Below are 71,723 nucleotides of genomic sequence, written 5' to 3' on the forward strand. Positions count from 1 at the left end.
CTGCCCATTCCTCTGGCAGAACTGCCCGGAAACTAGTTCTTTGGACCAGTAGGGAGTGAGAAGGAAAGAACTGAAGCAGGCAGGGTGCACACATTTTGCACTACGCAACCCAGTCTAAACACTCGGCAAAAGGAGAGGCCACAGAGACCACCACCACCCCATTTAGACTACAGGCAGGAAATCACGTTTGAAATCTCTCCCATGTAACACTTCCCTGCTCTGCTGGTTTTCTGCTAAAAGGGAGGAAGCTGTTTCCCTTTAAATCCAAAATTCAAAAAAAACCCATGATCTCCCCCCTCCTGCAGTCTGCAATGGGATGGTTACTTCTCTCTCCTAATTCTGCTGCTTGTGCCAATCCAACCCTAGAGAGGGTTTTGGGGAGGGGAAGGTAAGGTGTTTGGAAGCCCGGAAGCCCCCAACTCCTCTGCTACAATCTGCCACCATTACAGTAACACAACCAGTAACAAACAATCCCATTTCACTCTTTGCAGAAGAAGCTCTTGCGTTTCCTAATCTAGAGAGAGAGTTAAGCATCTGAGCACAGCTACCCAAGTCCACCATTTTAAAAACCAAGTTCCAGAAGAGTCCAAAGATTAAAAATGGGCCACGTTACAGACGATTTAGAAATGTACACAGGACCACCTTCAAGGGGCAGGGGCAGTGTCCTTGTGCGCAGGAAAATTATAGCAGCTTCCTCTTGGATTTAGGGTGGCCTGGAGAGTTTGCTTTTGCTGGGGAGGTTCTTGGGGAAAATATTTCAATTGTTCAGAGACAGAAGGGCTACATTGTGATGGTTATGAAAGACTCACAGGCTCCTAAGAAGTCACAAACTACCAACAGATCCTGACATTTAACACTTTTTCACTAGGGCAGGGGGTGTGACACAGGGTGGGACTCAGTGAAGACTTATGCAAAAGGAAAGGGAAAAAAATACCCCCCCCCCCGATTTGGGAGCGGAGGAAAGGCCCAGTTCTTTATCCTTCCGAACAGTTTTTGTGCCTTGGAGTAGCTTCATTCAGCTGCCTTCTACCAACAGCTATTCCTTTACGGACAAAAGCACCAAGCGTCTGACCGGAGACTACCCCACCCTCTCTGTCCCCTCCCCTGCTGCGAGGTCCCCGTTCTTCAGAGAAAAAGGAAAGACTGAGGGGCAGCCATGAGAGAGGAACGGAACCCCCCTCTTGCTTCGAAGCAAACGGCGACGGGGTTTGCAGCAGAGCCATCCACGCCCAGTCAAGACACCCACAAACCCCGTGCAAAAGTTCCCCAGGCCTCTCCGCCTTAGCCGAGACCCGAGCTTTCACAAAAACTCTCAGGGAGTTCCCAAAGCTGGCCATGTTTTCAGAGATCTCTACGCGCTCCAGTTACCAAGTCTTCCCACTCTGGGGGGAAACTTTTTTCTTTTCCCCATCGAAGAGACACAAAAAATGAGGTCAGCTCAGTACCAGCTTATCGAGCAAATAAGAGATTAGGAGAGTGTTTTTTTTGGGGGGGGGGAGGGAGAATAGTGTTTCAGTGAGACCACAAATCCAACCCGGGGCCTCCGCACGAGAAGTTCCAGTTTCTCAAAGGAGTGACTTCAGAAGCCTTTGTTCGTTACATAGAAATGTTTAAGGACAGCATAGACAGATGACCGGGGGGGGGGGGAGGAGAGAGAGAGAATGTGGCATTAAATGCTGATGAGCACTCTTTACAACATTTCATCGCCAGAGCAGAGTCCAGCCACTTGGGGGAGGGGGAAGTGTCATATGAAGCTTGTTAACATTAGGATTTCCTCCTTTCTAGGAGGAAATTAAGCCCTGGCCGCCAGTAAGGGGAAGCGCTTTCACCTGCTCTGCACAGGGCTGGATCGGTGCCTCGCTCCTCACATTAAGCGCCCAACTGCGTTTCTCAGCCTTGCTTTCAACACACGTTCCCTGGATGGGGCCAGTTTAAAGGAAAAAAAGGGGGGGGAGAGACAGGGACAATGACTCAGAAATTCCTGTCAATGTTAATACGTTCTGAGGGAGGACTAGCAAGTGTACATGGGGGGCGGGGGTGAAGGGGAGGGGGGCGAGACTAAGCTTAGACACTTCCAGACCTGAAATCCAGTTCACATTCATTCAGCCAAGTCCACGAACACAGGTCCAGTTTCTGCGGCACGAGCCAGCGGCTCCCAGCCAACGAGATATGAAAGCTTTTCGTTAAAAAGGGGCGTCCGCACCCCCCACTCCATGCCAAGACTGTGAAAAGTAACACTGATTTTGGACTCTCCTTCCCTGCTTAGCTGTGGCCATGATGGGATTCGTTGTAGTCCATTATATGAAGCTGTCCAACACTGCTTTCCGGGCTCGGGGGGGACGGGGCGGGTTCCTCCGGGCTGGGAGGAGCCCTGGCCTCCATGCTGGGGTCTCTGCACAGCTCGGTCTTTAAAGTGTCACAGAGGCTGTTGAGGGTGGCCCCCTCCTCGTCGCACTGGCTCTCGCTCTTGTGGCGGAAGAGCTCACGCACCTTCATGCCCAGGAAGCTCTCGGAACTCGGGAGGGAGCCCACAGTCAGGGGGCCGCCCCCGGGGGAGGAGTCCAGCAGCACCGAGGTCTCCCAGCGGCTCAGCTGCCCGGCTCTCTGGTTAGGGGGCTTTTCGGGGGTGGAGACCTCGCTACTGCCCTTGCTGCTGCCGCTGCTGCTCCCTCGGGTGCTGGGAGGTTTGGTCTCGCCGTTCCTCTTGAGCGATTCTTGGCCATGTCCTGCGATGGAGCCTGCACTGCTTTCGGGGAGCCTGCGGCGAGACGGGAAAGAGATGAGGCGGGTCAGCGGAAGGGACCGAAGAGAGCCAGGCGCAGGCCGGAGGACGAGTCAAGACGGTCGGTCACTAAGGGGCACCTCTTAAGCTTTAGAATGGCCTTTGATGCTTGGCTATGCATGACCCACAAGGCAACCCACACCCAAGCAATAATGGGGAGCGATACAAAGGCAATACGCCATAATTGGGGGGATGAAACGAAGAGCCTTGGGTACTTACCGTGAAGGCTTCTTCTGCTCAGAGGGACAAAGGGCATCTTGATGATGGGTGCTTCCGTTTCCTCTTAACTCGGGAGGCAGGAATCAATATTTAAATTTTCTAGCCTCCTGGGGTAAACGCCCCCTATAGCCATTCGAAAACTTTCCAAGCCTTATATCGTTAATGAGAACATTGAAAGAAACAAGGTATGTACAACTCTAGAGGAATTCACTCCCTGGAAGGATGCTAAGACAGAGAGAATAGACTAACTTTTGAAGAAACCTGCAACTGTAACTCAACAACTATCCATATTAGACGTCAGGGCGGGCAAGATGCTCTTTGTCCCTCTGAGAAGAAGCCTTCACGGTAAGTACCCAATGCTCTTCGTAAATCTAAGGTGTGTCAAGCCTTTTCTTTGCGAGTTTTGGGATTGGGACAGAAGGACGGCAAAACAATGTCCTGATCTCTGTGGAACTTTGAATTGCATTTTGGAATAAAGGCTCGATCGTGTCGGAGGACTACTTTGTCTTTGTGGAATGTAATGAGCCCAGGTCTGATTGAGAGTGCTCCTACTTCTGAGACTCTGCGAGCAGATGTGACCGCCGTTAGGAATAAGGTTTTCATTCTCAACCATTTGAGACCTACTTGTGTGAGTGGCTCAAACAGAGGTTTGGTGAGGGCAGTTAACACAGTGTGAAGGCTCCAGGTGGGGAACCTGTGTCTGACCGGAGCAGAAATTAGGTTCAGACCCCTAAGGAAGGATTTTATGTGAGGGTGTTTTGTTAATCTATAACCTGCTACCCTAGGAACTAAGGTAGCTATGGGGGCCAGCTGTCTGCAAAGAGTGGAAGTGGACAGGCCCATCTTATGTCCCTCTTGCAAGAAGGATAGGATACCTGCGGTTCTAGGTTTGAGAGGATTGATCGCCTTGCGTCTACACCATCTGGTAAAAGCCTTCCAAGAGGCATTGTAAATTCTTTGGGTAAAAGGCCTGTGTGCTGCCTGAATGATGTAGATGATGTCTGCATTATAACCTAAGTTTGATAGTCTTTGTTTTTCAATTCCCAGACGGTCATTTTGTACCATTCTGGATTGGGATGACATACTGGGCCTTGAATCAGTAAGTCCTGCCTCTCTGGTAGTCTGCAATAATGGTTGTTCGACATCTGCACTAGGGATGAGAACCATGATCGTCTGGGCCAAAATGGGGCTATGAACAATACATGTGCTTTTAGGAGACGTACCCTTCTCAGGACTCTTGGTATGAGGGAGGGGAGGGAACGCATATAGCAGTTCGTTGGGCCACGGGGCTATCAGTGCATCTGTCTGCTCTGCTCCCTGTTGCTTGTACATGGTGAAGAACCTGTTCAATTGGTTGTTGTTGTTTGTGGCAAACAGGTCCACCTGTGGTGTTCCGAATTTCTGAGTGATGATGTGAAAAACTCCCGGATGAAGGGACAACTCTGCCTCGCAGAGCGTCTCCCTGCTGAGCCAATCAGCTTGGATGTTGACAGAGCCCTGTATGTGTTCGGCTGAGAGGGAGGCCAGGTTGCTCTTGGCCCATGTCAGTATGTTCAGTGCTTCTCTGTGTAGGGCTGAGGACCTCGATCCCCCCTGCTTGTTTAAGTGTGCCTTTGCGGCTACATTGTCCGTCCTGATTAAAACGTCCTTTCCCTGGATTTGAGAATGGAAGGCCTGAAGAGCTCTGAAGATTGCCCTGATTTCGAGAATGTTTATGTGCAGTTTTTGCTCCTGGTGATTCCAAGTGCCCTGTGCTGGGAGAACCTGTAGTGTTGCACCCCAACCTGTAGGGCAAGCGTCTGTATCTGTATTGGGATGGGGCGGATGAACAGAAGTCCCTTGGATAGGTTTCTTGGAACAGACCACCATTGTAAACTCTTTTTTGCTTCCTTGGAAAGTAGGACATTTTTGTCTCTTTTCTGCTGGATGTCTCCCTGGTAAGGTCTGAGAAGCCATTGTAGAGGCCTTGCATGCAAACGCGCCCATTGAATGGTCGGGATACATGCTACCATGTGCCCCTGCAGCTTTGCTAGGGACATTAGCTTGGAGGATCGGGAAGTGTATGCTTTTTTGGCCAGGGAAGTGATTAGATGTACCTTTTCTTGTGTGAGGTAGAGTTTGCTGTGTTTTGTGTCTATGTCTACTCCAAGGTGTCTCAGTCTTTGGGCAGGAGATAATTGGCTCTTTTTGTAGTTGATGATGAAACCGTGACTTGTCAACAATTCTATAACCCTCTGCGTGTGTTCTAGACTTTGCTGTTTTGAGTCTGTGCATACTAGTACGTCGTCGAGATAAGGGTATATTCTGATCCCCTCTCTGCGTAGAACTGCTATAAGCGTCACTAACACTTTGGTGAATACCCTCGGAGTGGAAGTTAATCCGAATGGGAGGGCCCTGAATTGGAAATGCATTCCCTGATACAGGAATCTGAGGAAGTGGCGGTGTGTGGGGTAAATGAGAATATGTAGATAAGCTTCGGTGAGATCTATGGACGTTAGAAAGTCCAATGGTTGAAGAGCCTCTGTGACTGACCTCAGTGTTTCCATCCGGAAACGTTTTAAGGGAATGAACTTGTTCAAAAAATTGAGATCTAGAATGGGTCTCCATCCCGCGTCCCTTTTGGGAACAGTAAAGAAAACAGAATAAATTCCTGATGAGCGCTCCATTGGAGGGACTATCTCTATGGCTTTTATGCTTAATAGGTGCTGTATGGCTTCTGAGGTCCTTTGTAGCTTGAGTTTGTTCTTTGAGGTTGGGGATACAACTACTCTGTTGGGTGGTATGCGTGAAAATTGTATTTTGCAGCCGTGAGTGATGATGCTCTCTACCCACTGGTCTGGATGGGAGGAAGACCATTGAGGAAGAAACAGGCTGAGCCTTCCTCCCACCGGAGGAGATATGGCGTCATTGCTTGTTTTGGCGGCTGGGTTTATCCCCTTTGCTGCCTTGGAAAAGGGAGAACTTTGTTGTCCTATTGAACCTCCCTCCTCTACGAAAGGAGCTGCGGTTTTGGTTCCATTGAAACCAGAGCTGATCAGGTCTGTATTTCTGAAGAGTGTGGTAAGTTCTAAAGGAAGTGGATTGGGAGAAGCCCCTGGATTCTTTTGGAAGGCTCTTAGGTAAGGCTTTCTTTTTATCCTTGGTCTCAATGAGAATGGGGTCCAACTTATCCCCAAAGAGCCTCTTCCCTTGATAAGGGAAGCCCATTAGGACAGATTTTGAACGATGTTCGATCTGCCAAGGGTGTAACCACAGTGCTCGTCTGGCTGATGATGAGGTGGCTAAGGCTTTAGCAGCAAAAGACATAGGTCTAGTATAGAATCAGCTAGAAAGGAGACTGCTCTCAGAAGTCTAGATACCCCTTCACAGGCCTGCTTCTCCTCCTGAGGAATGAGCTGGGCCAGTTTTCTTGCCCAAATAATAGCTGCCCTAGAAACTAGTGCAGAGGTAATGGAAGAGCTGATAGCTAGAGCAGAAGCCTCATGAGCTTTTTTACATGCTAGCTCTGCTTTCCTATCTGCAGGATTCCTGATCATAGCTTGGCCTTCTTCAGTTACCAGATCAGATGTGTGTAATGCAGTAACTGGTGCTTCCACAAGGGGTACTTTCAGTAACTCTGAGGTGTTATGGTCAATGTTATAAAACTTTTTTGATGTGAGTGGGAATTGCTTGGAAGCCATTAGCTTCTCTCACTCTGATTTCATAAGGGTTAAGAAGTAGTCTGGTACTGGGACTACCCTGTCTGGGGTGTCATGCATATGGAAGAACTCCTTGGTTCCCTTTTTTCTCTTTGGGTGAGAAGCTTCAGAGTCCTCTGCCAAGTCTAGGGCTGCTAAGGTTTTGGAGAGTAAAAGAGGAAATTCCTCTGCATTAAAAATTCTGGATTGTTTGGGTTGCTCAATAATGTCCTCTCCGTCAGAACTGAACTCTCCCTCCTCTTTATCAGAATTCTCATCGCCAGACAAGGGTGAGGAGTTGCCACCTTGCATCTGGTAAGACTGAGACACATAAGTGTCTTTTAAAGCCGCCTTTGTGGGCCATCTACTATCCCCAGAAGTATCTGCCCTGCTTGCAGTATCAGCAGAAGTTTCTATAGCCCTTGCCCCCCGGAAGGAGCTTCCCTGAGAAGAAGGGGAAGGAGGAGGAGGTTGAGCCATCCTTAAGCCTTCTGCGAAGGCGTCTCTGATTAAAGTGGAGAGCTCTGCTTTTAGAAAGGCCAAACCGCTCTCTTGGATCAGGGGAGGAATTGTCCTACCAGAAGTTGCAGTCTCCGCTGACGCATCCCGTCCCTGATTTTGAGGCGAGCCGCCTGTGGACGGGGTTTCCAAAGGCAAGGGCGAGCCACCAGCCTCAGTAACTTCTCCCCTTTGGGGGTAAGGGAGTAGCGGACTCGGCCGCTGTAGTATCCCTGCTGTGAAACGCCGCAGAATTCTCTCCGCTTTTGGGCAGCACAGCTTTTGCAGAGCGGGCGGTGGCGGGGAATCGTTTAGCGCGTTTGTTGGTAGCCGAGCCAGCTCTCTTGCGCTTGTTGCGCCGCTCGCGCCTGATTTTACTTTCGATTTCCCCTTAGAATCGGCTGCATAGCTGCAAGAAGGCTGGTTGGAGCCCGGAGGGGAACTCCGTGGAGCCGCCGACAGAAGGCTAGGATCTAAATCTGCCTGCGTAATATAGGAATCCTCTTGCCCGGCGGCCATTTTGTTGCACAGTAAAAAGACTACCCTCTTTTCCCTTTTCTATTTTCCTAAACTATTAGGAAAGGAAGAAAGAGAGAGAGTTAAGAATTTAAGAGTTAAGAAGTAAAGAATTTAGCAGGAGGATAGACTATAAGAAGAGATAGAAAGAATAAGGCTATCTAATCCCTTTTTAAGCTGAGAGCTGCAAAAAAGGCTGCTCTCCCGATAAAGGCAGGTAGAATGGCAATAGGGGGTGTTTACCCCAGGAGGCTAGAAAATTTAAATATTGATTCCTGCCTCCCGAATTAAAAGGAAACGGAAGCACCCATCATGAAGATGCCCTTTTGACCCTCTGAGAGAGAAGCACCCCTCTTTAAAATGCTTGCCAGATCCAATTTAACAGCATGCCTTAAACCAGGGGTGTCGAACTCATTTGTCATGAGGGCCAAATATATAATGTCACTTGGCCAGGTGGGGCCATGCTTCGCCAGCCCAGATCAAGAGTGAGGGTGGTGGTGGCTGCCTTGCGGACCAGGTAAGATCTCTCAAGGGGCCGGATCCGGCCCGCGGGCCTTATGTTTAACACCCCTGCCTTAAACTGTCTTATACATTGTGAGTGTTTTTATAAACAGGGAAAGGGGGGCTCTTCCCCACCAAATCTTTGCAGCCAACATACTAAAAACGGCTAACAATGATAAATGGGAAAGTAACCCGGTGCTTGCACCGTGGGGGGGGGGGCAGATTTGCCAAGTAAAAACAAAAGGTAGCTGTGAAATGGCCCTGCTGGGAACACAACAGTGGAAGAAGGAACCCATGGCAAGGGTCTCCCAGGAGGGAGGTGTCTAGGGATCTCTGGCACTCCCTGCCAGGAACTATTCTCACTCCACAAAGGTGAGAAGGCCCAGGCTCTGGTTTTGACAGGTAGGCTACCTCAAGTGGGGGAACAGCCAGTAGAAGACAGCCTGAGAAACACACTTGAAGCACAGGGACATCTGGGAAGAGCCGGTCCTTGTGATGCACGGGTCCTAGACCACGCCCAGCGTCTCTTAATTTTATTTTCAGGATGCACAACCCCTAGTCCCCTAAAAACACTTCTCAAAACTATGACAATCCCCCAGATTGCGTCTCCCTTCTTTTTGGAATCCGGACTGGGAACTCTGCCTGAGCTGGGGCTCAGTTTGCTCCTGCCCCCTTTACCTTTCGTCTGCTATTTCGGCAGGTCCTGTTTTGACATCTGCTAGATTTTTCTGCAACTTGTCATTCTCCAGGCGGCCATACAGATCTAAGATTTCCAGCTCAAACGCTTGCGTAATCCTTTTCTGCACTTTGTACCGACTCTCCACTGCTTGGAGTTGGCCTCTGAAATGGACAAGGGGCAGCCTCTGTTGATTTTATTCATCACATTCCCCTCAGCCAGTATAAGAACCTCCCCTTCTGGAATAAAAATCCCCTCTGAATGTGTCTCTTTTACAGCACATAAAATTTCAGGCACCGGCTAAGCAGCTAAGAGCTAAGCAGACACTCTCCCACACCCAGATGAGCAGTAAGGCAGGCATGAGCATAAGCACAAGAGAAGGAAGAGGAGAAAAATTGGTTTTTATACGCCAACTTTCTCTACCACTTAAGGAAGAATCAAACCAGCTTCCAATCACCTTCCCTTCCCCACAACAGACACCCTGTGAGGTAGGTGGGGCTGAGAGAGCTCTAAGAGAGCTGCGACTAGCCCAAGGTCACCCAGCTGGCTTCATGTGGAGGAGTGGGAAATCAAACCCGGTTCTCCAGATCAGAGTCCACCGCTCCAAACCACCACTGTTAACCACACCACGCAGGGTGGCAAGAAGTGCTCAGATGGGAGAGTTGCCTTTATGGAGCCAGGATACAGGCTTTTGCCGTAGGACAGCTCCTGACTGGCAGACTGTGAATTTCCCTCTAAGAGGTCCCCCCACCGGCCTCTGAGCACCGACCTCACCACTCTGTAACTTGCCACTCCCCTTCCACCTGACACCGTTGCAACTCCCCCTCCCTGAAGGTCTGCAGCTCATCAACGTGAACAAAGCTGACAACCACGGGCTTAAATCTTGCCAAACACTAACGCCGCCATTCTACCTGGCTTGAACTTTCACATCCTCCAAGTATTTCTTCTGCTCAAGCAAGAGATGGTCTCTCTTGGTGAGCTGAGATTCCAGTTCTGCTATCCGCTTCTGACAAGCCTCCAGTTGTTGGTTCTGCTGCTGAACATAACACTTCGCCTTCTCAAGATCTTTACGAAAGGCCGCCTGCATGATTTCTACTTCCTGAAACAAGAGGGGAACACACAGCATTTGGTACTTACTGCGCAGCACCTTCTCGCCAGTGGAGGGAGTTATTTCTCCCACTCACTCTGCAGGTGGGGCCATGGATTAGGCCTGCCAGTTGCAGGCCTTTGTGGGGCCGTAGCAGCAGCAAAGCCCGCAGAAAAAAGGTTTGTTGTAATATGGAGAAAAACCGGAACACTGTAAACACCTGTTAAAGTACCATTAAGAGTTGGAAACACAGCGGCCTGAAATAGAAAATGTTATGATAAAAGTAAACACATGAACACATCAAGCTGCTTCATTCTGAATCAGACCCTTGATCCACCCACATAAGTCACCCTTGGAAGAAAGTCAGATTTTTTTTGTTATTGATATTGGAGCAGTTTTAGGTGGCACAGATTGCCACAGGGCAGCTACATAGCAATATAATCACCCGCAAGAACAAAGCTTATGGCTTCTTGAAGACCAACATAGAGATTGCGGGATAAGGTTTTTGCAGATTAGTTTGCGATTTACATGCATAACGTGGACAAGCACACCAAAAACTCTGGACTTTTTCTGGGGAATTAAAAGAGTGAGTGAGCATGTATCGATACCACACACACACGTCCCCAGATAAGGCGAGGGTTAGCACAAAAAATTCATCAGATGCTTCGGTTTCAAGGAGATGGCCTTAAAGGTATATTACGCAGGCACTTTGGTAAAGCTAAATTGGTCTGAATCTGGTAACTTGCCAGCCAAGAGAGCCCCCAGGAAGTGTTCTGGAACCAAGGTGGGAGGGTCGATGTCGCAAATCTAAGCCACAATTTAAAGCCTGAAGGAAGTGAGTGCAACACCAAACAATGAGCTCAGGCCTGCTATGCACTCATCCCCTGCAAAGCACCCTTTTTTGCTTGAGGGCTGTGATCACAGAATCACAGAGTTGGAAGGGGCCATACAGGCCATCTAGTCCAACCCCCTGCTCAATGATCAGCCTAGAGCATCCCTGACAAGTGATTGTCCAGTCTCTGCTTAAAGGGTGCCAGTGAGGGGGAGCTCACCATCTCCCTATGTAGCTAATTCCACTGTCAAACAACTCTTACTGTAAAAAACTTTCTCCTAATATCTAGCCAGTACCTCTCCGCCTGCAATTTAAACCCATTATTGTGAGTCCTATCCTCTGCTGCCAACAGGAACAGCTCCCTGCCCTCCTCTAAGGGACAGCCCTTCAAATACTTAAAGAGAGCTAGCATGTCTCATCTAAACCTCCTCCAGACGGAACATTCCTAACTTCCTCAGCCTTTCCTCATAGTGCTTGGTCTCCAGGCCCCTGATCATCCTCATCGCTCCCCTCTGCACCTGCTCCATTCTGTTCACATCCTTTTTGAAGTGAGACCTCCAGAACTGCACACAATACTCTAGGTGGAGCCTGACCAATGCAGTGTACAGCGGATCTATGACATCTTGCGATTTGGATGTTATGCCTCTGTTAATGCACCCTAAGATCGCATTAACTTTTTCTGTCACTGCATCACACTGGCTGCTCATATTTAACTGAAGGGTTCAAACCAGGCAGCTGGAGTGGTATTGGCCAACCAACGGGACGCATGTTCATCAGGCTTCCACTGTAACCAAGGTCTCCGCCAACTGGTTCCTCCAACATACATCCATGCATTCTCACAGGCAGAGGCGGTCCCCTGGAAGCGACAGAGGGGGACCGTCGCCAGGTGAAAGCCACCTGTCTGTAGCAGAGGTACACACCTTGGGCGTGTCGGCATGCTTGTGCTGTAGCTGTTCCAAGTACAACTCGTTGACCTCCCCAAGGACCAGAAGTTGCCTGTTCAAGAACTCCATCTGCTGCTGGACTGACTCGCTGTTAGAAAGCTTTAAAAAAAGGAAAAGAACACAAAGTGAGATGACACACCTCAACACAAAAACTCATACAGTGTTTACTCAAATGCAAGACTAGTTCCCCCCCTCAGGTATTACACCCCCCCACATAAGAGGGAATCTTATATTTGTGTACAAGTTACAGTTATGTCCAGTAACATTTTGTGTGTGTGTGTGTGTGTGTGTGTGTGTGTGTACAGGTAGAGTAATCCTTATCTGGACATCCCATACCCGGGCTGATCCGAAAACCGGACCCTTCGAGCCGGCATGCAGGCAGATCCGTGCTGCCTGCTTGCAATGTTTCCTCCCACCTAAAAAATAAAATACAGTGTACGCTGCATTGTAAGTGGAGACTGAAAGCCTGCCATTGTTAGTTTGTTTGTTGTTAGTTGTTGCTCTTGTTTAACAGCTGATACAGGTATTCTGGTGAGATAGTTACACCTTTGCTTTCTGATGGTTCAAGCGTACACAAAATTATTTAAAATATTGTTTAAAATTACATTCAGGCTATGTGTATTAAGTGTATATAAAACATAAATAAGATATCTCATTATGTATATGCAAAAATTCCAAAATATTCCAATATACGGAAAGATCTGAAATACGGACCACTTCTGGTCGCAAGGAGTCTGGATAAGGGATACTCAACCTGTCTAACGTTTTTTAGGGAGGTTGTCTTCCTTTCGAGTAAATATGGTATATAGAGTTTTCTTTTGCCGTGGACAGATCAGGTCCTGTATTCTGTGTTTTAAGAAGGTACTTTGCAAATGCAGGCTCAGCTTGGATTTACAGAATTTCAGGTTAACAAAAGGGGGCAGAAGTGCATGAAGAGGAAGATGGCAGCCATGCCAGGGCCAGCAACTCTGTCCCTTCCACACTGCTATACTGTGGGCCAAAGATTTTTGCAAACCGTTTGTGCATCTCCTAACCAAACAGGGAAGACAGCAACCACCAAAGTGTTCAAAAACAAAAATGCAAAAGAAAAGAAGAGATATAAGACGTTTCATCAGTGGACAGCAGGGCAACTGCAGCATGCTCACACAATCACCAGCACAGCCACAAAACCCTAAGAACTTGCGATATTTTTCCATGCCAAAAGTAAGTTAGGAATCCAGGACTCTACAAAATGTGTATTTATTGACTTTATTTATACCCCGCCTTTCTCAAGGAGACTCAAGGCAGACTGAGGCACATAAGAGGAACAGACCTACTCAATTATTATTTGAGCAATTACTATTTGAGCAAAACCAAGTATAAGTGAGAAACATAACATGACGCTGCTACTCTTGGCTAACAGATATGTGAGCCAATACTATTGTACCAAGGATGCACCCTGAAGCATATTTATTTGCAGGCGAGCAGCACTGAAACCAAAGGTGTCTACTTCCAAACACTGTTTCCAAGAACTTCTCTTACAATGGGATTTCAAAAGGCAATTAGAAAGAGAGACTGCTGAATTACAACTAATAATGAAGCTCAAGACAATGCACTTTCCTGGACTGAATAAAGACCTAGGATTCCTGTCTCATCACCAATGCTGATTTCTCCACGCCTACCACCACTCTGCATATCACACCTGATCCAATCATGCCTGCTATTGTCATTTACCTAGTATTGACATTTACATGCTATTGCCATTGAGTGTGTGAATTCACACTTCTCTACTTAAGGATAAATAGACTCACATTCTAGCTGTATCTGAAGAAGTGAGCTGTGACTCATGAAAGCTCATACCAGAAATTTTGTTAGTCTTTATGGTGCTACTGGACTCTTGCTCTTTTCTGCTGCTACAGAAAGACTAACTCGGCTGTCCTTTGGGATGGACTTCCAAACAAACAGGAGTCTTTGAATGGGGGTCAGCAATAAGTGTAGATGAATGAGGAAGGCAATGGCAAACCACCCCATAAACACAGTCTGCCTAGTAAACGTTGGGATGTGTCATCAACCCATGGATCAGTAATGACCCGGAGCTTGCACCTTACCTTTAAGCAACAAGTACACCCCAACTGCCTTGGTTTGCTTGTACTTTACTGTAGCTTTCACACACACTGAATAATGCCTTTTCAATCCGTGTTCACAACTGATTGTTAGTGGGTTTTCCGGTTTCACACCAAAATCCAGTTGGAAAGTACATTGAAAGTGGATTGAAAGTGCATTATTCAGCATGCGTGAAAGCATCCTTATCTCAGACAAAAAGATCTGGGGGAAAATGCAGCCTCTCCCTTATACAAGCCACCTTTCTTCGGTCTTCCCTAGGTTCAACATCTCTTTGTATGACAAGGATAGTGGGCAAGTCACAGCAGGCACCCTCCCCAACCGCTAACTGCCAGCCAGCTGCAGTCACAGTTGCTCTATTTAGTTTAGTTCCGCTGCTGTCAGGATTTTGCACATTTGCTCTTGATGTACACCGGCTGTCGTCAGTGCAAGCAAACAGCAGCCACAGGTTTGAGTGGATGACGGCAGTCTCCTTACCCCTGCTTCTAAGAGCACAAAAACAGCCATGCTGGATCAGACCAAAGGCCCATCAAGTCCAGCAGCCTGCTCACACAGTGACCAACCAGGTGCCTATAGGAAACCCACAAACAGCAAGACAGCGACAGCATCATCCTGCCTGTCCGGCAACGGATTCAAAGAGGCATAGTACCCCTGGTACTGGAGGGAGGAGATAGCTATCATGATTAGTAGCCACTGATAGCCCAGTCCTTCATGAATTTGTCCACTCCCCTTTTAAAGCCTTCCAAGTTGGTGGCCATGACCACATCCTGTGGCAACGAGTTCCACACATTAACCATAAGTTGTGTGAAGAAATACTTCATTTTGTTTGTCCTGAATCTCCCACCTTTCAGCTTTAGTGGATGACCCCAGGTTGTGGAACTTCCTGCCCCAAGATGTGGCGATGGCTGTCAACTTTGAAGACTTTAAGAGGGGGGTGGACATGTTCATGGAGGAGAAGGCTATTCATGGCTATTAGTGAAAATGGATGCTAGTCATGATGCAGACCTATTCTCTCCAGGATCACCTATTATATTAGGTGCTTTGGAACACAGGCAGGATGGTGCTGCTGCAGTTGTCTTGTTTGTGGGCTTCCTAGAGGCACCTGGTTGACCACTGTGTGATCAGACTGCTGGACTTGATGGACCTTGGTTTGATCCAGCATGGCCTTTCTTATGTAGTATTACGGGAGAGGGAGAATGCAAATGTGTTTGGAAAGAGCTCAGAATGGCTCACACACAGATGGCTCTCCCAGTAGTTCCCTCCTCCAAGCAGCTGTCAGTGTCAAACTAGCGAAGCTCCAGCAGAATAGCAGTACCACACACAGACCACCTGGGAGGCAGGGGCTCTTTCACTATTGAAGTGGTACATATGTGCTTGCCCATCCACCCACAGTAACAGAATAAAGCAAAAACTTCAAAATGTACAAAACGTGAAACACATGCAAAAACTGCACTGGCTCCAGCTGGAGTATCGGATCAGGTTCCAGGTGCTAGTTTTGACCTTTAAAGCCTTACACAGCCTAGGAACATCCTACCTATGTCACTGCCTCTCCTGGTATGCCCCCCCTCAAAAAAAGCTCTTTGCTTTACTAACAATAATGTACTGGTGATTCCCAGCCCAAAGCATGTGCGGCTGTCCTCAACGAGGGCAATGGTCTCCCCAGTAACATCAGGGCCCTGGGGGACCTGAAAGAGTTCAGCAGGACCTGCAAAACGGAGATATTCCACCAGGCCTACAAGGGCAGCCGCTAGCTACTCTTAAGTTATCCATCGTACTGGTCTCCCCATCCCTTTTCCCTGCACTTATCATCTGTGGGGGAGATTCTGCTGTCCGGTCCACGACAGTTACTACTATTTTAATGCCATCTTGTTTTAAATTGCTATGCTTGCTGTGTTTTAATTATTGATTTTAATGTTTTATGGTTTTTGTTGTTTCCCAGTCAGACTGGGAACGGGGACGGCTATGAAGGCGAATATAAATAAAATACTACATTCCAGCTTTAGGCCCTTCCACTTCTCTGCGAGGAGAGTGTGCACGAGCGACCTGGGATTTTGGCTCTCCTACCTTTTGAGAAACCTGGCTCAACAGCAGCTCTGTGTGGCACACCTTGTTGTTGGCCTTCTTCAGCTCCAGCCGCAGATCAGCAATCACGGTGCAGCAGTCCTCCAGCTTGGTCTACAGCAAAGGCCACAGGAGGTTAAGGCTTCAGACTCACTCAAAGGAGGGGCTGGAAACCCGACACTGTCCGGGTCCACACTCCCGCTAAGCCTCTTTTTAAAAAATCCAGATCAGGCAGCCTCCCCTTTTCACCAGAAGTCACAGCTGTAACTGCAACTCGTCTGCTTTATCCCCTCCAATGTCCGGGAGACTCGAGAAACAATCCTGCTCATATTCCAGTCCTTCTGCACTAGCCTACACAAAAGCCCTCCCCCTCTCCTTTTGCGTTCAAGGAGCAAGACGAGGAGGAAGAGGAAGAGGAGGAAGAGTTGGTTTTTATATGCTGACTTTCTCTACCACTTAAGGAAAAATCAAATCGGCTTACAATCACCTTCCCTTCCCCTCCCCACAACAGACACCCTGTGAAGTAGGTGGGGCTGAGAGTGTGACTGGCCCAAGGTCACCCAGCTGGCTTCATGTGGAGGAGTGGGGAAACCAACCCGGTTCACCAGATTAGAGTCCACCACTCCAAACCACAGCTCTTAACCACACCACCAAGAAGGAAAGCCCTGAAAATAAGAGCTGCAGACCTGCAATTCCTGGCTCTGGTTGTAAAATTCCTCCCGGTCGTGCTGCAGCTGGCGGATCTGGCTGTGGAGCCGAGCCACGACGCTGTCGTGTTCTTCTTGGAACTGGCGGTATCTGCCCTGTTCCTTCTGCAGGCTGATCTTCAAGGACTGGATGTCCTTCTCCTGGAGCCTCAGTTGGTCTTTCTGTCCGGAACCATAGATCGCAAGTCAGAGACGTCATTTGAGCGGGCCGGTTCTTTCATAGCCACAAAAGCTTCTCTCAAACCAGAACATGGAAGAGCAGGTTGGCCCAAGTTATTCTGCAGCCCCAAGCAGCTGCCTGGCACGGCCTAAAATGGTCAACCCAGGACTGTTTGCGGCAGCAGAAGATGCCGGGGGATGGCTCCAAGATCACGAGAAGTGCTCCGGTGCCACCCAAGGGGCCATCTGGGCAACATCACTTCCTGCTCCCAACGTTTCCCGATTACAGTCAGGAATTGTGTTTGGGAGGCAGAAGGGGCAGGGAGGCAGGCAGGCCCAGTCTTCCACCCATAGAAAGTCACGGCTCTTCCAGCTTTTAGGGGCAGATGCCTCACAGCCCAGCTGGGGCCAGCTTCCTCTCCCTCACTGCTCCGTTAAAAGTAAGGTGCAGAGGCAAATTGCTTTAATTTTCTTCAGTTGGGCATTATTACCATTTTCACTAAATTGGGAGTATAGCCCTGACATTTATTAAAATGGAAGTTTTCCCCCAAACATGTTTTTCTGGAACAATAATATTCCCATTGGGTGGGCCCCGATGAGAAGAGCCAAACAATTAAGCATGTCCCATTGGATGCTTTACATTTTGTAACCCAAATTTCTCTGTTCTGTTTCCATACTCTGAGTTGGTGCTGTCATCATTTTGCAGTATTTACACTGGTAACAAATGTGTGTGTGTGGGGGGGGGGGACGACTGTGCTTTACATCTGCACCTTATGTAAAATGATGAAAGAAGAAGAGTTTGTTTGTATACACCAACTTTCTCTACCACTTAAGGAAGAATCAAACCTTACAATCACCTTCCCTTCCCCTACCCACAACAGACACCTTGTTGAGGTAGACGGGGCTGAGAGAGTTTGGAAAGAACTGTGACTGGCCCAAGGTCACCCAACTGGCTTCGTGTGTAGGAGTGGGGAAACAAATCCAGTTCACCAGATTAGCGTCTGCCACTCATGTGGAGGAATGGGGAATCAAACCCGGTTCTTCAGATCAGAGTCTACCGCTCCAAACCACTGTTCTTAACCACTACACCACACTGGCTCCCAGCACAGCCATTCTGCCAAAGAAATGCTCAGGACCAGAAAAACACGCAGGTGGGCCTGCTTCTCATGGCTGTCTCACCCCCAGCATCGCAATGCCTGCTTTTGAGCATGTGAAGATTATGCAAAGGCGCTGCTTCCCACACTATGTGGCAAGAAGCACAGCGATGTGAGGATGGGGAAAGCCTGAACTCCATGAAGTGAATCAGGCCTACAGTCTCCCTGCAACCCCGAGGACTAGCTTTTTTCTTTCTTTTTAAAATTCAAGCAAGAAATGTTTCATAATGCCAATTTGTGCTTGAGGGCTACACTTGCACACCTGGGCAGAAATAATCCACCGAAGCGGAGTATTCAGAACTTCCACATGCAAAATATCCAGGAAGGGTTTCTGAAGCCTGGTCCCTGAGCTACAGGAAGTCAGTTATTTATTGTTACAGTCAAAGACCAGAATACATACAAATTGCAGTCAGTAGTTATAAAAAGAGGGGGGAAACTATATAAAACCAGAAACTAAAAACGCTGATTGAATATATAAGCTAAGGGTAGCTATATGGCTATCATAAGTAAATTCTGTGAACCTCAGCTACAATGTAAGTTAGTACTGTGTATCTAAGGCCATTAATCCACCTCCTTACTATTAATAGTAAAAAGCAGATTTTTGCCATTGCATGGGATACGTCAGCCTCCTTATCCTCAAGCAATAGTTTGACCAGGGCTAACTCTGTACACCCTCCCCCGCAAAAAAACGACTGATGCTTAAAACATAGCAAAGGGGAAATGGTATTTGTTGTGATTTCATCCTAGAATTCACAGCACAGCACTTTATGTAATTGATTCAACTGCATAGTCTGAACAGGGGTAACAGCGGTGCTCCATAGGCAGATATCAAAACCTTCCATCCCTAAGCTACAGGAATTGTTTGCAGGAATATAGATGATAGAAGTCATAAAAGGGATAGATAGGTTATAGTGGTAAAGTAAAAACAAGTACAAATATTATGATGTGATTGATAGATTGGGGCAACTGTTAATAACTTTACACATAGAAACATATATTTTCTTAATTATTCTATTAGTGAGGTATAAGGATGTGTCACTGGCAACCAAGATTAAGTAAATTCATGCCATCGTATTCCCTATTATGTATGGAAGCTGTGAAAGCTGGACAATGAAGAAAGCTGATAGGAAGAAAGTAGATTCCTTTGAAATGTGGTGTTGGAAAAGAGTGTTACAGATGCCGTGGACTGCCAAAAAACAAACAAAAACAAATCAGTGGGTTATAGATCAAATCAAGCCTGAACTGACCCTAGAAGCTAAAATGACTAAACTGAGGCTATCATATTTTGGTCACATGAGAAGTCAAGAGTCTGGAAAAGACAATGATGGTAGGAAAAGTTGAACACAGCAGAAAAGGAGGAAGACCCAGCGTGAGATGGATTGACTCTATAAAGGAAGCCATAGCCCTCAGTTTGCAAGACCCGAGCAAGGCTGTTAGAGATAGGATGTTTTGGAGGACATCGATTCATAGGGTCGCCATGAGTTGGAAGCGACTTGATGGCACTGAACACACACACACACACACACTAGATTTTGGCATGCCATGATGTTAGAATTGTGTTGGTGTTATGTTTGTGTGTTATTTGTTTGTTTTGGTGGTTGTTTGTTAAATTTGTAAAACAGCAACAAAGTAATGTGTATTATTTTGTAATGTCTGTTTTTGTATTATATGGAACTGAAAATAAAAAAAAATAAAACAAAGGAATGGTCTGCAGAAGGTTTACAGGAGACCTGGCAAGAAGGCAATGCGTGGGAATTCACGGCAAAGGGCTGCTGGAGGGCCCCTGGCTTACCATCGCTGCGTTGTGCTCTTCCAGGGCCGCCGCTCTGATCACCTTCCGCAGGAGCCGCCGGTTGCGGAGCGCGTGCTGCTGCCTTTTAAAGCGCTCATACAGCAGCTGGTTGTGCAGCAGCAGCAGCTGGTTCCGCAGAGTGTGGATCTCATCTGAAGGGGGAGAGCCTGCAAGGGCGGCAGAAGAGGGGACGAGGGGCAAGGCTAGTGGGAAAAACCACGGGAGTCCCCCCGGGCCATCCAAGGGGAGGAGAGCGGGCGCGCCAACCAGAAGAGCTGGAGCACTTTGAAGCTGGGACTCGCACTCAAAAATTGACACATGCAATTTTATGCATCGTTCAAGAGCTTCAGACTTGTTGGCACGAGTCTAAATTTTCCTTATTTCGGAAGGGATAAAATACAAAGCCTCATTTGCCAGCCAGATGCTAAATACCAATGCAGAGGCAGAGGAGCAATAAAGTAGCCCTTTCAGGATCTAAAGTAGCTTAGAGACAGCCAGGCAAAGTGTATTCAGACAAGGATTAACACATAGCCCTGAAAAGCCTGTTTACCTCCAAAGTGAGTCCAGTCAGCTGATTTGCTTGGCAAGGGTAATCTGGAAAGAAGTACAAAATGCTGCTTTATTCTGGGTTGCAGTGAATTTGCTAAGCTTTATATAAACATAGTGAAAGGTTTAGAATCATTTGGATAAAGAGGTGGCCGCCGAGGAGAACAGTTGCAGAGACGTTTTCCCAAGGGCCTCTGCGACCATCAGGGCTAGAAACTTGGATTTGTTTTAATAGGCATATTGCTAGAGATTACAAACTATGTGCCACAACTATTCTAACCTCTGCCACAAGCTCAAATGAGCCGTGCATCAACAGCTCCAATCAGACAGTAGAATGAACAGAGAAACACAACCACATGCTAGACTGAACAGCTTCAGAAGCCAGGTGAGGGGGGAAGAATGGCTGCTGTTGGAACACCTGTGAAGGACTCCCCTGCACGTTCAGATGATGCATTTCAGGGAGAAGACTAGACTAAACTACAGCACTCCTCCGACTTCCAAATTTTGTATGATCAGAGCATTTTTATGCACAGGAGCCTTCCCACATCCCAACCCCTACAGGCTGAAGCAGAACAATTGTGTGTGTTTCAAGCACACTGCCTGAGGCATGTACATGTCTACATGAAGAGCTGGACACTGCCCTGGCCCGAGTTCCCACTCAAAACACTAATCCAGCATTAGGGAGGGGCTGTGGTTCAGTGGCAGAGCATTGCTTGGCTTGCAGAGTCCCCAGTTCAATTCCTGGTGTTTCCAGCCAAAAAATGATCAGGTGGTAGATGGCCTCTGCCTGAGACCCAGGAGAGCTGCTGCCAGTCTGAGCAGACAATACTGGCCTCAATAGATCAACAGCCTGATTCAGGCCTTTTATGCATGGCTGTTTCCCTTGCCGCCACCCCTCTGACGACTTCGGGTCTTTGTTTTGATTATGCATGCTGTTTCCAACCGTCAGAGGTCACATCGCTCTTCCTTGTCCGTGTTTTCAGAGACCTGCTTTATATCGAATTTGAAAATGCGGGCAAAACGCAAGGGGAGAGCGAGGCAACCTCTGATGGTAGGACACGGCCTGCATAATCAACACAAAGCCGGCAGAGGGGTGACGGTCAGGGAAACAGCCATGCACAAAAGGCCTCAGTATAAGGCAGTTTCATGTGTTCACTGACTGCCTCCCCACCCTGTCCTGCCCAAGCCCCAAACCCAACCAATAATGCAAATCAAGCATCGGGCTTACGCCAGGCCTTCCTTAGCTATGCCATACAGAATGCTGGCGGGGAACTTGACACAACAGGCCATCTCAGATAGCAACCCAGTCCCTGCCTTAGGGAGCCATGCGAAAAGACCAACAAAGACCCGGCTGTCCATCTTCCATGCAAGCAGAGTCGCCACTCACTTTTTTTTTCATTTCTCAAAGTCTTTTATATTTAAAATTTAAATAAACTGTGCACATTCACTATATTTTATTTCTCTATGACATCAGAAGCTCAGAAAATTGAAAAGGGTAGAGAAAACACTAACATTAAATGCAAAATAAAGTATTACAATAATTAATTTCTCATATGCCCAGAAACAAGGAAAATGATAGCACACTCAGAGTTTCCCAACAATGATTCAATAATAACAGCATGTTTGAGTAAAACCTACCAATAATGCTTTAGGGGAGAACATTTGCCAATGCAAGGTGCTTTCGTGACCTTTAAATCATTTAACAGTCCAATCCTAAAAATAGTTACAAATCTAAATCCAATGACTTACAGTGCAATCCTAAACAGAGTTATACACTTCTAATCTTAATGGATCACCTTTTCCCATATGGTTCTATCCAATAGTTAACATCTTTCTGATAAGCCACCACTCACTTGTTAAGCTCTTTGCTGTGGGCATCTGCTCCGTGTTGTATGAGCCGGTCCAGCACTTCCATTGGGGAGGCGGAAGAAGCTCCATCTTCATCTTGGCCTCCTTTGGCTTTCTTCAGCAGCTCTTCTGTCTTTCTGATGACAAAGAGGCAGGCCGTCTTTGGCAAGGCCACCTCAAAGAGGTGCTCGTAATGGGGAGGCTGCTCGTTCTCCAGCCCTACTCTCCTGCAGGCCGGGATCTTGTAAGGGCTGGGGGTGAAAATACTCGGATCTGCAGAGGCCTGGCTTTCCCTGTTACCAGCAGGATTATCATCAGAGTCTCGGCAGGGCCGGTCTATAGGCGTGAAGGCTTGCCTAGGAGTTTCCCTCGCATTCTCGATCCCAGATTGGTCCAGGCAAGGTGTTACGGGATCAGAGTTCGGGATCTGCCCCTGCGAGTTCGAGGCCGCAGACTGGGATTTTTTCTGGGAGCTGGAAAGACTCTCGTTGAAATGGTAAAAAGGAGAGTCGAACCCTCCCCGAGGCACCACGGGCTCGGTGTCGGCTGTGGTGATCTCAGAGATCTCTTTCGATATGGCATCTGTGGGGGAGAAGTCGAGAGAGAGAAGCCTCGGATTATACTACTGGTCTTTTGCCATGGGAGCTAGAGCACGGGCTTTAAAAAATAAAGTGAACTAAATTAGGAAGCTTAATTCTGTGCTCCATACTGCAATCCCACAGAATCATAGCATCTATGGCTGAAATGCCAGATTATAATATTACATACTGCAAAAGGTGGCAGCCCTCACCTCCCACGCACCCTGGGAGGAGAGTGTGTGCAGTTCTTATGAGCTGCTTCTACCCTTGGAACAGAACACAACCCTCTCCCACTAGCTCTTGAGCTTTGAACTCAAGACTTCTCAGGTCAGATCACTACCATCCTCTTTGTCCTTCTCAACGCTGTCTTCTAAGTCTGCCAAGTCCCCTAAGAAGCCAGGAAGATCGCTTAAAGTTACAGAACCTTTACTTCCATGGGAGTCTGGGGAGGAAAACAAACGAACAAAAAAGCGAGTTAGGCTTAACCCCAACAAGAGGACTGCGGCACCTGCTTTTTGCTGCAATGCAAAGCCAAGTCCCGCCCACCCACCCCGACACACATGCACAAGACTCTTCTCTAAGCACTTTTGCCCAAGGACTTCTTATTCCCAATTCTGTTTAATCAGGAAGTCTGGCAAAGAATAAAAGAACAAATGGAAGATGTGACGTTCTTGGTGGTGAGCCCCTATGGAAGGAGCCACTGAGGTTTCAACAAGTGGCTCAGCATGCTGTCAGACCTGCTACCACGTGGGGCCAGGGGAAGAAGAGTTGGTTTTTATATGCCAACTTTCTCTACCACTTAAGGAAGAATCAAACCGGCTTACAATCACCTCCCCCTCCCCACAACAGACAACCTGTGAGGTAGGTGGGGCTGAGAGAGCGTGACTAGCTCAAGGTCACCCAGCTGGCTTTACGTGGAGGAGTGGGGAAACCAACCCGGTTCACCAGATTAGCATCCGCCGCTCATGTGGAGGAGTGGGGAATCAAACCCGGTTCTCCAGATCAGAGTCCACCTCTTAACCTGAGCTAAGGTATCAGGAGCAAGAAACAGGAAGACTCACACTAACACCCCCCAGCCTTCTCTCCCCTCCCATGCACATACAGCTACCACTCAGGGAGGGAAGAATATCTGCAGGAGCCTTAACTGTATTGAATGCTAAGCAGGGTTCTCCCTTAACTAAGGTTTGCAAATCTGCCTTAAGTCCTAGTCGGTAACCTGGTTAACACTAAAAATGTTGCACTTACCTGTAACTGTTGTTCATGGAGTGGTCCTCTGTGAAGGCACACATGGGAACTGAGCATGCGTAGGCTGACCTGAGCATGCGCAGCACCTATGTGGGACCACACTGAGGCCACGACAGTGAAAAACAACGTTGCACTTGTAACTATTGTTCATTGAGTGGTCCTCTGTATAGGCACACATGTGAACTGCGCATGTGCAGGCTGGCCTGTGCATCTGCAGTACCCATGTGGGACCACACAGAGGCCACAACAATGAACTATGGTTAAAGTCACCGAGAGAAAAGGTATGAACAAATGCATACTGGAGGGACAGCACACAATCACGTGCCTCCACAACCATGGCTAAAGGACAGGCAACAGGCCAGCGCAGATGAAGACTCTCCGAGACATTTTCCATTCTTCTAGGTCCGTGTTGGCGAACCTATGGCACGGGTGCCACTTCCGGCACGCGTAGCCCTTTCTGCCGGCACGCACGGTTCCTCCAAGCCGCTGGCCTTTCCGGCTCTGCCCCACCCCGGATGGGGGAGGTTGTAGCCCAGGGGTGGGGAACCTCCGACATGATTGGCGGTGGCCCCCGGACTCTCCCACAGAAGCTGCCGCCATTGCCGCCGCTGGAGCATGCGCGGCAAGCCAGGCGGGTGGGAGAGCGGGGAACAGAAGCCGAGCGCTCACACTCGGCATGGCCGGCGGCTTCTCTGGCGCCCTCTGGGCCTGTGCAGGTGGAGGGGCATGGCTGGTCGGTGGGTGCGAAGGAGGCGCCCTCTGCCCCACCCTGCTCGCCTATCACAAGCCTGCTGCCGCGCCCCACCGAGTGGCAAATCCAAGGCAAAACCTCCCATGCATAAATGGCCTCTTTCTTTTTCTGTCTCCCTCTGTCCTTTTCTTTCTCTCCCTTGCTCCATTTCTTTCTCCCTTTCTCTCTCTTTTTCTTTCTTTCTTTCTCTCCCTCCCTTCCTTCCCTTTCCCCCTCCCTTCCCTTCTTTCCTTCCTTCCTTCCCTCCAGCGGCTTCTCCGGCACCCTCTGGGTCTGTGCGGGCGGAGGGGCGTGCAGTCCTATTCCACCTTTGAAGTGCCCACAAGCTATCCTCCAAACACCTTTCCATTTGTCTTGATATGTAGAGAGAAAACACTAAGGAACTAGTTGCCAATCTCCAGGTACTAGCTGGAGATCTGCTATTACAGGTGATCTCCAACCAATAGAGATCAGTTCCCCTGGAAAAAATTGCCACTTTGGCAATTGGACTCTATGGCACTGAAGTCCTTCCCCAAACCCCGCCCTCCTCAGGCGCCACCCCAAAAACCTCCCACTCATGGCGAAGAGGAACTTGGCAACTCTAGCCTCTCCCTCTGGGCCCCCTCTGGGGGTGGTATTCAGGTTAAATTGCCGCATTGGCACTCGGCGATAAATAAGTGGGTTTTTGGTTGCAGTTTGGGCACTCGGTCTCTAAAAGGTTCGCCATCACTGTTCTAGGTCATTGGGACCACACGTGTCTTGCAAAACATTACTGTTACATTTGCAGACTCTTTCTCGCCTCCCATTTCATTTCGAACGCCAATGCTCAAATCTCTCAGACAGATGCTCGGAATACGTCCTAGTCAATCTGACTTTCAGGCTTGCTTTAGAGCACAGGGCGCAGAACCTCTCAGCTGCCTGCACCTTCTCTCCCCAGTCAACTTCAGGTACAGGAACGGCCTCGGCTAGGCCAAAAGTATTTGGGGGAGGACAGGCTACAGGGAGGGGGGGGCCTGCGCTCCTCAGGCCCATGCCCGTTTCTGCCAAAAAGCAACCCACCCAGCCCAACCCCCCTGCTATGAGGTCCTAACTGGGAAGTTTCTGCACAGCCCAAGTATCTCTTCCCAGTCAAGCTTATGAAGAACAAGGAAACAAGAATGGAGTTTACCTAATGCCTTCATGTTGTTGATGACAATGTTTTGCTGTCGGGGCAAGGAAGGCCTCCCGTGATCCAGTTTGTCCTCCTAGGAGAGAGGAAAGATCCTATGAAGCAGGCACATTAAAAAAATTTTTATTTTACTTTTAGATTCCGCCCTCTCTGGCAAAGCTGGGCTCAGGGCGGCTCACAACATAGTCACATCATAAATACAACAAAAGGCTTGCGTTCATGTAATAACCTCCTACTGGTGATCCCTGGCCTATGGAGTGTCTGGCTGACCTCAACCAGGGCCAAGGTTTTTTCGACCCTGGCCCCTGCCTAGTGGAATAGCCTCCCTAGTGAGGTCAGGGCCCTATGGGATCTTCAGGAATTCCACAGGGCCTGAAGGACAGAGCTATTCCGCTGGGTTTATGGTTGAGGCTAGCGACGGTTTCTCCCTATAAATACCGGCCTCCTTAAACGCTTCTCCTCCCCCACTGCTGAGCCCCCCCCCCCCATACCATCTTGGAGGTGATTACAAATTCTCCAACTGCAGGCGGTTATTTTTTATTCTAGCACCATCGGGGGCATTACTGCCCTATTACTGAAATGGTTCGGGCTGTTTTAAAGTGTATTTTAATATTTTATTGTTTTTAGGGTAATTCTGCTTGTGAGCTGCCCTGAGCCTGGCCTTTGGGCTGGGGAGGGCGGGGTAAAAGTGCAATAAATAGGTACCCAAAAGTGACACTAAAATAGTTCCAATCAGATAATCATAATAGACATAAATCAGGTAAAAACTGGCCCCCTAAGACAAATCGTAATAGACATAAACCAGATGGCACCTATTGCAGAATGTGTGCTGCAGCAGGGCGTGCGAGCAGTCAGGACCCCCCCCCCAAACCATTGATAATGATCATAAAACAGATTGAAAGGGGGGGGGAGACCAGCACTGATGGTAAACTGTAGCTGTAGTTCCGTCTTGCAGGCCAGGCAGATTTCCTTAAGGTCCCACAGGGCCCTGGTCTCATTAGAGATGATTCCACCAGGCAGAGACCAGGACAGAGGAAGCCCTGGCCCTGGTCACGGACAGCCGAATACTCTTTGGGCCAGGGACGGCCAGCAGATTGTCATTTGAAGAACACAATGTTACAATACAACCTGTTTGTTACATGGTCAGCAAGCCATATCCCCCCACCCCCCGTTGAATTAACGTGGCAGGCATGCCCAAACAAGTTCATTTTTAAAGTAACAGCAAAACCTACTTGCCTCCTGCACTGGCCTGGAATCTTTTCCCCTCCAAGGACACATGAACACATGAAGCCGCCTTATACTGAATTAGACCCTTGGTCCATCAAAGTCGGTATTGTCCACTCAGACTGGCAGCAGCTCTCCAGGGTCTCAAGGTAGAGGCTTTCACATCACCTACCTGCCTAGTCCCTTTAACTGGAGATGCCGGGGATGGAACCTGGGACCTTCTGCATGCCATGCAGATGCTCTACTACTGAGCCACAGCCCCTCCCCAAAGGACAGGAAGTGCAGCTGTGGCTGTGCACTACGAGATTGAAGGATGCAACAATATACTGTAGTGGGGGCTATGGCACAATAGTACAGTGTCTGCCTGGCATGCAGAAAACCCCAGGGTCCAATCACTGGTGCCTGAGATCGGGAACTCGGGTGACACAAAAGGCCTCCCACCAGGGACCCTGAAAAGATGCTGCTAGTGAGAGTCGACTGTAAAAGGTACAGGTTTTCCCCTGTGCAAGCACCGGGTCATTCCTGACCCATGGGGTGATGTCACATCCGGATGTTTGCTAGGCAGACTACGTTTACAGGGTGGTTTACCAGTGCCTTCCCCCATTGTCTACACCTGACCCCCAGCAAGCTGGGTGCTCATTTTACTGACCTCGGAAGGATGGGAGGCTGAGTCAACTTTGTGCCAGCTACCTGAAACCGACTTTCGTCGGGATCGAACTCTGGTTGTCAGCAGAGCCTTTGACTGCAGTACTGCAGCTTACCACTCTGCGCCATGGGGCTCCTGTACTGGCCTTGAAAGACCAAGGGTCTGGAGTTAGCAGAAGGCAGCTTTCCCAGGATGCAGGTATGAGGCAGAACTGCCAGCCAGTGCTGACTGTGAGGAGACACTCTGCACTCCCAAGGAGACTAGTGTTTAAGTTCTTGCAGCACACACAAGTGTGCCCCAAAACGCCTTTTGGAGAGTTCCCAACGATATGCTTCCAGCCTTAAAACCCCTAGACCAGGGGTGTCAAACATAAGGCCTGGGGGCCAGATCCGTCCCCTTGAGAGCTCTTATACGGCCCACGAGCCAGCCATGGCAGCCACCCCCCACTCTCGATCTGGACTAGCAAGCCCGCTGCGGGCATGCCAGCCAAGGCAGTCACCCCACACTCTCGATCTAGGCTGGCGAATCTGCTGCTGGCTTGCTAAAGCAACCACCACCACCCTGCTCCCGATCTGGGCTGGTGAGGCATGGTACGCCCAACCAAGTGATATTTATGTCATATCTGGCCCTGGTAACAAATGAGTTCGACACCTCTGCCCTAGACTGTCTAACCCAACCAGGATTACCAGGAATTACAGCAGACCTGTGAGCTCACCAAAGCAAAGCATTTCAGAATCTTTAGGTAGCTGCTGATCTACTCAAAGGTTGAGTCCAAAGGAGAAAACCTTGCTTTGGTTGTGCTTGTGTGCCGTCAAGTTACAGCTGACTTATAGCAACCCCGTAAGGTTTTCAAGCAGCGCCAAATTTCACTGTTACCTTCTTGGGAAGTGCAGCAGCAGCAGCTGAAGGAGCAGAAACGTGGACAAATTCATCTGAAATGCACAATGGAGGGGGAGAGGTGGCAGGTGTTCCTGAGGGCGTTCCTTTGCCAACTGCTAAACGGGCAGAAAAAGAGATTAACTCCCCCTCTGGCACTGTTCACCCCGTAAACCCAAAGACACTTGGCACCTGTGGAACAATCCAGGTTTCTGACACCCAGAACTCCATGGCCGAGTGCAAAGAAGAAACAAACACAAGAGCCCTCATCCGGGCGCACCTACCAGATGTGCCGAAGAACTTATAAGGCTGCGACGAGGCTTGCGAAGTCTCCAAGACAACACCAGGGGAAGTGGGGGGAGTGGTCATGCCACAGACAGCAGAGGGGCTCCAGAAGTTAACCTGGAAGGGGAGTTGCAGGAGTACAAGGAGATATGATGCGTAGGGTTGCCAGGTCCGTCTTCGCCACCAGCAGGATGCTTTGGGGGTGGAACCTGAGGAGGACGGGGTTTGGGGAGGGGAGGGACTTCAATGCCATAGAGTCCAATGGCCAAAGTGGCCATTTTCTCCAGGTGAACTGATCTCTATCGGCTGGAGATCAGTTGCAATAGCAGGAGATCTCCAGCTAGTACCTGGAGGTTGGCAACCCTAATGATGCAGGCCAGAAATTAGGGAGGGGAAAAGGGGTAAAGCAGTGGTCCGGCACACTTCGCTCATTTGCAGTTGAAACACTGGCCTCCATAAGACACCAGAGTGTCTGCTGTGTTCAACAGGGGTCCTCAACCTTTTTGAGCCTGTGGGCATCTTTTGAATTCTGACACGGTGTGGTGGGTGCAGCCACAAAACGGCTGCCATGGGAGGTGGAGCCAGCCACAAAATGGCTCCCCCAGCTTATTTTCAGTCACACAGTGAAGATTCTTGTTCAGAGGTGGCAGCTGTTGCCAAAGCAACATTTTTAAAAATCTGCACAGCCAATAAGAACATAAGAAAAGCCATGCTGGATCAGACCAAGGTCCATCAAGTCCAGCAGTCTGTTCACACAGTGACCAACCAGGTGCTTCTAGGAAGCCCACAAACAAGATGACTGCAGCAGCATTCTCCTGCCTGTGTTCCACAGTACCTAATGTAATGGGCATGCTCCTCTGATCCTGGAGATAATAGGTATGCATCATGACTAGCATCTATTTTGACTAATAGCCATGAACAGCCCTCTCCTCCGTGAACATGTCCTCCCCTCTTAAAGCCTTCCAAGTTGGCAGCCACCACCACATCCTGGGGCAGGGAGTTCCACAATTTAACTATGAGGTGTGTGAAGAAATACTTCCTTTTGTCTGTTTTGAATATCTTCAGCAGATGACCCCACATTATAATATTATGAGGGAGAAAAGCTTCTCCCTGTCCACTCTCTCCATACCATGTATAATTTTATAGACCTTTCTCATTTCTCCCCTTAACAGCCTTCTTTCTAAGCTAAACAGCCTTAAGTGTTTTAACTGCTACATATTCAAGGGGGAGAAGGCACGAGACAGAGGCGAGCACGCTGGCCAATGAGGAGGTCGCAGTCCTTCCCTACCCTCGCCAGGGATGGATCCATTTGCATGGAGAGAGGTGGGAGGTCATGGGCTGAACCTGAGAGTTGGAAGAGGCTCAATAAGGCCCCCGGGGCCCTCCTGCCCAGAACGTTCTGTACCCTCCAAGGTATGGGGCTCCCTCCCCTCAAACAGAAATCCATCTCACGCTTGCAGTTACCTGCAGAGGCTCAGTTGACAGACACGAGGACTGAGGATTCAAAATCTGAGGTAGCTGCCCTGATATGTGAGAGCGCGTCAGCCGAGAGCCGGAATGAGGGGTAGAGGTTGAGAAGCCTGGATTTAAAAAAGAAGGGGAGCAGGCGTTACTTCAACTAATTTCTGCAAAACAGAATTTGTCATTTTTACACTGATCAATACTGCACTGAGCAGGGCTATATATAAGTTGTTTATTTTTGTTTGTATTAAATTTATTATACATAATTTACAGGATTGCTTGTATCAATATCAGCCTCATGTTTCATGTTGATTCCTGACCTTTGGGTACCTTATTATTCTAGTTTTTTAGGGTTAAGGGTTCCCCCCCCCTTTTTGTTGGGCGACAGGCTCTTACCAGCGCTACTGTGCGAAGTAAGGTAAGGGCTGCCGTCCATGTCGGCGGGGCGGTGCTGCACGTGAGAGAGCGGCTGCTGGGAGACCGAACAGTAGCCGTCTTCATAGGATGCTTCCGCTGGGTCCAGGGAGATTTTGGCACACTCAATCACAACATCGTGGGTTTCCAATCTCTTCCACCTGTTTCAGATTCAAGGACAGCCAGACAGTTTACCACACAGTTGTTAATGAATTTAACGTGAGCACCTATTTTAAAAGGGTTCTAGAGATTCGGGGCAATACAGATGACAAAAAGCTCGTTTCACGTATATGCTAGTACGATGGCTAGTCGTGTAGGAAAGATCTGGGGCTCGCCCAAATTGTCAGTCAGGCCCTGCGCAGCGACTGTGAAAAAAGCAGACTCAACATCAGGGATTACTAGGAAGGGATTGAAAAAGGATGGCACGGCATTCCAAACTGTGACACCCTACCAATTATGTAGAGTTCTGATGGGCCTATCCTAATGTTGGGGAGCTGGGAAAGGTACAGAAAAAGGAAATATGATGATCAATGGGCTACAGCCATTTACCCCTCTAGTAAAAGCTAAAGACTTTTCCGGTTTGGAAGATGGATATCTAAAGGGAGGCCAGGAGAGACATTAACGAATGGAGGGGACGCCACTTTCTTCATCCTCTGCCCTCTCAAAACACCTGAGCCAAGGGTCATCCAGTGAGACCAACAGCAGGTTTAGAACAGACCTTCCCCTCCAGGGAGGAGTTCATACCCAGACAAAAATAAACAGCAGCCTCATGGTAGCTTAAAGAACAACAAGATTTTATTCCACCTTCTATCCTTCCGAGGTCGGTAAAATGAATACCCAGCTTGCTGGGTAGTAAAGTGTAGACGACTGGGGAAGGCAACGGCAAACCACCTCTTAAACATAGTCTGCCTAATAAACTTCGGGATGTGAGGTCATCCCATGGGTCAGTAATGACCTGGTGCTTGCACAGGGGACTACCTTTCCCTTTAGAACAGGGGTGGGGAACGTCAGGCCCGGGGGCCATATAAGGCCCGCGAAATCATTTGGTCTGGCCCTTCGTGGGTCCTAGCAGATCTCTAGCTCAAAAGGATTTAAGACTGGTGATCCACCCCCTCCCGCAGACAGGAATAGCCTCTATTCAAGGCGGGTTTGTTTTTCCGAGAAAAGGAACCTTCTTTCCCCCTTGAAGAAGAGTAATTAGCTATGGAGCTGCTAGGACCTCCGAAGAAACTGAGTTAATCCTTTCCCACTCGGGCAGTGGAGAAATGCATTCCCTCTGTACTACAAGAGGGCTGGAGGCGGAAATGGCGACAATGGAGGGGTTAAAGGGGGCAGGGCCAGAATGCATGGGGGCGAGTTCTTAGCCAATGTGTCCTCATTTCAGCCCTGCAGGCGGAAGTAGCAGGAGCCAGCTGTAGAATCTCGCCCCGACCATGCGAAGCAGGAACAACTCCGGCATGCGGCTGGACGGCTACGCCCGGCTGGTGCAACAGACCATCCTGTGCCACCAGGTGGACGAGTGCGCCACTGGTTGGATGCCTGCCTGCTTGCCAGTGCCGGGGGGGGGGGGTCATCTGGGCAGCTGCCTGCTTGGGGCTTGGTTGGTACTCTCCCTTCTTTTTCCTCTAAGTTCTTTTTCCTCTAAGTCCTGCAAAAGACGCGTAAGGGCAGGAAAGTGCCGGATCGGGGCATTACTGGACCGGGCTCCTTCACCTACAAGCCCCAAGCGGCTTGTCGCTCACTCCGTCTTGTGTTTGCTGCCCTGCCTGAATCTCTTGGGTCCAGCTGGGGACGGCAGAGCTCAAAAGCAAGTCGCTCTACATGGCAGACACTCTGAGCTGTCTCCAGTCATGCCTCTTGGCTAAATGTTTGACCAAATATAGCAGGCTAATTTTAAAGCTGATAATTTTGTATGGCCCGAGAATGATGTTATAAATATCCAAATGGCCCTTGGCAGAAAAAGGTTCACCACCCCTGCTTTAGAAGCTCATGGACTATAGCTTACTTCATCACCGAAGGCAGACTTATTTAGTCAGCAGAACCTGGATCTAGGTGAGTTTCATACTCAGCATTTTTTTGTGGAATTTCCACAAGGTATTGAGAGGCCTACTCAAGCCTCTCTTGAGCCCTTGAGATCTGCTACACTGAGAATTCAGGTATTCCAAGTAGCTTCTCGTGCCCTCAACTTCATCATGGGTTGGTGACCTTACGCACCATCCCCTCTTTCTTGCTATCTGTTAACCCCTCTAATTTGGTGAGATGCTACCAACTAAACAGGCTTTTCTCAGTTTTGGTTACTTTTGACAGAAATCTTCTCAAATAAGTAGGTCCTTAGTTCCTCTCCTTTCATTTTTTTCTCCACCTGGATAACAAACAGAAGGATAAATTCCTCCACTGATGGAGAACAGAACTTTTCAATATCCCATACAAGGATAACTTCCTCCAATGATGGAGAATGAAACATTAGATTTACTGCAAAGGGTTCTTCTTCTTCCAAAGTGGATTGGAAGGTATCCTTCTCAGCCCTAGTTGGCAGAGGAGAAATCAGAAAGGAACTCCTTAAGTCACAAAGGACGCCGCAAGGTTTTTTCCCCCTCACCTATTTTCCAGCCTTACAGTATCTCCGGGTGGAATTCTCTTTTAAGTTATTGTGACACTAGAGGTGGATGTGTCTTCTGTTGGACGCTTGCTGAGACATGAACTGGGGAGAAGCGCCTCCTCAGGACAGCGGAAGCATTTGCAATAATTGCAAGTGCCCTGCACACGGAGCAAGGAAGAGGCACGACCCCACAGAAGGCTACCTTCCTCCACGGATGGAGAAACACCACCCACGGAAAGCATACAAAGCACAAACCACTGTTGCCAAAGTGTTTTGACACCAACACACTCATACTGATCTCACTCACTAAAGACAATTCCACCCCCCAGTCCAAAAAACAGGTTGACAGGAGCCCGAGTCAATTCATATAGAGACATCTTCCCAGTGGCTCTGAAAGACAGGCCGGGGTACTACTGAGCAGGAGCCCCAATTTCTCTGCAGTTGCGGGGCCTGTGGAGTCAAGAGAAGAGCAGCCAGTGGCACTGCTGCAAGCAAGGAAGACCACGTCCAGACAACAGAGAACCCTGAGATCGACAGGCAGCCCTGACTTGCTTTTCCTCCAACTGGTCAATGTTGTATCAGGGCAAGGAGAGCGAAAAGGAAGTTCCAAAAGCACTTGGTAATGCGCATGGAGCTTCCAATGGAAGAAAAGGTCCAGAATTCCACTGGGGCAGCACAAGTGAGCCAGTTTCCGAACCAAATATAACTTATGTCATTTATAAAAAAAATTAATAAATACAGGAAAACCATGCTCAATCTTTTATTTGCCTTTCATCTGACATTTACTTGGCCAGGGGGGCAAAATACATGGAATTCAAAACACAATCAGGATCCTTGAAAGTGTTCATTATTGTGTTCAGGACAGCAGCTGAACGTCATCTGAAACAGTTCTGGTTTGGCTTCAGATTAATATTTATCCATACATGTACATACATAAACACACACATATACCTCAGTTTAATATTTGTTCATACATATATAAACATACACAGAGAGAGAGAGAGAGAGAGAGAGAGAGAGAGAGAGAGAGAGAGAGAGAGAGAGAGGGATCCTAGTGGATATTTTTTTTGGCTATCTTCTGGGCATGGAGTAGGGGTCACTGGGGGTGCAGGTAGTTGTGAATTTTCTGCATTGTGCAGGGGGTTGGACTGGATGACCCTAGTGATCCCTTCCAACTCTATGACTCTATAAAGGAAGATACATGAATGCAAGACCAACTCCCAGAAACAGAGACCAGTTTCACCTAACAGCTGTTCAGGTTTGCCAAGCATATCCACCGGGAGCTGCAGCCATTCCCACCTCTCCAACAGGTCTGATCTGTTCCTCACAATCACACTAAGCCACTTTTCATGAGGAGGCCCAAGGTGTCCTACAAGAATGGACCAGGCTCCTGGCGATGTCTAGGTCAACTGTTCCGATACACCCAGCCCAAGCAGCAGCCAGGACAGCCAAATATATTTTATGTGTGGCTCTGACTACAGGTCCCTGCTGTGAGCTCCCTTCGAGGAACCCGAAAGCCTCTCGAGGGAAGGGAACTGACGTACCTTCGAGGGTCCAACTCGTGATCCTTGGATCCGGTCACTAGCTCTGGATGGATGCGCACGTGTTCCATCATTGGCTGGAAAGACCAGAAAGGAAAAAAGGGTTTAAAAGCTGCAGAGTCGGTTGAGGGCCAGATGACTGGAAGACTCACCCTCAAAGCACTTTACATTCTCTAGCTCCCTAGTAGTTTTAACCACAAAATCCTACATGTACTGCCTCTGATTCAGCCCTATTCCCATCAGAACCTTACAGCAAACATTCACATTCTAACCTAAACTTTTTCAAGTTTAGGAAGACCATGTTCTCATCTCATCCTCTGCCTCTGCCCTCACTATCCAATCCAACTCCCAGCATTCAGTTGTTATTTAGAAGCTTTCCCTTTATTACCATGTTCCCATCCCCTTTTGGGGGGAGCAAAGCATCACTTTATCTGTTGCACGTGATGCTGCTATATACAGGTGAGCATTCAAAGATTACCGGCACAGACATCAGGTAATTCCAACGACACTTCAATGATGGAAACATGAACACAGGATTCCCCCCCCTTTACCTTGACCACCTCTTCAAAGGTCTCCAAGTTCTCCTTCATACTGTAGTGAGAGCGCAGAAATGAAACGAAGTTGCAAGGGTACATTCCGTAAAGGCGATGAAAAAGGGAATACACGCTGGCGTGGAGGTGAACTAGGTAGATCTCTGCCACATGACCTGGGGAGAGAAGGAGGGCAGGTTAGGATGCCCTTGATGCATGTTTGGCAGAGACTCTAAGGAAAGCAGGCAAAGGCCTAAGCATCTGGAACTAAGCATCCTGTGAAACCTTTCCTACCTCTTTTTTAAAGTGAGCATTTAAGTTTTTAGCCCTTAAGGATGCAAAATAAGATTGAAAGCATTTGGATATTTGCTGATATTGTGGAAGCTGAATATAATTTCCAGTAGTCAGAGTGGCTTAAGCACCTGATATCCCTCCAAGTTCTCCCCCCGACCCACAGAAGCAGAATTATGGAACATAAGAGAAGCTATGCAACTTAGATTAAATGTGTAATTATTGCAATTTTTTTAAAAGAAAAAAGTCAGGTTATTTTAACAGAACAGAATCCACAAAGTGCTGCTTTTACTGGCTGTTGGCAGAAACGCAACCACACAAATTATTGTACAAGTAGTACAAAAAAGGAGTTTGATTTCTGGGCACACCAATGAGTTCCAATTAATTGGAATTTAATTTCTAAGCTACTGGCTATCGTGTCTTGCGGCAGTAAATTCCAAACGTTACATGAACGTCAAGGACATGAACCTCAGTCACCCACACAGAAGGGGAGGAGAGATATTTGTCTCTGTGCTGAAGAGGAGCCGTTCATCTTTTTTATAACGCAGCAACCTGGTAACGTTTTTCTTTGTCTGGCTGGTTTAGGAGCTGTTTTCCGCTTCTCGCTTTTGGTGAGGTTACTCTTGAGTTAGTGGGAGAATTTCTTTCAGAATCCTTCGTTGATTTTTCAGACTTATCTTGTGATGTTAATTCTTTTGCCACAAGATAAGTCTGAAACATCAACGAAGGATTCTAAAAAAAAAAACTCTCCCTCTGACTAAAGAAAAACCTCACCAAAAGTGAGAAGCGGAAAACAGCTCCTAAACAACCTAGCCAGGCAAAGTTTTCTGCTTTAAAAATAATAGCCAGACCCACCACTACCCCCAACTTGTTACTCAGCACATACAATGGAGAGGTCAGAGAAGGATTTTCTGAATGAGACACCCACTATCTCTTTCAGTATAGCTGAAGTGACTGCCCCCAATTAGTCACACAGAACAGGAGATCTCAACTTGGAAAAGAGAGGGCTGAAACTGCCACACCCCCTCACTGGCTCATGTGTCGGGGGGATGGCAAGCCAAGTGGCTTAAGGCCAGAAGCCCAACACAGCCAATTCATCTTTGTCACAAGGAACATGGACTGAGAGCCTTCCCCCTTCCCAATTACAACAGATTCATTTCACTGCTGGTAGACCCCAGAAGTGTGCTTTAAGCAAGAGAAGAACATGAGTAAGGGAGGTTTATTACACTTAACTACAGCAAATATATTAGCTGTGAAACTGAAGTCAGACAACTGACAAGGGGCTGTGGCTCAGTGGTAGAGCATCTGTTTGGCATACAGGTTCAATCCCCGGCATCTCCAGTTAAAGGGACTAGGTAGGTAGGTGATGTGAAAGACCTGAGACCCTAGAGAGCTGCTGCCGGTCTGAGTAGACAATGCTGACTTGGATGGACCAAGGGTCTGATTCAGTATAAGGCAGCTTCATGGGTTCTTCCTGAATGGGGTGCCCTTCCCCTGAGGGACCTGGGGTGTGCGCAGATGGAGGCTCAGGTCTTCTCTAGGGCATGCAACTCCTTTGGCTGACGTGCCAACTGCAACCTTCCCTGGAGAGGCATGACTCAGCTGCAGCGATCCATGCTGCAACCACATTCCAGTTTGACTACCCATAACACGCTATGCACAGGGCTGCCTTTGAGAACCATTTGGAAGCTTCAGCTGGTAGCAAACACAGTGGCAAAGTCACAGCCTGGTGCTTCTTGCCATTCCTGGGAGCACTAGGCTAACTCCTGTTTGCTTCCATCCCAAATTCAAAAGTTCTGGTTATCACTTCAAATGCACTCCATGTAGGGTTGCCAACCTCCAGGTGGTAGCCAGAGACCTCCCGCTATTACAACTGATCTCGGGGCGATGGAAATCAGTCCCCCTGGAGAAAATGACTGCTTCGGCCATTGGACTCTATGGCACTGAAGTCCCTCTCCTCCCCAAACCTTGCCCTCCTCAGGCTCCGCCCCCAAAATATCCAGGTATTTCCCAACCCGGAGCTGGCAACCCTATCTACATGGCATGGGATCAATTTACCTGAAGCAATGCTGGCTCCTACACAAGACTTGCCACCAGCTCAGATCTGCTGAGCAGGCTCTGCCTTGTGTACTGCACACAAGGGGAGGTGGCAGCGAGGGACCGGCCTTGCCCAGCAGTGACGCCTTGGCTTTCAATGCCAAGTGGACTGCTTCTTTTTTACCCAGGCCTTCAGTGAGGTCTCCTCACCCCCACAGTGAGTAGTATCTGGTCTTCCCATTTGCTCATTTGTATTATGCTGAGTTTACCAGAACGGGTGTGTATTAGATTGTATTTCAGCCCCTTTTAGGGGGCTATTTAATGTCAATAAGCATTCATTGTCATTTTGTGAACCGACCTCAGAGCAAAATATTGAGGAATGGCCTCATTTTGTTCTCCGTAAGAGAAATGGACAAGTTCACTGAAGTTCACTATCGAGCACAGTTAACACTGATCAACACATTGAACACATGAAGCTGCCTTATACTGAATCAGACCCTGGGACCATCAAAGTCAGTATTGTATACTCAGACAGGCAGCGACTTTCCAGGGTCTCAGGCAGGGGTCTTTCACATCACCTACCTGCCTAGTCCCTTTAACTGGAGATGCCGGGGATGGAACCTGGGACCTTCTGCATGCCAAGCAGATGTTCTACCACTGAGCCACAGCCCCTCCCCTTCAATAATTAAAGATGATTAAAGTGAAATTCCATTTTCAACTACCAGGGGGCACAAGGAAAGGGGGAGGCTTTGGCGTTTGTACCCTACTCATGGGCACCTCTCTGGCAGAGTAACTTTGCCTGTAAGAGCCACCTAAAATTCTCACCTGGGTTCTTCAGGCACCAGGATGAAAGGCGCCCGAAGATGCCGAAGAAGTCGTGCAGGTACTGATTGCCAGACTGGGGGATCATCGGCAGCATCGTTATCAGCACCAGCACGCCTGTGATGAGTACCACTACGTCGGTGTCAGTCTGGGAAGGAGGAAAAGGGCAACCACTTTAGAGTCCCGATTTCGATGGAAACTGCGCAAACCACAGACAGAGATTAAATGCTGTTCCTGGATGGCAGGAGCTGTATGCTTGCATATGCCACCATGAAACCAAATATCTAGACACATGAGGAACTCAGCAAATCAGTATGTCAGAGAGATATCTGGGAGGCAAAGATACACAGTATTAGAGGTCAACAAGAATTCAAAGAAAAGAGTTTTGCAAAAATTATGTGCAAAATTTATGAAGTGAAATTTAAAAATAATTAAATTTGTGTCACAATATGACTGACAATTCATCAGTACATTACTACCCAATGTGTGAAAAAACTATTTACAAAGTGACATATCAAAAACTGCATTCATAATAAATAATAATTCTTAACAAAGTCTTAACTCTTAACAAAGTCACACAGCAAAATTACAACAACACAGGAATGCCGGCTGATAGTTCCTGTTTCGTTTTCTTCTTCAGTCAACACCACCCATATCTATTGAAACCAAATTTTCCAGCAGAATCAGAATATAAATAGGTCATCAATAAGAAACGGAACCTTGGCTTACCTGTGAAGGTTCCTTCTACACTGAGGGAAGAGGACATCTTCAGCAGTGGGTGTTTACCTTCCTATGCTCAGGGAGAGGCAGGATCTAAAAACCTTTTCTTCTTGTCCCCTGGGCTAGGACCGCCCCCTGTCTTCCAGTTCTCCTCCTGCCTCAGTGGGAGAAGCAGGCTTAGTTGTTAGCTCCAAGAAGCTTCTATAGACTATTCGATTTCTTTTTCTTTTTGATCTTATCTGAACTGTCCTTTCTTTGTGCTGGTCTTGTCTTCCTCTTTGTGCCCTGTTGTCTCAGCGCTTCTCCGTTTTAATTCTGTCAGCGTTTCCCACCCCCCTTGCTATTCTTAACAAAGTCTTAACTCTTAACAAAGTCACACAGCAAAATTACAACAAGACAGGAATGCTGTCTGATAGTTCCTGTTTCGTTTTCTTCTTCAGTCAATAGGGCCCATATCTATTGAAACCAAAATTTTCCAGCAGAATCCGAATATAAATAGGTCATCAATAAGAAACAACTGGGCTCATGTCCTAGAGTCGGTAAACATTATATTTAACATTCAACACTCTTAACGGATAATTTTTACGCACATTTTTTTGCAAAACTCTTTTCTTTGAATTCTTGTTGTTGACCTCTGGTACTGTGTACCTTTGCCTCTCTAACATTTTGAGGTCTTCCTTTACCCCTTTCTACTTAGAGTTACCTGGGCCAGAGGACTAAGGGCCGCTGGAAGCCTGCTCTGCTTACCCTCCTCTTGGGGAGGAAACTCTAGGGAAAGACTGGTGGGGGATCCAGCTTTGGAACACCGACTGAGCGGCGGCAGGGTGCTCGCCTTCCCCCCTCTGTTCAACTGCCTGCCCAAGCTGCCCGATCCATGCTACTGGCAAAGAAGCAAGTTCAGCTCACCTCTTCTTCTGTAGGGCTGGCTGAGTCCTGTCCAGGTCAAAGCCTCTGAAGGAACCCACAGTTCAGGCAGGACAACTTGAGAGAAATCTGCAACCTCCCAAGTTAGCTAATTCCACTGTCAAACAACTCTTACTGTAAAAACATTTCTACCTAATATCCAGCTGGTACCTTTCCTCCTGCAATTTAAACCCATTATTGCGAGTCCTATCCTCTGCTGCCAATAGGAACAACTCCCTGTCCTCCTCTAAGTGACAGCCCTTCAAATACTTTAGGAGAGCAATCCTGTCCCCCCTCAACCTCCTCTTCTCCAGACGGAACACTCCCAACTTCCTCAGCCTTTCCTCATAGGGCTTGGCATCCAGGCCCCTGATCATATAGAAAGTCCCTCCAAGTGAAAGGGGAACCCCTTAATAACAGCCCATCCTTTCCCAAGGCCTTCAAATCTCTAGTCCAGTTCCCCAAATTCAGCATGTAATCCCAAACACTTCCTGCAAGGAAAGCTGAGATACAACTCAAGAGCTCTTCAATCCCTTTCTTTCCCACTGGGAAAAGAGACGGCTTACCAGAAGGCTTAATACTCCCTTTTTACTATGGGTATGCTGTTTTAATTAACTATTTTCCTTCTCCCAAACAGAGGGAACTTTTGGGATTTCTTCTTGGGCATGGTCTCGGATGAACCCTACCTGTTTTGTTATGTTCAGGGGTACTCCCGAATGTCCCCAATCCCCTCCACAGATCTGTAATGTATCAAGTATTTCAGGTACTGGGAGATTCTGAGCTTAATATCACCAGTCATAGAGTTTTTGTTTGTTTATTTTTAAAGAAGCATTTTTATTCACAGCAGCAGTACAAAACACAATAGAAAAAGGACAGACTGGAAAAAACCAAGGTGGTAAAGTTAGAAGAAGAAGAGCTAGATTTTATATGCCAACTTTCTCTACCTTTTAAGGAGTCTCAAATCGGCTTACGATCTCCTTCTCTTCCTCTCCCCACAACAGACACCCGGTGAGGTAGGTGGGGCTGAGACAGTTTGGAGAGAACTGTGACTGGCCCAAGGTCACCCCACTGGCTTCATGTGTAAGAGTGGGGAAACCAACCTGGTTCACCAGGTTGGAGTCCATCGCTCATGTGAAGGAGGGGGGAATCAAACCCGGTTCTCAACATTAGAGTCCACTGCTCTCAACCACTACACCACTCTGGCTCTCTTAAGCTGGTTTCTTTATGCAACCTCACATGGATCAATCAAGTCTTTATTCGGTACATAACCAGCAAAGTTGCAAAAAGTTTAATACATGTATATCTAACCCGCCATCCAAATACAATGGGTGGGAACCTCCTATGGATATAAAAGCTTGCCGCTAGTTACTAAGCTAATCTAAACTTCAGATGGACGTAAGTGGGGATGGATTCCCTTGATGGGGCGGGTCAAGCATCCATAGGGAAGAAGCTTCAGTTTTCAAAAAGTGTTAGGGAAAGCTCAGCTGCCGGGGCTGCTCTGTCAAAGCTGGCTCAGCTTCATGTGCAACTTGTGGCTGGACAGTGTTAACCAGAGTCCCACGGATAGGGGGTGCTAACAGGAACTTCCTCCAAAACTCATTTAATAGGGCGACTGTTGGTAAACCTAATTTCCCCCAGTGAGGTCCAGTTCAACAGTGAGTTAATTGATTTTACCCATTAGAAGAAGAAGAGTTGGTTTTTATATGCCAACTTCCTCTACCACTCAAGGAACATAAGAAAAGCCCTGCTGGATCAGACCAAGGCCCATCAAGTCCAGCAGTCTGCTCACACAGTGGCCAACCAGGAAGAATCAAACCGGCTTACAATCACCTTCCCCTCCCCACAACAGGCACCTTGTGAGGTAGGTGAGGCTGAGAGAGTGTGACTAACCCAAGGTCACCCAGCTGGCTTCATATGGAGGAGTGGGGAAACCAACCCAGTTCACCAGATCAGCGTCGGCCGCTCATTTGGAGGAGCGGGGAATCAAACCCAGGTCTCCAGATTAAAGTCCACCACTCCAAATCACCTCTCTTAACCACTACACCACGCTGGCTCTCGTTAACATTTTCAGGGGGCAGGTGACATAAGTGATGGCGACCTTCTGGCAGGGGACACTGAGGAGGGGGCAAGTGCTCTTTGCTGATGTCTCGACCTCTCATGGGAGCGGAGGTGCCAATGCAGACTGCCCTTCAGCTCCTGTTGCGCTTAGATGTCATTAAGGAGCAGCTAACCAGTGAGGGAAGAAAGTTCAGGATCAGTTTCCTGGCTGCCCTGTGTTAAGCATCTTGAACAGCAGGGCTGGGAATGAATTCTGCTCGAGACCTTGAAGGTGTGCTGGGCTAAATGGTGCAATCACCTCACTCCATGTAGAAGAAGAAGAGTTGGTTTTTATACCCTGCTTTTCTCTACCGAAAGGAACCTCAAAGTGGCTTACAATTACCTTACCTTCCCCCTCCCCCTCAACAGGTACCTTGTGAGGTAGGCAGGACAGAGAGTTCGGCGAGAACTGTGACTAGCACAAGGTCACCCAGGAGGCTTCAGGTGGAGGAGTGGGGAAACAAACCCAGTACTCCAGATTAGTGTCTGCCGCTCTTAACCACTACACCATGCTGGCAGTTTATGCCCCCCCCCACCGCTGATCAGACTACTGCCCGCCCTTTCCCATAATACCAGGCTACTGAAAATTATTTACTTCCCCATTTCAAAAACGATAAATGAAGCTGAGGGCCCAACTTGGTCAAAGTAATTCCAAGATTTATCCACAGGCCATCCAGCCCATAACTATGTCCCTAGTCGAGGCAAAGAAACATCAAAGAACTGTAAAGAACATACTGGGATGAGCCAGTGGGGTGTAGTGGTTAGACTGCCAGACTATGATCTGGGAGGCTCAGGTTCCAATCCCCACTCTGCCATGGAAGCTTGCTAGGTGACCTGAGCCCGTCACTCTTTGTCAGCCTAACCTGCCTCGCAGGGTTGTTGTGAGGATAAAACAGGGGAGAGAAGAACAACGTAAGCCACTGCAGGTCCCAATTTGGGAGAAAGGTATAAATTAAATAAACTGATAGACCAAAAAGCTGTACAGAAAAACAACAACTTGGCAACGGGAAAAGGGAATATAAGGGCCAGTACATATATCACGCCCTGACCTGGATGGCCCAGGCTAGCCTGATCTCGTCAGATCTCACAAGTTAAGCAGGGTCGGCCCTGGTTAGTATTTGGATGGGAGACCACCAAGGAATACCAGGGTTGCTGTGCAGAAGGCAGGCACCGGCAAACCACCTCTGTTAGTCTCTGGCCATGAAAACCCCAAAAGGGGTCGCCATAAGTCGGCTGCGACTTGACAGCACTTAAACACACATATATCACAGAAAAAACCAATGGAATCCAGGGTCTGCAACCTAAGGGACCCAACTTGCAGGACGTTCTCATTTCCCCTATGCGCAATGCCCAATTCATGACTATGGCATGCATGGAGAAAGGGCTGCAGCTTCCCCCCCCCTCCAATTCCTTGACCTGAAATGACCTACGATGGCACTATTTGGCCAGCTGGCGAAGTCTGTGCACTCCAAGGTCAGAAAAGCGGCTGGGGGAAGGCTGAAATTGCTTCTCCACTCGTGCTACAGCTCCAATTTGATTGAGGCACTGTGCAAGCGGGAAGTGAGGAGGACCTGCAACTTGCATGTGACTGTAACGCGGGACAAGGGCGGGGACCTCGGACACAACCCGTGTTTTCTGCCATGTGCATCTGCCCCTTGGAGACACGGGTCCTACCAGGCGGACATTGAAAATAAAGGACTCTTTCTGATGGCTATGAAGATTTGCATCAATCATCAACGGGCAGAGTGTGCAGCCACTTATTGGTCGAAAGGGTTTCACTGATGCGAATCGTGAAACTCCTGTCGCCATCACCACACCGCTGATGACATGTAAGATGCTCACGACCGGTTGGTCCTCGAGCGTGAAGAACAGAAGAAAATAAAAGGAAAGGAAATGACACACAAGACAAACAGCATCTGCAACAGCAGCGCAGCCATACCTTGAGACACTTCAGCAAAGAAAGCAGGAGGGGTGCTTGAGAAAGCTTATGCTTCCAAGATGGCTGCCGTCTTATCACGTGACCGAGTAGCGAGAGAGTAGGGAGGCGGGTAGAAGGCTTGCTCATGTATTCGTTGATTTTATCCAAAAGGTGCTAAAGCAGATTTGGGGGGGGGGGGAGAGAACAGAACTTGTGACAAGAACCATTTGTATGATTTTAAGTTAATACATTGAATTCTGGCATAATGCATCCCAATGCCCTGGCTCCTGTCTGGTGGAATAGCCTCTCTAATGAGACCAGCGCCCTGCGGGACCTTAGGGAGTTCCACAGGGCCTACAAGACGGAGCTATTCCACCAGGCCCATGGTTCAGGCCAGCTATGCTGGCCTCCCTACTCTCCCCCTTTTTACTTTCATGTGGATTTATTAAGAACTATGTGTGGGGTTCCTGACTGCCCAGAGGCCCTGCTGTAGCTTTTATGCCATTATGGAGCGCCATCTCATCTTTATTGTGGATGTTTTATTGATGACGTTCACAGGGCCGTTCTTTTAGAAGTGCTGTTATAACATGATTTTATTGGAATTTATTTGTTATGATGTGGGAGCCGCCCTGAGCCCGGCCTTGCTGGGGAAGGCAGGATATGAGATTAAATAAATAAATGGTATAACTGTATTTTCTGATCGGGCTGATTCAGAACAGTCCCAAGTGCTCTTCAGTGTACCTTGCCTGGGCCACAACATATTAAAGGCCCCCTCACATGCCCCTTGCAGTCACCTGCCTGTGGAACAGTCCCAGGGAAGAGCATGAGTGAACAAGCTAATTGGCTGGGACCACTGGCCCTTGTCCCCCGTCTCCCCCCCCCCCCGCTCAATTTTTACATAGAATCACATTGCAGGGAAGCGGCTCCCATGTTACTGCTGGTGCACACCAAAAGTAATCCTCAGTTTTTACATTTCTGTGTTTGATGTAAAGTTATGACACAGCAACTCCCCAGTTTCTTTGCAACAGGACAGAAATTTAAACTCCCTTTCTATTTAGAGAAGAACTGGATTTTATATGCCGACTTTCTCTACCACTTAAGGAAGAATCAAACCAGCTTACAATCACCTTCCCTTCCCCTTCCCACAACAGACACCCTGTTAGGTAGGTGAGGCTGAGAGAACTGTGACTAGCCCAAGGTGTGTGTAGGAGTGGAGAAACAAATCCAGTTCACCAGATTAGCCTCCGCCACTCATGTGGAGGAGTGGGGAATCAAACCCAGTTCTCCAGATGAGAATCCACCGCTCCAAACCACCGCTCTTAACCACTACACCATGCATTCTCTCTGTTGCTAGAGAGGGATCCATTACAGTAATGAGAGTTTGCTTTACCTTGTCATGCGGCTCCTGAAGTGTGGATAGGATGTGCAACGCTTGCTGGGAACCCGTTTCCAAGTAGAAATCCACCAAGGTATTTACAAGCATAGGCCCACGATCTGCCATTGGCCATCAAGAAGAAAAAAGTATTAACAATTCACATGCAAGACGTATAGCAACACATTAAATACTATCCCATTTCACATCTTTCCAGTAGGTCTCACAAGACTTAATGGTAGACTGAAAACTTTAACAGCGTGCCATGGCACTCGGGTTTAATGTAAATGGACATTTGAGGAGGCATTTGGAAAGCTCAGGTATCAAAGGACTTGTAGCTGAACCTGACTATGCAGGCATGGCAGATACATGTTCGGTAGGTGTTGTACTAGGATATTAACTGATACTTTTAAAAAAGAAAATCACTATCCTAACCAAATTTTGAGAGCAAAGAATGCCTTACTTGAACAAATTAATGTGCATCACAAAGAAAACAATGTCCCACAGGAACGTCAATGTCTTGTGAAAGAGGGCTTGGAGTGCCAAACTACCCGTGAACAATCTCTCAGTCTTCCAAACAGTGACTTAGCTGACCTCTAAAAGCAGGCTGGGGGTCACACAATTAGCCAGTTCCACAATAAGCCAGCAACCCAGTGGTCTGTTTGTGTAGAACTAGCTAAACAGAAAAGAGGCAGAATACTGACCAATTCCCAATTTCAGCTTTCTTTTTACTCAATATGAAGTAATTTTTTAAAAAATAGAAAAATGTTCTCAGAATAGATGGAGGGTGTTACCTGAATGTTAACCAAAAGCCACAGCTAAAAGATCTATAACATCTGATGTAGAAGGCGCTAGTTAGTTTAAGATTATGCTTTTTGACTTGCTGTTTTGGTGATATAGCTACACCACTGGAACCTGTAGGCCACTCTAGAGTCAACAGCAAGTGACTTTTGGCAGGGTAGTTCCTCTCCAGCCTGCCTGGATGCCTGTTGGCTCAGTTCAGCATGTGATCTTCATAATTTCCAGATCTGGGACCCACCTTTAACCTCATTCTACACCACAGTAGCCTTGTTAACATTTTTGCCATGTATGTTCTTTCTTCTCTGCCACCCTTGGGGCCAAAGTAGATGATACTGCATCCCTGAGTATGAGAGAGGGACGCAGTGCCATTTTAGAGCTTGCTTTTTTAATTTTTCAACATGCAATATCATCTGGTTCAGCCCTCAGTCTCTGTCAAAAGGTGCCCACGCCCACAATAGCACAATTATGGAAGAACTCTGTTGCGGATTGTGTCCAAGATGGTGGCTTTGTGGATTAAGCCACCTACCAAAAGCCCTAGTGCAAATTCCAAGTTCTATTTCCACTTTAAAATGGCACTAGATTATACCCCACTTTTCTAAACAGCGATCAAAGCAGCTTACAGAAAGGTAATTCGAGCTAATATTAAGACAAAAACACAGTAGAGGTGAAGTTGGCAACTACCTAAAGTTCAACTGGTTAGAACAAGCCACAAGGCCAGTGACTGAGATAAATACCTACCCAAAGTGAGGTTCTCTTTAAATGCAGCTGTTATATCTTCCAGGACCACCAGATTGGTAGAATCAAGCATGGCGAGGAGATCACCAACATTTGCTTGCTGAGCCATTCTGCTATGTGCTTTTGTACATGCTACTGTGATAGTGCCAGGTGAGATCTCAGCTGGTTCTTCATTGGTGCTCCTGCCAAACTGAGATTAGACAACAATGATCTCAGCCACATTTATTTCTATGCCATCTTCAATCTAGTATCCCAGTGTTCCTTGTGCAAACTTTCAAGCCAGAGACAAGCTACATCTCTACACATCTCTTCAGATATATCCTTCACAAACCAGAGGCAGATGCAGGTGTTGTTTTTAGAAGGTATACCCTTAATGGTTTTGAAGCAGACGCTGAATTTTTAAAATTTTGCAGCAACATCAGGAATCTGAATGAAAACTTAATTTAAAAAAACACCAAATCAGATACCTATGAAGTCAGTCACTAGGAACAAAACCATCTTAAACCCAACAGGTTTATCAGAGAGGATAATTGGGGGACTTTTTCACACTATTAGGAAAACAGCTGCTGCCAAACAGACATTTAAATTGTTTTATTCAACTAGAACAAGCATATATTCTAGATATTTTTGTTCAACATACACACACAAAAACAAGCATATATATTTTTAATTTAGCTATAAATATAAAAAATAAACACACACAGCTTCAAGGAGCACTGGCTCACTATCTGCATTTTGTACAATCCTTCGTAAAGCTGAGTGAGGATCTGGTCAAAATATTGTCGAAGGCTTTCACGGTCAGAGTTCATTGTTTCTTGTGGGTTATCCGGGCTGTGTAACCAAGACCACGGTTACACAGCCCGGATAACCCACAAGAACCAATGATCTGGTCAAAGTTTCCCCCCAAAATGGCACCACTCTCTAGGCTATGAAATTGATACTTATGTTTGGAAGTTTTTATTCAAAACAGGATTAGCTTTTTTTAATGAATCCTACTGTCTAGAATTGCCATAGAAGGCGATTTTATTACTATTTTCTATGTATCTAATGTCTTGTGGGTTTCTTTCTTGGACAAAATGAAAATCACACTATGAGTTACACCAGTTTCAATGATCACCCTGCAATCCAAGAGATTAAAAGCATGTACCTTTGATAGGATTGTGCCCTACATAAATAAAAGGAACTACACATGCTATTGTGGCTAACAGAAAGCAGTTAAAAATAGCAGAAAAAGGCCGGGAAGTAGAGTGTAGCAGAGCCCATTACTCATGAGTCCTACAAGAGTTTGGGCAAGCTTACTGGGTGTGTGCAGTTTGCCCCATGGCCCTTAAAGATACCCAGGGACGGAGGAGGGGAGGAGCATTCTCTGCTCCACCTCCTAGGCTGGGGAGGATGAATGGAGACGTCTCCACCAAAGGCAAAGTTCTGCCACCTGCTCAGCCCACCCAGTGGCTGCTCCTCCTTTTATTGTTGTATTGTGATTATAAACTGCTGGGTTTTTGTTGTTGTTTTTGTAAGCCACTTTGAGTCCTCCTTTGTAAGAGAAAACCAAGAGGAAATATTTTTGTTTCACACAACACAAGCTCAAGGCAAGGTAAGTTACTGCATACATATATCCTGTGCTCTTGCCCAACCTGGTTCTTGAGGCTAGATAAAGCAACCCTGGAAACGGTGCATCTGGCCCAGGGTCTGAGACCAAGCCTCCTATGTTCAAGCCCAAGGAGTTACTTGTGACCCCCAAAAGCAGACACTTCTGGCTCCGTTCCTCCCTCAAGGTTCATGCATGTTCTCTGTATCCCGTTTTTGTCCTTCAAAAGGAAAAAAAAAAAACGTCTCTCAAACAATTTTTTGCAAACACCACAGGCTTCTAGCAAAACAGGGAAAGATTTTATTGCTTACAGCAGCAAAAGCCAAAACCTAAGTTGACTGCCTGAAGCCAAGCCCCTGCCGGCTGGTGCCAAGTCAACTGGACTCCTGCCACTGTTGTCTCTTACTCCAGTGTTGTCACCTTTCGGCTGCAGCCTCGACTGAGCAAAATGCCTGTTTCGGTGTTGCAGCTTTCCAAGTCCGAGCCAGAGAGTGCTAACCGGTCACCTTTAGCAAAGAAGCTGCTGCAGAGCCAAACCCCTGGCTCTTGAGTTCAATAACCTGAAAACAGGCATATATTTGTAGCTATTTGTGTGTGTGGGGGGGAGAATAAGCAGGCAGGTAGGACTTTGTCAGCACGCCACTGTGTGAGCAGAGAGCAAAGCCCAGCATGAGAGCTTCCCATTTTAGCACAACCAGAAAAACAAACTTGCTCATAACATTCAGCAACCGCTACTGAACATTTACAGCAGCTTATCAGGATCTTCAGGTTGGTGTTGGATGTTCGCTGGGAAACAAATAAGCATGAAAATAAGATGTTGGCAGAGATTTTTAAAAACAGGGCACCAAGGAAATGGTTATATTTTGTAGTCTTCTACATGGATTCCAGTGAAACAGAGAACAGAGGAATAATGTCAAATGCAGGCAGGATCTGCCAATCTAATGCAATTTCTCAAATGAAGATACCAAAAATTATGTTTCATCCAATCAGGGCTGTTTATTTTCCTTTCCTTTATCCCTTAGATGCTCCTTGATCCACTGATCTTGAGCAGAATACTTTTAAATCTAATGTTTGAGGGATATAAGGACTGAGATAAATTTTGCCACTGCCAAAGTAGCCTTGGGATCCGTCACTTAATAAAAAGGCATTATATCAGACATAGAGGCATCGGATTTATGCATTAAAAGAGGAGAGAGATATTGTGCTCTAAGGTTCTCATAGAAACGACATTCCAAGAGCACATGAGCTAATGAGTAAATGGAGCCAGAAGAGCACGGACAAGTCCTTTCTGAATATTTTCAGCCATTCAGCCTCATTTCAGTCCATGAAACTCTTCAGTGAACTGGGATAAAAAGTGAAAAGGCAGAGCTGGAAGCCACATTCCTCAGAAACTGATTTAGATACGAGAAGTTTGATAATATTTCAAAGGATACTATTGACATGTAGTTCACTCTGGGCAGTAACTGACTATGTGAGATAACACACCCCTGGACGTACATTGTTCTAAAATTTAATTATACATCATGGGCTGGTATCGGATCCGTTCTGCTAGCGGCTGAGTGTTCCTCTGGTGCAAACACCTACTATAAGCAGAACAGATGTGTGGGATCCAACCCACAGATTTAATACTTAAGTGCCCTTAATACTGTGATCTGTTAAGCTGGAGGCTGAAATAGTTGGAAAGATAAAGACATCACTAGCCCCACTGCCATCCCCGGCAAACAGGTATTGCAAGGGCTGGTATTCTTTCTGTAGACTGGCAATGAAGGAGACTGCTTCCAAGCCCAGTTAACAGTTTATTTTGTTACTACAATTTTCCATTTAATGCCCACCCACCTCCATTTTCCCAAGTGGCAAAAACTAGACTTACAGATCTGAAAACCCCCAAAAGGGATTTTTCAAAAAACAAAAACAAAAAAAAACACCATTTTTTTCTAACAGAAAAAATGGAAAATTTGTGAGAGTGCTGAAACAATACTCTTATGAAATATGTTCTGTTTTATAATGAATAGTAGCGCACCGTGGCACAGAGTGGTAAGCTGCAGTACTGCAGTCAAAAGCTCTGCTCACGACCTGAGTTCGATCCCGACCAAAGTCGGGTTCAGGTAGCCGGCTTAAGGTTGATTCAGCCTTCCATCCTTCCGAGGTCGGTAAAAAAAGCTTGTTGGGGGAAAGTGTAGGTGACTGGGGAAGGCAATGACAAACCACCCTGTAAACAGTCTGCCTAGTCAACATTGGAATGTAATGTCACCCCATGGGTCAGGAATGACCCGGTGCTTGCACAGGGGACTACCTTTACCTACCTTTTTATAATGAATACAATGCTTCTTAAGGCAAGTGTTTTCACATTCAAAGCATATAGCATGAAAAAAATCTGAGGACTTTTTTCAGTTTTTCCAATGGAAAAGTTAGGAAGTTTGGGAGAATACTGAAATAACCTCCAACGAAACACTTTTTTTTTGAGTGAGAAAAACTTTAGTCTTACAAAGTGTTTCACTCATTCCGAATATACAGGATGAGGACTTTCTCCTTTTATCCAATGGAAAAGTCAAGAAGCGTGGGGAGCACTGAAAAAATGCATTTATGCTGTAGACATAACATTTTCAAGAATGTTGTTGTTTAAATGTAAATGATTTTGGTGACAATATCCTACAATGCGTTTAATGACAATATATTAAGTTCAGTGCTATAAAGCTTAACTTAATGTTCAAACATGCTGGCAGTCCTACCTAATGTGACTCCATGAGAAAGTTTCTGCCAAAAAATATACTTTACAGAACTTGTTTTCCCCCTTCAACTTTTATTTCTTTCCTGCCTCTCAGATGGAAGAAAAGATAAGAAAGAACTGCACATATTTCAGTTTCCCAAAAAAAATCCCCAAATGTCCTTTAAAAATATGGAAAACATTATTTTTCATGGCTTCCAATTTCAATAAATTTTTTGTCTTTCACAAAACGAAAGGATGTGAGGTGCAGTAGTTTGCTGCTACATCTCTAGCACTGGGTTTTTTTGTAACTGTTTCAATAAACACTTTACACTTCTTAAATATAGCAGACTGCGCCATTGTGTGCAGGTTATGCAAGGTACGCATAATGCATTTTATGTTCAAACAGCAAGGTTAGTTCACATATAAGAAAATAAACATTGCATGTATTTCTCAACATGGCTTTTTCCAGCAACAAGTACAAACAAAATAATCTCCTCCGGCCACAGAGGCTTCAAAATCTTGCAGCCCAGAGTGGTACAGTCCCCTCTACATCATGTTTCTCTCTCCTTTAGTTGAACATGCCAGAGACAGAAGAGACACATGAAGCACAGAACCAGAAGCTCAATCTTCTTTACCTGTTGTGCTGGCCAGTAGACTCTCTCTTTCCACTGTCATAAACCCGAGCTCTTTCATGATCACCAAACTGGAAAAGAAAGATGACCTATTAGCATATAGGTCTACTGCAAGTACCACACTAACAGCAGCAAAAACTACAACTCTGAAGTTCCTCTCTCTTAGCAGAGCCAACAGAACAGCCTTCTGTACTGGATCCTTAGCACTAGGAAGCTGATCAAGTGCTTCAGGTGTGACAATGGCTGTTACCGCACTAGGTATTCCCAACGATGTATTAAGAGTTTGAAACTGTTATAAAAAATACTGTTCGCACTTTGTTTGGCCCCTTTAGCTGTGAAGACGTCTTCCAACCATTTTTTAGCCGTGGCATCCAAAAACCCTTTTAAAGCGATGTTTTTTATAACATTTTCAAACTCTTAATACATTGCTGGGAATACCTAGTGCGGTAACAGCCAATGAAAAACAGCCCCGAACACTCAAATGATGTAAGGAAGACCTGTGTACCCAATAGCCTGACTTTATCAAAACATTTGGGGTGCCAGATACCAGTAGAACTGTCACACAAGCAAGCATGCATTCCCCAGGCACAGCTGGAACACGTTGCCTCAAAACAAGGCCCGCCTCTCTGAGTAAAATGGAAAGTCACTCCTATTGATTGACATTCATCCTTAGAACCTCACCCTGGAATGAATGGATGCGACTGAACAGTCAAATTAAGTTGGTTGGCCAAAATAAAGGCTTAACTACACTGCAGCCTAGGGCTCAGGCAGGGGTAACACCTCAAGTTGCTCTGGTTATCATGGAGCACAAGAGACACAGCTACAGAACTTCCATGCACAGCAGCAGCATGCTTTGAGTATCAGCAGCAACAAGGCATGGCCATCTCCATTATGTTCTGCCCAAGGCATCTGGTCAGTCAGCGCTGGAAAATAAACACTGGGCCGATGGATCCTTGGCTTAGTGACAATTTTGATATTTCACTTCTCACGAAACAACAGGAGTCAGTAATTTCTAGTGATGCGGTTTTTCTAGATCTGAAATCCCTTTTAGTATGTGGTGGCTTGATTTTAAATCACAAAAAAGCTCTTATTTCTATAGCACTTTTAATCCACAAATTACCTTACATTATTGCTCTCCTTAATCCTGCTGCAATAATCCTGTGGGCTAGATTATTACGCTGTTACAAAACAGACCGTGGGAGCCGCCTGCCCAGGGCTACCTTGCATGTTAGTTGCTAAGCAAGGATCTGAATGAGCATCTCTCAGATCCAAACATTTTCCAGCAATCAATTGTAATAATATTTTTTTTAATTACTGCTTTTTGTACCAATATTGTCTGGGTTCCCCATCCCACATTAACACTTCATAAACCAGCCTCTACATCATGGCGCAACTTCCATATTATTCTGCAAATGCACTGAAGATAGCTATGCACATGAAGGGTGATAAATACACAAATCATACAAGCGTTACGAGCAGCTGACTGCTAAATCTGCCAGTTTAAAAATGATCATGTATGACACCTCATTCCAGTCACTTCAATACCCAAGGTAATTCTAACCAATCTCAACTACCGTACTTTCCCGATGAGGCTACTGGGAAGAAAAGTTTGGTTCAAGGTGAACAGTTACCGCAGCTCACTGTTATGAACACATGAAGCTGCCTTATACTGAATCAGACCCTGGGCCCATCAGTTTGTATTGCCACTCAGACTGGCAGCGGCTCTCCAGGGTCTCAGGGAGAGGTCTTTCACATCACCTACTTGCCTAGTCCCTTTAACTGGAGATGTTAGCCAATACTGACAACTGGAACACGCCACCTGAACGCTTGATTGGAACAGGGCTGTTACACACATGCTAAAATCGCTCTAATTAAGGTCAACAGGCTTGGGCAGAGCTTACTTGGGGCTTGGTTGCAGCCACATGAGCACATGAAGCTGCCTTATACTGAATCAGACCTTTGGTCCATCAAAGTCAGTATTGTCTGCTCAGACCAGCAGCAGCTCTCCAGGGTCTCGGGCAGAGGTCTTTCACATCACCTACCTGCCTAGTCCCTTTAACTGGAGAAGCTGGGGATGGAACCTGGGACCTTCTGAATGCCAAGCAGATGCTCTACCACTGAGCCACAGCCCCTCCGACACAGCCAGTGTTGAAAGAGCCAGTATGGGCTGAAAACAAGGATCTCTCCTTGTAAAAGGAAGGCACTGGCTACAGAATGTTTTTGACCACTTCCTCTGTAGATTTTGCCACGGCTACAGCTCCACCATTAATTCCTGTCCCAGGCGCAAGAACCTCCTCACTTATCCTTTTGCACAAAGCGCTGAGAATTCTTGGATGCGCTACCAATCACCTTGTGACCTAGGTCAGGCAAAGTGTGAGTCACGCTTTCGAGGGTAACAACTAGCCAGTGATCTCAACCTTGGTCTTTTGTGCCCAACCCAACCCTCTTCCCCACACTACCCAGATCTTGCATTTTGTAAGGCACCAAACAATCACAATTGGGGGGGGGGGTGTAAGTGAAGGCTGGCTGCCTTGTTCTGAATGGATCAGTCCTGCCCTCAGAGTTGTGCAGCCATCTGGAGATTTAATTAGAAAACTGTAAAGGAGCTATAAAGCGGAACACCTACATTGATTAAAGAAAGCACAGAACATCCATATTCTGGAAAAACAAAAGGAAGCTTTCACAACCAGCCCTCTCATGCTGCGGCATTTTCTTTTTAGAAGACAAACGGACATTGGCTTGATTCAGTTATGCTCCACAAGAGGATCCGTATCACACATTAGCCATCAACCTTTGCGAAGAGGTTTTATCATTTAAAATTTAACATTTGCAGAATCCTTTCATTGCCACAGCTGACATTCAATTGTCCACGATTTGCATGCAGAAAGCCAACTTCCCCACACTACCCACCATGAAAATAACCAACTATGTAGGAGTTATTAGCATACCAGACAACTGAGGAACAAAATCTAGAAGTGGATGAAAGCCAGACACCCAGACGACTGATGGACTTGTCCCTTTATGTTAGCAAGATCAGTAACTGAACCAGGACTCAATGACTGAGTCACTGGAAACAGCTGAAAGAGATGGCAGTGTAATAAACCAGTCGAATTTAACCCTTTACAAGAGGCCAAAACCACCGAAAGAGGCAAGCGGTGGCTTCTTGGTCTTAAGACCCCTTGGAGACTTGGACCCAAAAGCCACCCAACTAGTCCTGCAGGTATGTCCAAGAGAGCTTTGGTGTCTCAAAAAGCATTTCGCCCCTCGCCACATCACAGGGGAAATGAGGGGATTTCACAAGCACAGGGTAAGGCGATCTGTTTTCAAAGCCAAGTGTCCTACTGGGCACGCCCAAACTCTTGGGTGCATCTCTTGGAATACAAGGCATAATCCTGAAAGGATGGATCCTTCCTTGAGGTGCCACCCAGCAGGGGCAGCTCAGCTTTTCACATGCATGCTCTATGTTGGAAGCAGCACAAATCCAGTATGCGGGCACAGGCCTGGAGGGACTTGCTTTCCTCTAGTATACGGAATTGGAAGCAGGTAACTGTAGAGAAGAAAGCAGGTGTGCAGCTGTGACTCTACTCTAGCCAGGTGTACTCCTGTCCCGTACAGGGACAAATTTCTACTGCAAGTTGGCCACATTACGGACTGGATAAGCAGCACAACTGGATTTAGTAAGAGGGAGAAAATCGCCTTTCTAATAAACCCCTCAAAGTTTCTGGCCTAGAAAGCAATTTGTTTATGTGGACATTTTGTGTGGGCCACAATCACATGCCAGTTCACCTTGAAGCAATTCTAACTTTAAGGCTGACAAACAAGTGGCCAATTTAAGCCAAGTTGCATAAGCAGCTCTGCAAAGCAACAGTGGCTGGGGAAGTTTTAGTTATCCTGCTTAGAGGAAAGAAAAGACCTGGGATAGGAATCTGTCAGATACTCTCTAGGATCATTTAAGCTACATTGCCTAAAGAGAAAGGAGTCAGGCTGTTTATCCCTTACAAAGAAAGACACCTTCAAATCTATCAGAGGGGACTATCTGCTTCTGGATGACACGATTAACACTGGAGAGAAAAGTTGGTTCTTATATGCCAATTTTCTCTACCTTTTTTTAAAAAAAGGAGAATCAAACCACCTTACAGTCTCCTTCTCTTCCTCATCCCACAACAGACACCTTGAGAGGTAGGTGGGGCTGAGAGTTCAGAGAGAACTGTGGCTAGCCCGAGGTCACCCTTCATGTGGAGGAGTGGGGAATCAAACCTGGTTCTCCAGATTAGAGTCCACCGCTCATCTGGAGAAGTGGGGAATCAAACCCGGTTCTCCTGATTAGAATCCACCACTCGTAACCACACCACCACCATTGTAGTGGCTAAGAGCTAGACGGTGAGAAGTTCCTGTCAGAGTCCAGAAATGCAGCATCCAATGAAAACTGATAACAAGTTCAATCTTAGATCCCACAATCAGGCTTTGGAGGCAATCAGAAGCAACAAAATCCTCATTAGTTGCCAAAGCTCAGCATAAGCTCAGAGAAAGAAGGTAAGAGAGAAAGGGCTCCTTGCATAGAGATGTAAAATTTCTAAAAACGTTGAAGCCCAGGGGTGGGGTGGGGGAAATAAACAGAGGGGCTGAAATACATGCAATACTTACTTCAAACCTTAACTGTTTTAACATAAGCAATATCATGTATAACTTGGTCATAAATTATACTGCTTCATATATTTATGAAATTTAGAAGTATGCCTTAGTTTTCTGGAGGCAACACTGCAAATATACCCAGTTCTTGAAAGAGAGCTGCAAACTGCTGCATCCAATGCTACCCTAGCACATGTACCTTTATTTTTGATATCTGATAAGTTAAAAAGTTGAAATTGGAAAACAAAAGTAGTAAAGCAGAAGGAAGTGCATTACTTGGACAAATGGACAGAGTCATAACAGGACATCCACATAGTCATATATCAAATTAAATGGATAACTCCAAACTCCTTAATAATGCATTATCAAACATTATATTATATTAATTGTTGCCCATTTAAACTTTTCCCTGATGTTTGTTTTATTTATTAACATATGCCTACAGTATATGAATTACTTATGTAGCACTGTAGATCAGGGGTGTCAAATATAAGGCCCGGCCCCTTGAGAGCTTTTATCCAGCCCACGAGCCAGCCATGGCAGTTACCCAGCCAGTCCCGATCTATGCTGCTGAGGCACGGCCCAGCCTGACTAAGTGACAGCTATGTCAAATCCGGCCCTCGTAACAAATGAGTTCGACACCCCTGCTGTAGATGGTCTTACATAGAACTTTTCCATTGGGGAAAAAAGGTCGTCAGAAAATCTGCTAGAGCCACAGAAATATTCAGTTAATTTGCTGTCCATATATATATTCTCTGCGACTTACCCTGACAACAAATTGCAGAAAAGCAGAGTATAACTGCTTTAAACAAATTAGGGCCAGACTCCATCTCACGCTCACATTGCCTATGCAGAGGAGGGGCTAGGATCAGGGTCACTCCTAATAATGACTGGCTACTAAGACCTAGCAAAAATTGTGAACTTGGGTTCAGGGGCTAATAAAACTAATTTACAGAGATGCTGTCAGGTTTACTGAGACACTATCAAGTGACTGGAACACTTGAAGTAGTATGTATTGCCACCATGAGAGATTTTTATTTATTTGTTTTCTTAATTTATAACCCTTATCTCCCCAATGGGGGACCCAAAGCAGCTTACATTGTTCTCCTCCCTCCTCCCATCCTTTTTCTCCTCACAACAACCCAGTGAGGTAGGTCAGGCTGAAAGTGTATGACTGGCCCAAGATCACCCAACATGTTTCCATGACAGAGTGGTGATTCAAACCTAGGCCTCCCAGATACAAGTTGAACACTCTAACCACTATAATGCACTGGCTGTGAGAGCTCAGATAAAAACCAGAAGTAGAAAAAACTAGGAAAACCAGTTTTGTTTTCATTTTTTCCAAGGCCTTCTTTCAATTTTTCCAACAGAAAAATTAGAACATTTGGGGAAACACTGTAAACAAACTCTTATGAAATATTTTCTTTTAGAATGAGTAAAATTCTTCTTAAGTTAAGGTTTTTCACATTCAAAATGCATAGCATGAAAAAGTCTTCAATTTTGCCAATGGAAAAATTGGACAATTTGAGGCAGTACTGAAAAAACTTCCTGTGAAATATTTTTTCTTTGAATGAGGAAAACCTAGTTTTGCAAAGCATTTACCTCATTCCAAATGTACATCATGAAAAGCTCTAAGGACTCTCTCAATTTTTCCCATAAAGAAGCTGGGAAATCTGGAGAAGCACTGGGGGGGGGGGGGGAGGACCAACTCTTTATACTGTTACATATACAGTATCATCAAGAAATGTTCATCTAAGTGTAAACTTTCTGGCAACAATTAATATGTGTTTAATTATTACATTATTAAATTTTTTAAAGTGTAGCCGTGTTGGTCTGCAGTAGAACAGCTAGATTCAAGTGCAGGAGCACAACATTTACAGCAGGGGTAGGGAACCTTTTTTCTGCCAAGGGCCATTTGGATATTTATGACATCATTCGCGGGCCATACAAAATTATCAACTTAAAAATTAGCCTGCTATATTAGGTCAAACATTTAGCCAAGAGGCACGACCGGAGATGGCTCGAAGTGTCTGCCACGTAGAGCGACTTGCTTTTGAGCTCTGCCGTCCCCAGCTAGGCCCAAGAGATTCAGGCAGGGCAGCATCCTTCTGAACTAGAGATAAGCCAGGACCCATGGAGGGCCAGACCAAATGATTTTGCGGGCCTTATACGGCCCCCAGGCCTGACGTTCCCCACCCCTGATTTACACGGTTTGAGCTTTCGAGAGTTAAAGCTCCCTTCGTCAGATACGAAGAATTGGCTCTTGAAACCTCATACCTCAAAAATTTTGTTGCTCTTGGAATCAAATCAAATAAATTCAGTGTTTTTGAAGAAATAAGGTTTAGCTTAATATTCAAACATGCTGGTACCTATTGGGACTATTAGTCACAAAGTGCTTTATTTGAAAATTTATATCAAATTAATATACTTTCTCTTGTATATTTAAGAGAGTTATACATAGACAAAAGGCAGTGCAGTGTTGCACACAATCTCATCTTGTTCAGCCTACCTCACAGGGTTGCTATACAGATAAAAATGGAGTCAGCCTAGGTATGGCAACCTGAATGCCTTGGAGGATGGAGTGTGATACAAATCAGTTCAACCCGAGAAAGGCTAAAGGGGGAAAAGCTGCAATCCTTTGGCTACACAACCAACCAACGGCTCCAAGTGACTGCTATACTGAAGAATCAAATGTTCTTCAGAAAGCAAGATCACAACAGTGCTGTACGCATTACTGAACTAAGTGATTGCCACAAACATTTCAGGTTTCATTAAACAGCTTAACAGAGCCAGTCATTCACTTGTACTAACCAAAAAAAAGGAGGAGGGAAGAGAGCCAAATCTACGATAACAACAACAGAAACAGAATGACTTCACATCCCTTCAGATATTTTTATGCCAAGGCACTATAAGATGAGAAAGTTGAACTGGGTAATAACATACCTCCAGAAAAAGAACCAAATCTCAACATGTTTCAAGCTGGGGTGCCATTTATCTGGGAATATTAGAAGAATGTTTACACCATTCTCTAGGCTGGATTTTAAAGATACTGAGCTAGCCTGCCCCCAGTTTGCACAGCTGCAATATAATTCCTGAGACCATCAACTGACCACAGTCAAACATTACAGGAAGACAATTATGACTTTGGACAGAAGGCAATTTTTACCAACTGCATCATGACTGCTACCCCAGTGCTGCAGAAAACTAGGTACACATACAAGTTTCGATCTACAGGAGATGCCCTCTAGCTTCCACCATGACCACACTTAAATACCAGCTCCTCTTATTGAGTGGTGACATGTATGCTATTATATTTTAAAACAGGGCTCGCCTTCAAGTTCCTGGATGAAGAAGTAGCCCTCCTTGACAGTTATTCACTTACATATTGGCTTGTGAGATCTCAATGATAACTGAGGATGGTTAGAAATCAATTTCGTTGTTTCACAATAGGATTTTTGTTTTGTTTTCATCATCTTTCTGATGCAGTTGTACTAAATAAGTTATAATAGTAGATATCTGACCAATACCTGGAAAGTTAACTAACCAAGTGTTCTGAATTAGGCCCTTTGTATGAATTGTGGACCAATAGTCAAGTCAGCTGCCCATCTGAATGTGTGCACGCATGCACCCAACAAAACACTTTTCATTTAAAGGCTTAATAAAAGCAATCTGGTAAAACCACACCTGAAAGTATCAGAGATTGAGGGATCCCTCCTGTAAAATTGTAAGTATGAAGAACTACACCACACAACAATGTATTGTTGATTTTGTTCAATCCATAACATAGCATTGTGTAGTGCTTAGAGTGTAGAACTAGGATCTAGGAGACCCAGATTTAAATCCTTACTCTACCATAGAAGCTTGCTGGGTGAGTTTGAGCCAGTCACACACCCTGCCTAACCTATCTTGCAGGGCTGTTGTGAGGATAAAATGAAGAGAATGATGTAAGCTGCTCGGGCCTCTACTGAGGCAGAAAGGTCAGGTATAAATGAAATAATGATCATAATCAAGACTCAGAAATCTTGAATTCAGAGTCCTGTGAAGCACTCAAAACCTACTCCAAATTAGGGACTAAGAGCGTGACAGTTAACGAATGGGGTTGGTTTAAAACTAATGGCAGAAGTCCTCTACAATTGAACAGGCAACAGAGTATATAGGAGAGAAAAGCGCAGCGACGGCAAGACATTTGCATCCATAAAACTGTCCTGAAAGTAGGAGAGGCTAGATCTTTTAACGTAAATAAAAATATCAGAACTGCATGGACTCACTGAAATCCTAATGTTAGAAGAAATAGGGTTACCCAGTGAAAATGACTGGAATAAGTTCCAAAATAGGGATAAAAAATAATCTTTTAATAACAACTCTCCTTTTTTAACAGAATTGCCTATATGAGTGGTGATAGACACTAGCTTAGCTGACCTCTTTTAATAAATTAGACAAATTCCTACAACTGACCCTGACAGCTAAATGGAACTTCTACATTCAGGAACAGCAGGTGCCTGAATACTAGACTCTGGTGACAAACAACAACTGGGACCATCAGCATCCAAACTATGACTGCAAGCACCCAGAAGCACCTTACTGGCTATAGCTGGACTCTGAGGCAGGCTGCTGAACTAGGTGGGCCCACCCACAGCACATTTCTAACTCAAGCATTTCATGTCCCCACTCCCTGTCAACAAAAAATACAGTTCCCCTGGAGCTTGAGCCCACCCACACACCATTTTATCACGTATTTTGGACTGTCTGCTAAATCCTTCTCACCAGTTTGTAGGATGATTCAAACAACCAAGCTAATACAGGATTACTACTAACCTTTCAGATCACTGTTGTAGAGGAGAGGGGAGCAGGGCTCTTATTCCTCCTATTGGTTCAATTCAAGCCAAAGCCAGGCTAGGAGGGGTTAAGTAAGAGCCTACTTCTCTATTGATACCACCTCACACCAAGAATTATGGATCAATAAGTTATTAAACAACACAGTACATTAATAACACAAAACTGGGTCTTTTCAATCACACACCACTCAACTATTTGAGTTATACCGATTTCCTGAGAGTCAAAAGAAAAACTGATTGGCACTGAGGTGACAGGACAGGTTACTCATACCTATCTAAGACCAGGTCCTATGCGCTTACTACCAAGCCAACAGGCACAGGATTGAACTGTGTGTAATCGTATTAACATCAGCAAGGCAGGCATTAGGAAGACTGAAGAATCTAAAAATGAATGTTTAAAGTCTCAGATTTTACATTCTTTTCACTATAGCAGAATCTAAAAAACTCTCACCATCTCATTCAGGAGGCTACTGAAACCTTTGTCTTACTAAACCAGAATAGCCAAACTAGTCCCACTACAGGCTACCCATGTCCTTCACACAAAGCCAAGTATGTGCAAACCCCTGGACTTAAGAGTCTAAAGAGCTTCACCGTAGCAGATCATTCTGCTCTTTTTGCCATCTTCTGGGCATGGAGTAGGGGTCACTGGGGGTGTGGGGAAGGGGAGGTAGTTGTGACTTTCCTGCATTGTGCAGGGAGTTGGACTAGATGACCCTGGTGGTACCTTCCAACTCTATAGTTCCCTACCCAAGACTCTCACTCCTTAATTCTTCTGCCCTCATCCACCATCAAAGTCTCCTGATCTCTTAAATAACTGCACATCTGCCATCACTGCCTGAAACTCCCTCCTAAACACCTGTATGATCACCTCTCTCTTCCTCAAAGCCTCAAGTGCAAAGCCTCAGATTCCACATCTTCATCCACAACTCAAAGCTGAAGTGTAATAGCATTTGCTTTGATCCATCTTATTGTCTTTGCGCCATTGTCTCTCACGCTTACACTGTAAGCTCCTGAAGGCAGTGGCCGGTCTATTTATTTTGCTAGTTTGTAAAGCACAACATACATGACAACAGTAATAAGAAATGGGAATCAGAAATATTCAACATGGAAATGCCAGTAAGGTGTATGTGAAGAAGCAACTTTTGTGCAGTCCAAGGGATTAATATTTTAATTGATGCAGTTTATTAATAACATACCACAAGTCCACAGGTCAATGACAAAATAACAGGCATACTTAACAATGGTTGGCTTTGGCTAGTAACCAACAGAAGTATTTTTTAAAAGGAAGTATTGGAAAACTTTCAAGAATTGCAGGAGTCCCACCTTGACTATCCTCTTCCAACATTATCAATTGTGGAAATTCACTGTCCTCTCAAATCTAAGCTTTGAACCTCCATGAACCAATAGGATAAGCTATGCTACTGATTATGCTGGGAAAAAAGCAAACTATAAAAATAAGGCAACTGAACAAAAGAAGTATGATGTTCTTTTACTTGTGTTCCTCTCATGTGGACCAGGATATTTTCCAAGGGAAATTACAAGTTAAAAATATATATATATGCTAATCTAAATTTTCATTTTCAGTGGAAGTCCACGCAAATTTGTTGCCAAACGCTAATTTAAATGTATCCCATGTGAAAGAACTCCAAGAAGTGAGACTCTTCCTGGCAAAGGCCTGGAAATTTCTACACCTACTGGTGGTGGTGGAAAGTGCTGCCAAGTCCCAGCCAATTTATGGCAACCCTGTAGCATTTTCAAGGCAAGAGACATTCAGAGGCGATTTGCCATTGCCTTCCTCTGCATAATGACCCTGGTATTCCTTGGACGTCTCCCATCCAAATACTAACCAGGGCTGACTACCCTTAGCTTCCGAGATATGACTAGTTTTGGCTATCCACTCACTACAGGCAATGATTTTAAAATCAGCTAAGAGAGAGACAACAGCTGGACAAATTTACAGAAAATAAACTTCAGCAAGATAACCTGGATGAATGACACAGGATATGGTATTAATCTCTCTTTTTTTCACCAGTATTTAATACTCCCCCCTTGCTTTTACCCTACTCGCACCCTTCACCTCTTTCTCCCATAAGCTTCCCCCCCGCCACATTTTTCCCCTTTTGGGCTCCTTCTCCCCCACTTATATTTACCATGATCTTCCGTATAGGTTTATTAGAATGGCCTGCCAAGATGATACAAGTAAGAGCTCATGGGACAGTCAAAGCTACAGAACTCTTTGTTCTTGGTTATTATTTTCATCTTTCCTTCTGCAATGCCCACACTTTCCACACACCCTTTCCCTCTCATCTCCCTCGCAGGGCAGTTGTAAAGCCAATATGCACAAAGCACTCTGAGCCCCCCAACAGCATTATTAAAGCATCAGTATTACCCCTTTGCAACACACCTCCAGTATTCCCTTCCTTTCTACTACTGCACCATTACTTTGCCCCCTATAATTCTCCACCCGTTTTCAACTCCTCTCTTTATATTTTCTTCTTCCTTCCCCGTCCCCCCCCCCCTCCTCCTCCTCCTCCTCCTCCTCCTCCTCCTCCTCCTCCGTCTACTTTCTGTGACCTACCTGGTTAGGGCTACTGCAAGAATGACCGAGATGACACGTGAACACTCAGCAACGTTAGAATGCTAAATGCTATTTATGATCACCCGTCTTTTTTGCTCTTCCCCCCCACAACCCGTTTTCCCTGTGGTGCTCCGCCACCCCTATTCTTCTTCTCCCTCGCCCGCCCCTTCTCTCCCTTTCTTCTCGTCCCTCCCGCCCCCTTCTACCCCAACGTTTTCTCCCGTGCCCCACCCCCTCCGTCACGACCCCCCCTTCTTTTCCTCATTCATTCTCTCTTCCCTCCCGGCCTCGCCCCTCGTTTCCCACCTCCAGCTCCATTCGCTCACCCTTCCTTCTCCTCCCCTCAGCTGTTTACCACTCAGGACTCTTCTAACCCACAGGGCGCCGCCATCTTGGCCTTTCCTCCCTCTCTGGCGTCTTCTCTCGGATCCCTCCGCCACTCTCGCCATCTAAAAAGTAGTCCCCCCGGCACGGGCTCCCCACTTCTCCCGCCCGCCCCCGTTGCGGCCCACGGCTCTTCTCGGTTCAAGCGCACCGAGTTCTTCAAGGATGCCAATACTACAGAGGCCGGGAACCCGGTAAACGGGACTGGAGCGCGGAGGAATCCGCCGGCGGCGCGGCCCTCGAGTGGAAGGAAAGGAGGTCTCGTGATTCTGAGGGAGGCCGCAAAGAAGTTCCGGCATTTGAGAATCACGTGACTGGAGCCTCCGAGGGAGCGTCAGGGAGGCGGGAAGAAGAGCTGCCTGGGTGGTAAACAAGCTCGCGGAGGGCGGGGCCAGCAGGCTCCTGGGGGCGGGGCTTCAAGGCCGCGCCCACCTCCTTGCTACAGGCGGGCGGGGCTTAGTGGTTCCCAACCTTTTTTTGACCAGGGACCACTAGGACTTTTTTGTTCGGTGCAGGTTCAAAATAAAAATTCTGAGAATTTGAAAATAAACTTTAATCATAACTGTTAGTTAAACATGAAACTTAGAATAATATTTGAATATATATTTTATAATAGAGAACTTTTAATTGAAAATATTAATATATTATGGGTTTATAACTTTGTTTTGCGGACCTTAATTTAGTTCTCGCGGACCCCTTGGAACCACAGACCCCTGGTTGGAAACCAGTGGTCTAGGTGCAAGCGGGCCGGGGGGGGGGGAGAACAGGGGAAATACCTGCAGGTCATAGGGTTGCCAGCCTCCAGGTAGGGCCTGGAGGTCTCCAAGAATTGCAGCGGATTGCCTGACTGCAGAGATCAATTCATAAGAACATAAGAATTCTCTCCCCGTGGAGAGAATGGCTGCTCTGGAGGGTGGTCTCAATGGTATCATACCCCTCCCCAAGCTCCAGGATTTCTCCAAACCCAAGATGGCAACTTTAGGAGGATATAGTGACAGAAGAAGAAGAGTTGGTTTTTATATGCTGACTTTCTCTACCACCTAAGGAAGAATCAAACCAGTTTACAATCACCTTCCCCTCCTCACAACAGACACCCTGTGAGGTAGGTGGGGCTGAGAGTGTGACTGGCCCAAGGTCACCCAGCTGGCTTCGTGTGGAGGAGTGGGGAAACCAATCCGGTTGACCAGATTAGCATCTGCCGCTCATGTGGCTTTTTCTTACCTTCTTATGAGCATGCTTATTATATTGAGTGCTGTGAAACACAGGCAGGATAATGCTGCTGCCGTCATCTTACACGGCAGAGAAAGTCAGCATATCAAAACCAACTCTTCTTCTTGAGTCTGCCATAACAAAACCTGCCAAAAAACAAACAAACCCTGTGATATGTTTTAACTCCAATAAATGTACTGTAACCTAAGGCAACCCTGACCAGGCCGCCCCGATCCCATCAGATCTCGGAAGCCAAGCAGGGTCAGCCCAGGTTGGTATTTGGATGGGACACCACCAAGGAAGGCCAGGTCGCTATGCAGAGACGAGCAGTGGCAAACCACCTCACAGCATCTCTTATGCTGAAAAGCTTACGAGTTTGCCATAAGTCTGCTGTGACTTGAAGGCCCTTTCCACTGCTGCCGCCACCAACCTAAGGCAGATTTCAGGGGCTTAAGCCCATGTCAACAGACATGGAAGCAACCAGAGGGGATTGTAGGATGATCCTTTGAGTAGAAAAACAGCCCAGCTTGATCTCCTGAGTAATGAATGGGTTTGCTGTGCAGAAATCAACAGAGGAAGATTTTCATTGCCTCAATCGGCTCCAGGGTGACCACATAAGAACATAAGAAAGACCATGCTGGATCAGACCAAAGTCCATCAAGTCCAGCAGTCTGTTCACACAGTGGCCAACCAGGTGCCTCTAGGAAGCCCACAAGCAAGATGACTGCAGCAGCATTGTCCTGCCTGTGTTCCACAGCACCTAGCTGGCAGCCATCACCACTTCCTGGGGCAGGGAGTTCCACAATTTAATTATGCATTGTATGAAGAAATGCTTCCTTTTATCTGTTTTATCTCTCCACAGCAAAGACTTATTCGAGAGCTAGCGGTCCTGATCAGAGGCAAAATGAAATGGAAAACTGGTGGCTCCTTTAAGACTTACCAATTTTATCCCAGCACAAGCTTTTGTGAGTCAGAGCTCACTTTGTCCGATGCCTGCGGTGTGGAAAATGTTACTCAGTTTTATTTTATTATAATGTTACTCAGTGCTACAGCAGACAACCACAGCTTTTTTGGGGAAAACTATTCAGAGGCAGGAGACCCGATCCACCAATGCTGGGGCAAACATGGGGGGTTGCCTGTCTCTCTTACAGCCTCCTTGCGAGTTTACCGGGGGCATCCCCTGAGCCTTGGGAGGCAGGGTTGCAACAGGCAGATCTTTGGGTTGACCCAGCTAGTCGATTCTTAGGTTTCCAAAGCACATTACACCCTCTGACTCAGAACAGGCCCGATAAATAAATCATTAAAAGCCATAGCCTAGTAAGAGGAAACAAGGTTAATGATACCATAAAAAAAAATTTCTTGGGGTTCTTTCCCTGGTCTCTCTCCAACAGCAAGCCCCAGATGGAAACCCCCCTCTGCCCCGCTGTGCACCAATTTCTTTATTCCTATGTAATGTAATGGTAATTAAGTCAAAGAGAAATAATGTTGCTAATTGCTTCCATCCATTTCTTCTCTGAAGCCCATTCTAATTTAGGTTTCTTTTTCTTTTTCCTCCAGGGAAGATTAAATAAACATGTCTTGTGCACAGCGGGGGGGGGGGTGTTAGATCATCCATGCCTGAGACGGAAATAAAAATTAATTGTAATTCACAAAGTCGGGCTGGATTCAAAAGAGGCTCGCATCAAGGAACTCTTTTGTGTCTGAGATGGGCTGACCTCTCGCAGGTGAGCCTTCAAGGGAGACCAGCACAGACTCCCAGGCAAGGGGAATTGTGAAATATGCAGACACAATTCCGGATTGTAGAAATGCCTTCAAAGGCTGTTGATTCAAGGCTGCTGTTATCCTAAATTAATAACCTCTTGCCTGTGCAGAAGAGGAAATGCATTCCAGCAGACTCGTCCAGCGCACAGTGAGGCAGGCTCTAGACGCCAGCTGCTCTGAGGCCTTCATAGAGCGCTAGTTTTTGAACCAACCCCCTGAATTGTTCCTTTTTCCCCAGGGTTGCCAGCTCCGGGTTGGGAAATTCCTGGAGGTTTTTTGGGGCAGAGCCTGGGGAGGGGAGGGATGTCAATGCCATAGAGTTAGGGTTGCCAACCTCCAGGTGGTGGGTTGGGTAAGAAAGACTCACAAAACCTGTAAGGTTGGCTAGAAATAAGGAACAGTAGTAGGCTTAGCACTCATGGGTAATAAGCAAAACTCAATAAGAATAAATTCTTATGTAAATACAACATATTCATCTCACAGGTGAATCAAGAGTGTTCATGTCTTAAAGTACAGTTTCATGGGGTGGATAAAGGAACAGGCCTCATTCTTCATGCCTGCCAATTCACAAAGACCAGCTGTGAAAACCTCTTGATGAGGAAAGTTATACACCCATGTGTAGGATTGCCAACCTCCAGGTATTAGCTGGAGATCTCCTGCTATTACAACTGATCTCCAGCTGATAGAGATCAGTTCACCTGGAGAAAATGGCCGCTTTGGCGATTGGACTCTATGGCATTGAAGTCCCTCCCCTCCCCAAACCCCGTCCTCCTTAGGCTCCACCCCAGAATCCTCCCACTGGTGGCGAAGAGGGACCTGACAACCCTACTAACCTAACTCATAGGGTTGTTATAATGATAACATGGAGGACTACCCTGTGCAAGATAAAAATGTAATTATTAAATATAACACTCTCTGTACATGCCTAGAGTCATTCTTGTCTGTATTATGTATGTTCCCTGACTGCAGAACCAGATTCTAGGACTAAATGTGGATGAATTTTGGCCAGAAAAGAGCTTTGGCGCTTATGGGTTAATTAAATTGGCCTCTCGTGGTCATGTTCTAAGAGCACATTTGATGCTCAAGTTGAAATCAGGCAGACTTGCCCTGACAAGAGAGTCCTACAGATGGGATCTGAATTTCCATTGCATATATTGTGCCCAGTGAAAGCTAAATATGAATCATTCAATTAAGAGTTTATAACAACTCTTCAAGCAACGATATTGCAATACATTTCATTAGGACCAACCAAAACATCGCAAAATCTTGAGAGCAATTTTTTTCAGTTCTACAGAACTCTTCATTGAACTGGTTAAATATAAATATAAAGGAGGGGAGAAAAATAATGTTTGGGGGCATGTTGGAAGAGCCCTAACGTCTGCTTTTGGTAGCGGACTTAATGTGATGATATGGTACTGGGTTCGGATCACATTTCAAGATGCTGCAGAGGGGCTCCTTAAAGGAAAATCTTGTGGACAAACCTTTGGAGAGATTGCAATAACACACAGCAGCAGTAGGTGGAACTATAGTCACACTGTCATGGCATCTGCTCAGAGGTAGGCGAATGTGTTGCAGGGCAGGCAAGAAAGGAGGCTTGTGGTACTGTAATGGCTTGCAGATTTATTGAAAGCCTCTTCTCAACATCTGGTGCTTTTTCCTCCCAGCCTCGGCCACCCCAAACCAATCATGTGAGCATGCAAAGAAATCCCACTCGCATGCAGTTGCACGCAAGGATCTGTGGGTTGCCGTGTTTCTTCCATTAGGAGACAAGGCAGAATAGGTCAGGGCCCCGAACGTGGCATCCACTGGCGCCGTGGTCCTGGTCACTGGTGCCCAGCAAGTGTTTTCAGAAAGTGGGTGGGGCCAGACGGGGCCTGTTTTCTGATCGGCCATTGGAGATCTGATTGACTGCACAGATTAAAATATTGTTTCAGCATCAGCTGCCACCACTGTATTTGTTTTAGTCTCTCTCTCTCACCCCTCTTTTCCCTGGGTATTTTGAAAACCACTCCTTTCCCCCCTGCGCTTGGGCTTCCTCTCTGTGGTTGCTTCTGCCTCCTGCGGCAGCCATTCTGTGGTTGCGCCCACCCCCCTGTGTCAGACTCCCAGAGGTAGGGTTGCCAACTGCCAGGTAGTAGCAGGAGATCTCCTGCTATTACAACTGATCTCCAGCCGATAGAGATCAGATCACCTGGAGAAAAACGGCCGCTTTGGCAATTGCACTGTATGACATTGAAGTCCCTCCCCTCCCCAAACCCCGCCCTCCTCTGGCTCTGCCCCAAAAACCTCCCGTCAGTGATGAAGAGGGACCTGGCAACCCTACCCAGAGGTGATCATAATAAAAAAAGGTCGGGGACCCCTGGAATAGGATATTCTAGGCCTCTCCTAAAGCTACACATAAGAACTAATCGGATGTGATGGGAGGACAGGGCAAAACTGTAGTCAACCCCATCTAATAGGGTTGCCAGGCTCCAGGTACTAGCTGGAGATCTGCTAATTCAACTGATCTCAAGCCGATAGAGATCAGTTCCCCTGGAGAAAATGGCCGCTTAGGCAATTGGACTCTATAGCATTGAAGTCCCTCCCCTCCCCAAACCCCGCCCTCATCAGGCTCCACCCCAAAATCTCCAGGTATTTCCCAATCTGGAGCTGGCAACCCTACCATCTAAGGATACCAAAAGTGCTGCCAACCTCCAGGTGGAGCCACGAGAACTTTTGGAATCACACCTGATCTCCAGATGACAGTTCTGGAGAAATTGGCTGCTGTTTCAGTGATTACCACAACAACCTTGTGAGGTCGGTCATAATTATTATCCCCCCTCCCAACCTTAGATTTGAAGCAGAGAGAGCAGTTTAACTAAATTCATGGCACATGAGAGACCCAAGTGTCTAGGAGATGTACATGGAAAATAAAAGTTAATACTCTCAGTGTTTCAGTTCCCAAATGTGGGCACGGTTGATATCTCCAACGAACACTCCGGCAGGAAAGAAAGCCAAAAAGAGGTCAACACCAACCGTCTGTTTGCTTCTGGGTCCTTCCCTTGAGCAACCTGCCAGTTGCTTCGAGTCTGCAAAGTCCTGGAAAGTTTTGATAAGCAAATGCTGTCCAGGGTTTGGCATGCTCATTGGCTGCTCGCTCAGTTGCCAGATTTTGACACAAATAATCAGATTGAAAAATCAGGGAGGGGAATGGAGGCAAAGGAAGAAGAAAACCAAAGGGAGGGGAGAAGGAGAGTGGGAAATGAAGGAGAAGTGGAGATACCAGCAGAGAGCCCGAGGGTGGAGGAAGAGTCCAAAGGAGAGAGAAGATCAAAGAAGGACGACTGGGAAAATCTCAAGCATTTGCTGACCTCCGTCCTGCAAACAGGTGACTTCCCCCCCCCCCATCATCCTTTTTAATTTAAAGAATTAATATATATATTTAATCTCATCCTTTCAATATGGCAAAGTGATGATAATAGCAAAGGAATATCTTGTACTGAATCAAAGATCTGGAAATGCGTCCACAAAGTTTTCCAGAAAATGTTGCACAGACCTCTCTTGACCATGGTTTTGAGTTGAGAGGTGTGTGTGATTCAAGGAGTCTTTTCCATTCTACCAGTTAAAACAGATACAGTATAGGGATGCCAGTCTGCAGGTGGGACCTGGGGATACCCCAGAATTACCATTCATCTCCAGACTACAGAGATCAGTTCCCTTGAAGAAAACGGATGCTTTGGAGGGTGGACTCTGGGCCATTGTACCCCACTGAGGTCGCTGTCCTCCCCAGGCTCCGTCCCCAAATCTCCAGGAGTTTCCCAATCTGGCAACCCTAACCCCCACCCCATGACCTAGACGAAGACAAGTTAAAGACGGTTGGGGGGGTCTGGAAAACAAGAAAGGTTGAAGAAACTGAATATGTTGAGCCTAGGGAATAGAAGATGGTGGGTTAAACGCAATCCTGTTCTTCAATACCTGTCCTATAGAAAAAATTCTGAGTTGCTCCAGAGGGCAAGACTAGAATTCACGGACGGGGAGATTTTGTGCGAACATTAATAAGATAAACCTCCTGGCAGAAAGAGCTGTTTGACAAGGAGCCAGTTACCTGGGGAGGAGGGCTCTCCCTTCCTGGAGGTCTTGGTGGACCAAGCAGCCATCTGCCGGGGATGCGCCACTAGTGAATTGCCAGTACTGAGCCAGGGACTAGAACTCCAGCACAGGAGCTGTTTTAAAGGGAGCTGAAAGGTGCTTGGAAGAGACTTTGCTTCGGAGAGTAGAAGGTGATTTGAAAGTGCGTTTGGTGCTTGGGCTGTAGACACTCATGTTTCT

The 71,723-nt window shown here is 46.6% G+C and overlaps 1 protein-coding gene across 1 annotated transcript; it reads right to left on the minus strand.

Annotated features, from left to right (window-relative positions):
* Positions 1-2,259: 2,259 nt before the first annotated feature.
* On the minus strand, positions 2,260-47,213 carry TSC1 (TSC complex subunit 1). The gene is made up of 22 exons (XM_056860166.1): positions 47,096-47,213; positions 45,575-45,678; positions 44,206-44,358; positions 38,550-38,694; positions 35,418-35,572; positions 34,870-34,943; positions 30,709-30,887; positions 30,316-30,431; positions 28,851-28,968; positions 28,567-28,685; positions 25,821-25,896; positions 23,018-23,119; positions 22,105-22,681; positions 20,256-20,299; positions 19,706-19,872; positions 16,580-16,762; positions 15,897-16,007; positions 11,709-11,831; positions 9,781-9,968; positions 8,872-9,033; positions 7,257-7,310; positions 2,260-2,758 (listed from the first exon to the last, which is right to left on the minus strand). Exons 1-22 carry the CDS (start codon positions 47,199-47,201, stop codon positions 2,263-2,265), a joined length of 3,552 nt encoding a protein of 1,183 aa, XP_056716144.1. The 5' UTR covers positions 47,202-47,213; the 3' UTR covers positions 2,260-2,262.
* Positions 47,214-71,723: the final 24,510 nt, after the last annotated feature.

The sequence above is a fragment of the Euleptes europaea genome, chromosome 14 (genome assembly GCF_029931775.1).
Source record: "Euleptes europaea isolate rEulEur1 chromosome 14, rEulEur1.hap1, whole genome shotgun sequence".
Lineage (NCBI taxonomy): Eukaryota > Metazoa > Chordata > Lepidosauria > Squamata > Sphaerodactylidae > Euleptes > Euleptes europaea.

Bases quoted from the DNA above. Each gene is read 5' to 3' on its own strand.
- TSC1 (XM_056860166.1), bottom strand. From the start codon at position 47,201: ATGGCTCAGCAAGCAAATGTTGGTGATCTCCTCGCCATGCTTGATTCT. The intron at 38,695-44,205 runs GTATGGCTGCGC...CCTCCTTCCCAG, and splicing joins CTTTGCTGAAGTGTCTCAAG to ACTGACACCGACGTAGTGGT. The intron at 9,034-9,780 runs GTAGAATGGCGG...TGTCCATTTCAG, and splicing joins GATGTGAAAGTTCAAGCCAG to AGGCCAACTCCAAGCAGTGG.